The 69,928-nt window shown below is 37.8% G+C and overlaps 7 protein-coding genes across 12 annotated transcripts in view; 2 read left to right on the top strand and 5 right to left on the bottom strand.

The window, feature by feature from the left end:
* The window catches only part of LOC131304010 (mannan endo-1,4-beta-mannosidase 4-like), a 6,862-nt gene extending 3,477 nt beyond the window's left edge, over window positions 1–3,385 (bottom strand). The window contains exon 1 of the mRNA XM_058331136.1: window positions 2,957–3,385. Coding sequence (XP_058187119.1) covers window positions 2,957–3,316 — 360 coding nt within the window. The 5' untranslated portion in view covers window positions 3,317–3,385. The remainder of the gene's footprint in view (window positions 1–2,956) is intronic.
* Window positions 3,386–8,066: 4,681 nt separating this feature from the next.
* On the bottom strand, window positions 8,067–12,843 carry LOC131303932 (mannan endo-1,4-beta-mannosidase 4-like). The gene is made up of 5 exons (XM_058331032.1): window positions 12,399–12,843; window positions 11,457–11,654; window positions 11,051–11,173; window positions 9,315–9,517; window positions 8,067–8,662 (listed from the first exon to the last, which is right to left on the bottom strand). Exons 1-5 carry the CDS (start codon window positions 12,738–12,740, stop codon window positions 8,305–8,307), a joined length of 1,224 nt encoding a protein of 407 aa, XP_058187015.1. The 5' UTR covers window positions 12,741–12,843; the 3' UTR covers window positions 8,067–8,304.
* Window positions 12,844–22,044: 9,201 nt separating this feature from the next.
* Window positions 22,045–24,469, top strand: LOC131303759 (uncharacterized). Of its 3 annotated transcripts, none has more exons than XM_058330786.1 (5): window positions 22,045–22,511; window positions 23,020–23,084; window positions 23,159–23,219; window positions 23,552–23,698; window positions 24,121–24,469. In XM_058330786.1, the coding sequence occupies exons 1-5, from the start codon at window positions 22,211–22,213 to the stop codon at window positions 24,231–24,233; spliced, it is 687 nt and encodes a 228-aa protein (XP_058186769.1). In that variant the 5' UTR covers window positions 22,045–22,210; the 3' UTR covers window positions 24,234–24,469. The 3 variants fall into 3 exon arrangements, with proteins under 3 accessions (XP_058186769.1, XP_058186913.1, XP_058186839.1); XM_058330856.1 differs by having other exon boundaries at window positions 22,056–22,507; window positions 23,016–23,084; XM_058330930.1 differs by lacking the exons at window positions 23,020–23,084; window positions 23,159–23,219 and having other exon boundaries at window positions 22,054–22,511.
* Window positions 24,470–26,552: 2,083 nt separating this feature from the next.
* On the bottom strand, window positions 26,553–35,702 carry LOC131303485 (T-complex protein 1 subunit eta-like). 2 transcript variants are annotated; one of them, XM_058330407.1, is made up of 14 exons: window positions 35,519–35,702; window positions 33,953–34,213; window positions 32,851–32,976; window positions 32,511–32,714; window positions 31,834–32,003; window positions 31,616–31,751; window positions 31,015–31,131; window positions 30,750–30,869; window positions 30,546–30,644; window positions 30,367–30,456; window positions 29,862–29,949; window positions 28,256–28,344; window positions 28,063–28,137; window positions 26,553–26,871 (listed from the first exon to the last, which is right to left on the bottom strand). In XM_058330407.1, the coding sequence occupies exons 1-14, from the start codon at window positions 35,531–35,533 to the stop codon at window positions 26,773–26,775; spliced, it is 1,689 nt and encodes a 562-aa protein (XP_058186390.1). In that variant the 5' UTR covers window positions 35,534–35,702; the 3' UTR covers window positions 26,553–26,772. The 2 variants fall into 2 exon arrangements, with proteins under 2 accessions (XP_058186390.1, XP_058186471.1); XM_058330488.1 differs by lacking the exons at window positions 31,616–31,751; window positions 31,834–32,003.
* Window positions 35,703–38,238: 2,536 nt separating this feature from the next.
* LOC131303331 (protein NUCLEOLAR FACTOR 1) lies at window positions 38,239–61,340 on the top strand. 3 transcript variants are annotated; one of them, XM_058330166.1, is made up of 25 exons: window positions 38,239–38,538; window positions 38,619–38,717; window positions 38,797–38,953; window positions 40,018–40,115; window positions 41,031–41,202; window positions 43,612–43,756; window positions 44,012–44,135; window positions 45,232–45,332; window positions 45,431–45,559; window positions 46,744–46,824; window positions 54,701–54,888; window positions 55,470–55,542; window positions 56,582–56,641; window positions 56,841–56,879; window positions 56,977–57,065; window positions 57,327–57,391; window positions 57,669–57,715; window positions 58,200–58,259; window positions 58,486–58,557; window positions 58,671–58,700; window positions 58,818–58,912; window positions 59,072–59,177; window positions 60,569–60,631; window positions 60,747–60,818; window positions 60,926–61,340. In XM_058330166.1, the coding sequence occupies exons 1-25, from the start codon at window positions 38,508–38,510 to the stop codon at window positions 60,998–61,000; spliced, it is 2,271 nt and encodes a 756-aa protein (XP_058186149.1). In that variant the 5' UTR covers window positions 38,239–38,507; the 3' UTR covers window positions 61,001–61,340. The 3 variants fall into 3 exon arrangements, with proteins under 3 accessions (XP_058186149.1, XP_058186220.1, XP_058186284.1); XM_058330301.1 differs by lacking the exons at window positions 38,239–38,538; window positions 38,619–38,717; window positions 38,797–38,953 and adding an exon at window positions 41,268–41,300 and having other exon boundaries at window positions 41,031–41,191; XM_058330237.1 differs by lacking the exons at window positions 60,569–60,631; window positions 60,747–60,818; window positions 60,926–61,340 and having other exon boundaries at window positions 38,306–38,538; window positions 58,818–58,952; window positions 59,072–59,183.
* On the bottom strand, window positions 47,997–49,600 carry LOC131303607 (protein ANTAGONIST OF LIKE HETEROCHROMATIN PROTEIN 1-like). Its single transcript, XM_058330589.1, has 3 exons — window positions 48,903–49,600; window positions 48,586–48,817; window positions 47,997–48,500 (listed from the first exon to the last, which is right to left on the bottom strand). Exons 1-3 carry the CDS (start codon window positions 49,536–49,538, stop codon window positions 48,028–48,030), a joined length of 1,341 nt encoding a protein of 446 aa, XP_058186572.1. The 5' UTR covers window positions 49,539–49,600; the 3' UTR covers window positions 47,997–48,027.
* LOC131303681 (L10-interacting MYB domain-containing protein-like) lies at window positions 50,891–52,049 on the bottom strand. The gene is made up of 2 exons (XM_058330702.1): window positions 51,609–52,049; window positions 50,891–51,490 (listed from the first exon to the last, which is right to left on the bottom strand). The coding sequence occupies exons 1-2, from the start codon at window positions 52,014–52,016 to the stop codon at window positions 50,894–50,896; spliced, it is 1,005 nt and encodes a 334-aa protein (XP_058186685.1). The 5' UTR covers window positions 52,017–52,049; the 3' UTR covers window positions 50,891–50,893.
* Window positions 61,341–69,928: the final 8,588 nt, after the last annotated feature.

The raw sequence follows: 69,928 nt of genomic DNA, 5'->3' as shown, positions 1-69,928 counted from the left end.
AGAAGCATGTTTCAAACTAGAATTTCTTTCAATTTTTGCTTGATAATGATTAGTGAGTAGTCGTATAGGTAGGGCTGTGGGGTGATTAGCAAACCGTGACCAGTCGGGCATTGCTCTTATTTTCAAACAATGAAAAATACAATTTTAGAGTGGTAAAATACTTCTCGTAGACGAACTCGGGCATTGTCGAAGCCCATGTGAACGGGAGAATGGGGGTCCAAAACTTATTCTTTGCTGCGTATGGGTAAACGGCGACCATAACGGTTTGCATCTTGTGGGATATCTTTTTCAATCTAAAATTGAATATTTTTAAAAATATTGAATGACGCAGGTTAATCCGGACTGATTGTGAGTGTTATGAACCCTACAACCGTACCTACTTTAAATTATTTGAAAAGAACAATCAATTTCCTAGGTTTTAGTTAATCCCAATCAATTGTCAATGCGTGGCTACCTAAGAGCCAGTTTAATCAGTAACAACCCGAGTTTTTAGTCAACACAAATCACTGTTTCTGTTGATTCGACTCCGGACATATACAGGATATTATGCTACGTCAGTCTCTGTCATACGCTTTGGGCAACCCGTTAATTTAGGACTAGAAAATCGTCAAACATTTTTGGCGCCGTTGCAGGGGATGGTAACATATGTTAAGAATTCGGGTAATTTTTTTTCTTTTCTTTTTAGTTTTTTGTTTTGAATCATAATAGGTAGAGGTAGGCAATCCTTCATTGTAAAAAAGCAATCACCTCTAAAACCTAAGTACTGCCGAACGGTGGAAATAGTAGCAAAATAACACAATGTCTTGATGGGTCCAAAGTGATTTTCTACTGACCAAGGAAAGAAAAAGTATTAGAAGGTCTAGCCAAATTCTCGGCAGTGGTGGCCCACGGCTTTGACTTAAAAAAGAGAGGAGAAAATAGGGTTTGTAAAAGACACTACAGAACTATCAAAAGAAAAAAGGACACTACAGAAGCTTACAAAAGGGACACGCAAAACAGTGAACGAAGCTTTTTGTTCCGAATATGGTTTACTTTACTTCCGAGTTTTTTCTTTAAGTTTTACAACTTTCTTCAATTACTTGCATTTCGTTAATTCGTTTTAATTTTTATTCTTAATAAATGTTATTTGTTGGTATCTGATTAGTTTATATTTTTTGTTTGTTTTTCATCTCACGTAATAGAAGCATGTTTCAAACTAGAATTTCTTTCAATTTTTGCTTGATAATGATCAGTGAGTAGTCATTTAGGTAGAGTTGCGGGGTGATTAGCATACCGCGTACTACTCATATTTTCAAACAATGAAAATGACAATTATAAATTGGTAAAATACTTCCTGTTGACTAACCCGGGCATTGTCGGAGCTCATGTGAACGAGAGAATGGGGGTCCAAAACTCATTCTCCGCTGCGTATAAGTAAACGGTGACCATAAGGGTTCACATCTTGCGGAGTATTTTTTTCAATCTAAAGTTGAATATTTTTAAAAACACTGAATGAAGCAGGTTAATCCAGACTGATTGAGAGTGCTATGAACCCTACGACTGTACTTCCTTTAAATTATTTAAAAAGAACAATCAATTTCCTAGGTTTTAGGAAATCCCAATCAATTGTAAGGGGGCTATCTAAGAGCCAGTTTAATCAGTAACAACCCGAGTTTTTAGTCAGCACACATCACTATTTCTGTGGATTCGACTCCGGATTTACCGGATATTGTGCTACGTCGGTCTCCGCCCTAAGCTTGAGACAACCCGTTAATTTAGGACTAGAAAATTGTCAAGCACCCAACATCCGTTCGTGGGATTATATATATATATATATATATGGAGTTAGGTTCCGGTGAGGGATCCCTCATTTTATTAAAATGCGGGACTCCCCTTCCCGATTGAATTTCGATGATCCGAGCCGCTCAAAGTTATCAGAACGTGATTTTAAGGGTCCTCGTGAGAAATCAGCAAAAAAAATGATCAGGAAGGGTTTCATCCGAGCAGTTTTCATTGAATGGTTGAAAAAAAACTGCTCGGATGACACCATTTCCTGTCATTTTTTTTGCTGATTTATCGCGGGGACCCTTAAAAATTACGTTCTGCACACATTGAACGGTTTGGATTTTCAAAATTTGATCGAAAAATTAAAATTTCTTATTTTAACAAAATGAGGAATCCTTCACTTGAAAATTCCTCTCTATATATATGCTCAAATTCTTAGCGTTGTATCTATGCATCACATAAATTAAAAAGAGAGTTTGAATTGTACTTTGTTTGTCCCAATGTATTTGTCCTTTTTTTAAGATTCATCAATCTCAATTGAAAGAGATACATCTGACAGCAATATTACTTGTCATTGACATCTTCCACAAAAGCTGAATTTTTGTAATGATATATTAATCTTTCTTTACTTCTATGTATGATCTTACATCATATAGAATTACGTCCGTATGTTCTTTTTCTTTTTTTAATAACTAATAACATATCTCAATATTTATATCTAGTTTTTTTTTATCAGCAATATTTATAGCTAGTTATGGTTTATTAGTACAAAATAAGAAAAATAAAGGGGGAGGTAAAATTATTAATTTGAGGACCAAACTTGACTTTATTTAGGATTTTAGAGACCAAATGTGTATTCATACCACAATTATGTAAATAGACCTACATCTCTTATTTTCTTCCTACTAAATCATAAACTAAATTTCAGACCCTATCACGTACAGCTCTGCCCTATGTGTATAGGTATACCCTACATGCATATGTAGATATGTACTTTTTCATAATTGAACCGGGGATGGTGCTATGCAGTAAGTGCACAATACTGTGTTGTGCGCATTCGGGTCGTTGATTTCGACTATTAACAGTCTATATTAAAAACATATCTCAATTATTGATTGTCGAGATCAACGGTTTAGGTGCACACAACACGATGCCGCAGAACACCTCCCCGGGTTCGTTTATAATGTATTACCTGAAACATGAGTGGATTGTAAGTGCCAGGAGAGGGCTGCAGGGGTCTGTAACTTCCACCATCACTGAAAGCCCAAGTTCTTGCAATGTTCATCCCTTCTTTCGAAGCTTGATGGAAAGTGTTCGTCACATTCGCCCTTGTTGTAGGATCAGACGCCATGTACATCAGCCAATATGCATTGAACCCATTGAGGTTCAATCTCCTCCCATTCTTCACGAAATGGGTTCCACTTGTTCTAATGAACCCTTGTGATCCAGCAGGGTAATGACGACCATTTGCATGGCCAGTGCTTTGTCCCTGCAGTTGGATTAATAGAACAAGAAGAGCCAAGAAAATGAATGATCTTCTATTTCCCAACATGGTTCACAATGCTAGATCTGATCTCTAAAATATTACTCAAATATTTTGTCTCCAATATTGCACACACGGGGGGGGGGGGGGGGGGGGGGGGGGGGGGGGGGGGGAGAGAGAGAGAGAGAGAGAGAGAGAGAGAGAGAGAGAGGCAGTGTGGAATGAGCCCTCTCCTCTGGGATTATATAGATGAGAACTGAGATGTCAGGATTTTCACAAGTGTGATTTTCTTCACCTCATTAAAAAAGAGGGTCAACAATACCTTCATTTTTGGTAGTTGTTAAATGGGCTCATGGCACTTATGGTTTCTAAAGTTTTTATAATTTTCCGAACCAATGAGACGTATTAACCACTTTACGACTGTACTTTTCAATTTGCAAAAAAAAAAAAAAAATTATGAAGGGAGGAAAAAATATTAAGTATTTCCCTTTAATATGCATAATTAATGAATGAAAATCCTCTATCTTTTGCTTAATTTCAGCTCTTCTTCTGTCAACCAGATATTACCAAAATATGGGTGTTGTGTTGGTTTAATTTATTAACTTGTTGACGAACTAAGTTTATTTTCCAAATCCACCTGTGAATGGAATAAAAAGAGTATGATACGTTTTCCAAATGATATGTATGTACAATTACTCCAAGAACTGACCTTACACATTGACATTAAATTTGGCTATCGATCTTATTCGATTTTATGACTCCAAGGAGGCAAGGATCCATCAATCCGTAAGAAAAATGAAGGACTTATGTGTCCCGAACTCTCAAACGCGTCTGAAGTTAATGACCTAAAAAATCTGTCATGGCCCCAATGGGGTCTGCTGCTGGCGATGGAAAACTCATCTCAACTCTCATTAAAAATATGTGTGAAATTATATCATCAACGCTGACTTCAAATTGGTGTCAGATGGAATTTTTTTGATGGATAGGATTAGACCTGATTTTATTTTATTTTTAATTGTTGATGTCATCATTATTTCTTTTGTTATTGGTATTTATTACCTCATGAGATGGCAGTGCCCCATTATACGCCTCCACTAAACATTTCTCAAGAGAGTCCACATATGCACTTAGTACATACTGAGCTCCACAAAAACATATGTTGAAAAAAGGTATTGGAGCACCACGTAGCGGTACCAATACCACCCAAGATGATGTGGCTGTCCAATTGGGTTTTCTTGCTTGGTTGTTCCTCTCCCGAATTACAAAGGCTCCTTATATCAGGTGTCGATTTCTCTCTATGAAGGATCTGCAATGTTCTCTTTTTTTTCAACTCCTATCTTTGGGAGGGCTAAGAGATGTTCTGGAGTTCTAATCCAGAAGAAAATGCTGAAAATGTCCTATTTCTTTGCCTACTGAAATGACAGCTATTGCTCAAGATGGATCAGTTTTGTTTTGCTTGTAATAGTGCTCCTATTTGCCTTACTATTCTGGTGATGTTTTGGGAGGGATAACAAATCTGCTTTTGCTGCTCGGAGGATTTCCGGCTTTGATGTGGTTTCTTATCTGATGTAGGATATTTTCTTCGTTGTTTTTTCTGGCCAGCTGTTTTTGGCCTTCGTTTTTTCTCCTCTCTTCCAATGCTCTATTGGAAGTTTTTTTCCTCTCCCTATTAATTCTATGTATCAATATCATGGTTTATGTTTCTTTTCGTTGATGTATCCGTATCCAGCTTTAATAATATAATCTTTTTGTTGATAAATAATAATAAAAAAGACCACCCAATATCAGGGAATAATTTTTCCTCTCCTATGAATGGTTGTGCACTTGTGCCTTTGCAAGAGTGATTACCACTTTACCAGCATCCCACCCCTTTACAAAACCACACATTGTATAAATAGCTGTGAAAGGGGTACGTGGACACCAAATGACAGTGCGGCAATTCTCATGAGAACTCAATAAATTCTCCGTATGTAGTGGCCTGACTCCCTTCTTTTTTCTTTTTTTTTTAAAAAAAATCATGTGTTCAGTTTGCACGCTAACAGCCAAGCAAACCTCTAATGACCCCAAAAGAGTTGATAGCACTTGATTTCGATCCTTTTAAGAGAAAGCAGATTTGTAAGTTACAGGCTTTGATCATCGGGCCAAATCTGAAAATTTAAAAGAAATGTGTCACATTGGAGAGTACAAGAACGACATTATAACAGCGTGAGAAAATAGGGATTATTGGTGCCATTTTCACTTTAGTGAAGAGTAAACTAACTCACTCCTCGTCAGAGGCGTTTAGTGTTTAGGGCTATGAACAATTTATGGACCTTCATGTGGACTAACTAACTAATTCCTCTGTTAACTCCATACTAACGTATAAAATAAATGGCAAAAAAAAAATTGAATATTTAAAGCTGACATGAACATTACAAAATGGTATGTGTGTGTGTGTATAGTAGTATAAATTCGGTAACGTGTGAATGGAGATGCCCGCTAGCTGGAGGGGGGTTTGCTATTAATGTAGTCAATTTCATTAAATAATAAGAATAGTATTTCTCATGAATTACTTTTACCATCAGTTGATTTTCAACATTTCTCGATCAATAATTAATTACGTTGACAACTGCCAGAAAACTGACTCCAAAAGATTTAACTCATCAGACCGAAATTGACTTGTTAATTAATACATCATCATCAATGACATGTACTTATTACATAGATTTTCTGAATCCTCCAAAAGGGCAAAAGTGTAAATCTTGGAGCTTATTTTCGATCTTGATTTTTTCTTTTAACATCCACTTAATTTTCTCTCCTATCTTTTATATTTCCTTTTCCTATTTTTATCACAAATTTCCTGACCATAGATATATACATGGCTAAATACAAGAAATGTGTACGCATCAGGAGTGGAGTGAGAATTTATAAATGACTTGGCCAAATGCCTAAAATCTCACACATATTCCATGCGATTGGGTCTTGTTTGGCAACGATAAAGAGCTAATTCTGTATTTTTAATGAAATTTTTGGACAATTTACTTTACTAACTCCTATGGGTCCAATGGGTATATCAGCAATAAAAGTTACATATGTTCTTAGCGAATTTTCTAACTCCATCGGTTCGAGCAGTTTGGTGGTGTAATTAGGTTCACGGCCCAGGCAGGTTTTCATCACTGGCACCGTTTTGGTTTGCCTGGTGGGGTGGTCAGCAGAGGTCGGCAGCATGTTGGTGGTAACGGCGATTGTTTAGGCAGTGTTGGGCTGTTAGGGTTTGGGTTGGTCTTGGGTCTCTTAGGCTGGGCGTTGCCTATGTTTTGGGAAAATGACGGCCCTGGACATGTTTTGATAGTTAATACCGTCATTTTCTCCTATGTTTTCTATAGGCATGCTTTTGTGGGTTTGGGCTTATTTTTATATCTGGACATTTTGCGTCTTTCTGTTTAATCTAAGCCATATTTGTTTCAATCTAGACATTTTGAGGCCCATAGGGTGTTTTTTTTTTTGGATTTTGTCCACAGGTGTTCGGGTTTTGCCCCTTAAGTGTTTGGGTCTCGGCTCATTATCCAACCTTTAGTTGGATCCCCATCCTCTCTCCCCTTACTTGATGTACCCCTATCAAGTTTCCTAATAAATTTTTGCCGTTTCAAAAAAAAACATCCTTCCATCCTTGCTAAGTATAGTAACAATGATTCAAGAGATAATATAACAAAAGATTCATTAATTTCACAATTAACCATGTCTACTTACAAGTGTAATATTATCGCACATGGGGTGTGAATAATTTATTAAATTTTTTTTGTTAACAAAAGGGGGAAAATATAGATTGATGAATAGCGTCCAATGAAGATAGAAATCTTAAAACCAATATAGAGCAAAGATGCATATGAAAGTTAACACGGAGGGGGTTCTCTAGAGGCTTACAAGAAAAGAAGAGAGCCAAATGTAGCCAAGAATAATTTGCTGGCCTGCAGGTTATAAAAAAAGAACCTCATAATTAACTTGCGAAAATTAACATGCCGACAAATCATTCTTGGCTGCAATCGACTCTCCGCCTCTTCGCGCAAGCCTCTCAAGACAAAGCTACATTGGACTTTGAAGATTTGAATCTCTTATTTGATTTGTTGATCGAACAAAATGTACTTGCTACATGCGGTATATATAGTCACAGATTTGGTGCTTATACTCTTGCTCTCTGATCAACTTTCCAAAAAGGCAATATTCTAATGTCAACCAGATGGAATGTCCCACTTGGAGCTCCATTATGGCCTATCCATATTTATATGCTCATAATACCAATCTAGAACTTTTCCCTATTTTGAAAACTTCAACCTTAGGCTTCGATCAACATAGCTGGTTTCACCTGTCAACCATTGGAGTACTAGAGAGAGAGAGAGCATTGAGTTGCGGTTACAACTTGTGAAAGTGGCCAAGTGTGTGGAAATTGAAATGTCAACGAGGATATGTTCTCTTAGTTTGTTTCTTGTTTTTGAGTACCTTTGTTCATATGTCAATGAGGCATCAGGCAGGGAAGAGAGAGAGAAATATTGAGAGTTGTGGTTACAACTTGTGAAAGTGGCCAAGTGTGGAACTTGAAATGTCAATGAGGATAAATATGTTTTCTTCTTTCATCTTGTTTTTGAGTACGTACCTTTGTTTATATGTCAATGAGGCAGGGGAAAAAAGGATACTACAATATATATCTTGATTTGTACACATAAACAGACTTTCCCCATATTAAAACGTTGTGTACATATTTTACCCGGGAAAAAAAAACTAGAAAATAAGATATGAACGTGGTACAAATTCGAAGTTGTTGTCATATGAACGACACCCAAAATAACCAAATCTAGTACTTGCAATTTATTTTGTAGGGACATACAAAAGGCACGTACTTATTTTTTACATGACCGAGATCACCCATGCAAGCGGTACAACAAAAACGATCCGTATTTACATTGAAACTAAAGAAACCACTTATTACTACTTCATGCCCAACAAAACCATAGCTTTTTTTTCTTTACTAAACAACCACAAACACACAAAATCACAACACTTCCTAGCTAGTCACTCAGTGATCAAGACTCGAGAGCAGAGAGCTTCTGAGACTGTTGAGCAATTACGCTTGCAGTGGAAGGGCTTTCTTCCAAAACAACCTCGTACCCATCTCTGAAGTTGTCCATTCCAGAGGCCAAGAGTTGCCAGAAGAGCCCACCCCCACATGGGCCCCCAGTCCTGGCACAAGTGTACACGGTGTTGTATATGCTCTGGAAATAGTTGTCCCTCATGGCCACACTGTACCCAGCTGACTTTGAGGACTTGCCAAACTCGGATAGCAGGATTGGTTTCTGGATCACTGATTTGGAGTCCTGGATGTGGGCTTGGATCCATTTCTCCACGAATGCGGCCCTGGCCTCTTCGTCGGATCCCGGTACCCTGCCATTACGCAAACAGTGTACGTATTAGATATGTACTCGTTTTCGGCCTGCTTTTGTGGTATGTGCTAGAGAGTTTGAGGCTTGTGTACGGATGAAAAGAAATTATTTTTCAAAACAATAATTTCAGTTCATGCTAATATCTTCTAAAAAAAATCAATATTTTTGGTATTTTCTCCTTCTATTTTGATTCATTCATTTTGTTTTTTTAGATTAATCATCCGTCTCGAAAAGAGAGTCTTAAAGGTATAAAATGATGACCAAAAGCACACACAAAATACTAAAGACGAAAATATACCAAATAGTTAGTATTTTTTTTGTCTATAGTGTCGTCTTACATCAATCTTTTTCAACTTCGGTCCATAATTCTATACTTTTTCGATTCCTCTCGTCAAAACGAATAACTAAATTCCAAAAATTACGACGAAAAGCTATACAAAAATTAGGAAAAATAAGTTTTAGTAAAAAAAAAAAAATACCTCGGAAGACAAAAAAATATATATACGTGAACTCTTCCCGCAAAGTTCTTACCTAAATTCTTTTTCGTTAATTTTCTAGTACAAGGAAACCAAAAGTTTGTGTGCGGGGTAAATTAGTCAGATGAATATATCTATAGCTATGTAGTAATTTGTAAAATCGAGAAATTAAGTCACCATTGATCGGGATAGAGATGAATGGTAGTGAAGTCGATTCCGGGTATCCGGTTATTGGAAATGAAGTCCGTCCCAACTTGATAACCAGGATTGAACTGTTTCTTTTCTGGCATCGAATCTCCGTAGAACCCTTCTAGCCCGATTTCGAGAAGATGATTCTTGTCGACGGATTTCACGTACGCTGCCATTTCTGTGATCCAGTCCTGTTGTGCGATGAGCGCAAGACATAACGATTCTATCAAGCAATTATCAATCTCAAAAACAAGAACAAAAAGAGATGAAGAAACGCAAGGAAAGCAAGAAATTAAACAGAGCACACTAGAACACAAGAAATTTATGTGGGTCAATACACAGGCTGTGTATCTACTCTAAAGGGGAAGGGACGAATCGATCCGCTATAGTCACTAAGGATTACAAGCTTCAATCTCCTCACAATTAAGTGTATCTCTACCTCTCTAAAGTTTCTCTCACCAAAACAAGAATCGAAACCCTGGACATTGCTGAAAACACATATTTATAGAGCAATTCGCGGGTCCAACTGACCGGACCGGGCCCTTCAGTAAATTGAAACTACACACAACAAATCCTGTGTAGATATTCCATGGCAGTATGCATGTATGATCGGCATGGTGTGACTTGTGATAAGCTTGAGATATTCAGAAGTGAAGTTTGTGTGCGGTGTAGTTAAGAAGCAAAGAGGAAGGTTGGGATCGTAGAGCAGGGTCAAGGCAAGAATTTGTCTGGTTTTTTTAATTTGGGGGTTGCTTGGTTAGGTTTGGTTTGGTTAGACTGTGTGCTGATTGTGGTTGATTTCCCTTTTTGTATATATAAATCGAGAAGTTTTTCAGTGCCGGGTGGGCACGGGTCACGTGGTGTCGAACACGATCTCGGCCGTCCAAACGTGTTTTGGACGGTCCAGATCTGTTTGGATAATTTTTTAGTGTAAAATTACCAAAACACACCCTCAAGCCCAAACAAATCTGGGCCGTCCAAACACGTTTGGACGACCGAGATGCGTACTTGACACCACGTGGCCCGTGCCCATCTGGCACTGAAAAATTTCTCATATAAATCTGGGAATGTTTGTTATGAAATAGTAATCGGAGTTCATAGAAAAAGAGAGAGAGAAAGTGAAAGGAAGTTGTTTGACAGAGTGAGAGAGACGACCCAAGGGGTTGGCATAGTGGTCAAACTTATAGGTTACGTTTGCTCTTTCCTAATTTCTTATGTTTGAAATCTCTCAGGTGCTCTTAATTCTTTTGGGACCACTTTATAAAGAACTTTACTTTGATTGTACTTGGGATCCCGAAAGTGGACGGTGAGATTCATCCCACAGAATTAGTCAAGATGTGCGTAAATTGGCTTAGATACCTTAGTTATTAAAAAAAAAGTGGGAGAGGGATATACATGATTGAGAGGTGGATGGAGGTGAAATATTTGTAATTTTGTAGTGTTTGAGTTGCTTTGAATAAAAATCGCGAGTTGCATTCAAGGATCAAGAACTCCCACCAATTAATTGGGAAAAACCTATATTTAGACGGTCGATGTATCCTTTGTCAAATTTTTTAAAAAAAATTTTGCTAATCTTAAAAAAAATGGGGAAAAATGTAGTAATTAAATTCTTAATATGAAGCTTACGCAATTATTTTTTTTATCAATGTGTGTGTGTGTATATATATATATATATAGAGAGAGAGAGAGAGAGAGAGAGAGAGAGAGAGAGAGAGAGAGAGGACCTGGAGAGGTTTTCCAGAAAGGTCAGATTGGCAACGAGGTTCGTTCATTAGCTCCCATGCAAAAATGGTAGGATCATCTTTATAGGCCACTCCGCTAATCGAATTCACCCTTGTGAGGACAGTCTGCACCAGAAATCGATTTCCTTGTCATACAAAACATACCTACGTACGGAAGTATATATATTCATTTTTCTGCCTGCTTTATTTGCTTTCATTGTCCGATATTCCAGAGGTAACGTGAAAAACAATTAACTTAAGTCGAATTTTTAAAGAACGTTCAATCAAAATGATGCGGCAGTGACATTTTGAAATCGAAGGGTGAGAGATGAGTAAGCTGTTGACACCAAATTTTGCCCGGGCAGGTGCCACATGATAAGCTTTTTTGGGTATATATATATACACATACCTTCACATGATTTTTGAAGTATCCTTTGACAACAGGGTTGGTGTAAAAATCATCATTGTTGTTTAAGCTGGATTGGCCTCGGTCTCTTGCCCATTGAACATATTGTTTCTTGCCACCATAGTCATCCCAATTGTTCACAAGTGTGAGTATCAGATAGATCCCATATTTCCTAGCTTCCGCAACCACAAAGTCCAGTCCCTATATATATAACTCAACCAATTAAAGAGGAAGAAACAATTAGTACCCATTAGCATATATGATGCATGTGCCAGTGAAATGTTATTGATTTATCTTCACTCACTAATTTATATTTATATGATGAGAAAAATAATAAAAATTTGAAAGTAAGAGATCGAATGTTTGACATGAAATTCCTATAGAAATAGACGCATGTGTGTCCTCATCTGAGGCCTCTCCTATCAATACAACATGTATTTTGTACGACGTCATCTGACTAGGAGAGGCCTGCGACAGGAACACTATATAAGTTCTAGATGAATTATTCAATCTTGACATTATTGTAAAGGTAGGTTGCGGTTTGGTCTCATTTCGCTAAAGTTCTTATTTTTTAAGTATTTATTTTATGCTTTACGAGGCTAGTTATTCTCTCACAACGTCACCTTTAATTCAAATAATAAATATTTATTTGAAGTTCTTATTTTAGTTAGTCAAACACACCCTTATTTTTTCAACTTGAATTAAGAAATTGAATTTCAAACTAAAGAAAAAGAATCAATTGAAAAAGAATGTTAGATTAATTCCTATCCAATGAACAAGTTAAGAGGCACCAAATAAAGCAATTTGTATGCATTAAATATCGTCTCTCCTACAAAGCTGGTGGTACACATACATGGTAATGACGTCTGACCACCGGAATACGAGAGATGATGATTTATACAATTTTTTGTTTTTGTGTGTCATAGCATTTTCGTGTTACGATACCTTAAAAACGTCCTCGTTGTATGAGCCCGGAGAGGATTGAAGGGATCCGTAACCACCATCACTAAAAGCCCAAGCTCTTGCAACATTCATCCCTTCTTTTGAAGCCTGTTGGAATGTGGTTGTCACCTTCCCCCTTGTCGAAGGATCAACTGCCATGTTCATCAGCCAATATGCATTGAACCCATTGAGGTACAATCTCCTCCCATTCATCACAAAATGGGTCCCACTGGTTTTCGCAAAGCCTTGGCCTGCAGGGTTTGTTCTTGCATGGCTTGGTTCCTGTTGCAAGAGAATAAGAAGAGCCAAGAAAATGAAGCTGTTTATTATTGGTCTCTTCCCCATTATCAATAGAAAATCCTAGCTATTTGGAAAGGATTAAAGTGTGATTCAAGAAGTTCCTATGTGAATGACATATGAGTTCAAGAGAGGTAGGTTATTCCAATAAGTTGGTCTGCATGGGTTTTTATAGGGGAGAACTGATAGAGACGGAGCAGGATTTAGATAGAGGGGGGAGGGGGCGAAACTAAGGTTATGAATCTCATATCGTATCTGTTGGTATGTACCGGCTGTACTGTCCAAATTGGGTATTCTACGCCTCTAATTTCATTCTGGTTTAAATATTGATCGGTACCGGACGGTAGCGAAAATACCGGTCAGTACTAGCCAATACCGGACTACTTTTAAATTTATTTTTTTCTTCAATGGACAATACCGGACTACTTTTATTTTTATTTTTATTTTTATTTTTAATAAGTGTATATTATACTATAGATTTTTTTATGTGAAAAAATAACACTAATATCAATAAATTCAATACAGTACCCAATATCTCACTGGTACAGGTATGTACCGTACCAGTAAGAAAATCGGTAGCCTGGCCGATATGGTATTCAGAATCTTGGGCGAAATTTAAAACCTGAAATTTTATATATTCACGTGGTTGTTGAAGTTTCAAGTGTTCCTTGCAGACAATTTGAAATTCAATTAAGCATGCATAAATTCCAAATCCACTCTCTATTCATACTTGACATAACATGTACGTACACATAAAATTTAGTACTATTGCTTATCTCGGCGGCGTTCTTTCAAATCTCGAAAGTCATCTATGATCGAAACTAGTAAAATATATTAAAAGTCGCACCAAATCCCTTTTCAATGAACGACATGAAAGAAGGAAGTTGTTTATTTTGATACTACCATATGATGTTTATTTTGTTTTTTGAATTTTGGGTAGGCCGATATAGTACAGACAATTAATATTTAATGTGTATTTTATATCATATATATAAGGTGATTCTAACAAGGATCATGGCCCACCTGGCCACCCTTATGTTTACCTCTGTGTCCATCAATCAAAGGGTAATTATGTTGTACGATGGTCCGAACAGAAGTTTACGTAGCAAATTAATGAGGTTTCCTTTTGTGCCCTTCTATTTTTCTCAAACTAAAATATCACTATTGTGTTGTCAGAGCATTTTCAATGGGAGATATCAAATTTGAGCCGGAGGTTGTAAAGGTTATAATTGACGCTAGTTTACAATCCAATCCAGATACCTTCTATCAAGCCAAAAATGACGTGGCTTCGAAGGGAGGTGAAAACAGGCCAATTTTGACAACCATCTATATGCATGCCAAATTTTAAAAATATGCCCATTTGAATTTTTTTTTTCCTTTCAAAGTTTGACATAAGAGTTGGCATAAGGGGTTGAAGAGGGATAACTTGATGTCAAATAAAAAAAATTTGGCATAAGAATTGGAGTGGAGGCTTTGATGTCAAGTGTTGGCGATGCTCTTAGTTGTGTAATGCTAAACAGAGGGCAAGATTTTCCTCCCAAATTTGAATTGGAGAAATCTCTTGTTGTAATTAACATGGAGCCATATAAGTTAGTGGCGGAACTAGGATTTAGAAGCGGAATGCACCCAAGGAGAAAAAGTTTCTTTTGAATCTAAATTTTAAAAAAAATTATACCAATTCTGTCTTTTGGATTCTATATATACTCAAGAAAAGCATGCACTCATTTTCTAGGATTCTTGATCATCCTTTACATTAAAACAAAAGAAGTTCACCAATCTATCAAAGTAGAACCCGGCCGATGAATATCATCTAAGATAAATTCTGAACTAAATTTTGAGAAATTTCCCCTCTCAATGTAGTATATAAACGTAGTATCTGCGCGAGGAAATCATCCTCTATTTTGTTCCGAAAGAAGAGTAAGAGTTTTGATCTTAGTCATACAAACATCTTTTGAGAATCAAGATCCTCTCATGTGATTCCTCACATGATGTCAAAACGGGTTTGTCACGGGTCCATTTAACGCATCGAACAGATCATTTTGTAAGTCTTGACATACTTAACGTCCATATAAAAACCAAGTTCATTGGACATCGGACCCATTTGAACGAATCATATTTGTCACAAGAGAAATAGACGTCAGACTCTGACCGTTTATTTTTTCTCAAATAAATATGATTATATCAAGTTTTTACCGATATCCGATAAACTTGATTTTTGGCATGGACGTTTAACACACTGAGACCTACTACATGAACGATTTGGATCGTGAAATAGGACCGTAATAATTCCGATTTTGCATCACATGAGAGATCATCACGAAAGGATCTTGTGAAGTGCCTTTCAATTGATTTGGAAAAGCAAATTAACAGTAGAGAAAGCGAGAGAAAGTACTCAAATCAGGTAGATTAATTCATTAATATTATGGTTCATGTGCTAATTAATTATATCTTCCCTAAAATAGCAAGATCTAAACTGCTTCCCAACCACACCGTTTTGCAAAGCTTCTATAGTTTATTATGCGATGCTTTATAATAGTCTATGGTGCCACTGTTCCCAACTATCCCAACCTAACAATTAACTGAAACTACAAACTTTTTTTTTCATTTATCGGATCTCCGGGTCAACTTGCCTGCATCTTAACTCATTCTAAGGCCCCGGCCCAAAGTTAAAGCCCAAGTAAACCCCCCAGCGACCTTAAAGTTTAAAATGTTTGGTCACGTAGGATTCGAACATATTCGACTTTATGGAGAAAAAACACTTATTTGTTTTGCAATGCCCACTCGACCAAACCCATTAGGGTTAACTGAAACTACAAACCGATCGAAACTCCACGTATGAAAACGAATTTTTTTTATTATATTGTAGAAGTAACCAGTTAACGTGTCAAACGACGTTTCTTATTATATATACAGTACATCCTTTGTACGTATACTACGTAGTAGTATATATACCTTAAAATATTTGCATTATAGTAGAGACGTGCAAAATAACATTAATTTTATCGCCTATCCTATAATCTGAATTGCAGATAAACCTCATCCATTCAAAATTATCTTTATCCGTCGCCAATCCTACGATCTGCATCGTAGATAAACTCATCCATTCATGACCATTAACGACTGCAATCAGTGATCACGTTTCGGGTACAATATGATATGTCATCAATGTATTGATCGAGCGTACGTGCCTCATTTGTCGTGTAACATGCCACGAGGTGTATAGATGAAAACTCACGTGGCCACCTTTCATGCTTCTTACTAGTACGAGAATGCAAACTCGCGTGGTATCCTAAACACGATCACCGTAGGATTGCTCGTGTAAATCTACTTCCTGCCCGAACACCTAATGACATGTTTGCAAGAACGGATTGGCTACATAGGAGGGATCCGAAGATGCTTCTCGGTAGCTCTCTGTGGAGTGGGCGCAGAACGGGTGATCCAGCCATTCATCCTGACACGGACGGCTTGGATTGAATCTAGATGCACAAAAATTTGAACCGTCCATTGCTCAGTTAGATCCGAGCCATCAATTGCCGGCCGCTCTGCACCGCTGGCAGCATCTCCCATTCCACATAGGAGACAGGTGGACAACATATTGAATAAACAAAGAAAAGAAGAAACGAAAAGGTTTGATGAACTCTTCGACCAGAAATCTAAACTCTCTTCTTCTTTTTTTTATCATCTCCCACACGACACTTTCATTTTTGTGAGACCTCGGTCCCATTTCTTCTCCCTATTTTCATTTTAGGACGTTTCCAGATTGTGGTGATCACCTTGAAAAGACAAAACTTGATGTTTAGTTTTCCTTCACTATCCCTTAGAAATGCTTATCCATAACAGTGGAAGAGGGATAAAGGTAGGGCCACATGGAATCAATTTAGCCGATGATAATAGTTGGAGCCGGTAGAGGTTTGTCTAGTCGTTACTTTTCAAGATCCGGGATCAGTCAAGATCCGGGTAAATTGCCCCGAACGACCAACTATCGAAAAACGACATAATGTCCTAAAAACACATGATGATGAGTTCTTTGCCATCACTGCTCAAATGACTTTCCCTCGAGCCCATGCCTGGACCATAACTCGATCTAAAGTTCCTCTGCCAAACTAACAATGTAATGGATAATCATAATATATACATGTTTGCATAGATCAGCTGTCAGTTAGGATGAACTTCTTTGAATCAACCTTAAATTGCTGACACCATTTGCACAAGTACGTAGTACTGAAATACAAGGAACCTGAAAATGACATGCTTGAATTAGGCACAGAAAACTCCATTGTACATCTAGTCCTCCTTAGCAACAGATCATCAATGCTCTGTTTCGATTACGGACTTTTTAAGGACTATCAATGTAGAAGAAAATGTGAATTAATATGCGCGGCTCAGCTGCGTAGCTCAAAAATAAAAGTAGTGTCTACCCCGGTCCGCTCTAACAGTTCATTATCATCCAATGTCGATGGCTTCAAATAGAAATTCGAGAAAATTAAGAAGGTAGTGAAATTGAAAAATTAAACTTGATTTTGGTTAATTGATTTACTATCAAAGAAAGCACCTCACATTTTCATGGCCGCCGTTAAAAATGGGCGCGATCCGACTAGCGGTTTGTTCTCAGGGTTTGGCCTTTGCACACAGTCCATGGCCATCTGTTTTAGGTTTGCTTGATGTGTGGCGACTTCAACAGTTGCGGTTTGGGTCGGAGAAGCACGTAGTTTAGTCGTAGTTTTTATGTTTATGTTGTTTTGCTGTATTGGTTTATGTTTTCTTGTATCGTTGCATACACATTTTCCACGCTGTACTCTGTTCCTTAGGTCTTTGTTGGCCTTTGTTCGTGTCGGCGTCCCTAGACCTCTTGTTGACATTTATCTTCTGGCGATAGCATAGTAATTGTGTATTTTTTGTTTTGTGAAATAGTACGCTATGTTCTGTTTCTTAGGTCCTAATTTGGTCTTTACTCGTTGCTAGAGTGTCTTCGCCAATGTAACGGCGATAAAACACCTCAACTGGAAATGATCGATACTTGTGAAAAGGTTACTTGTCAGTACTATGTCATGTGGGGATGGTGCATCAAAGAACGAAGTCGTCCAAGTGCATGTGATAAAGCACAAGTGGTCCTCAACCCTATCCAATGATAGTTGCCTGACAATTTGGGCCTCAAAAAGGAGAAATTTTTGGGTTGCTGAGCGGAAACCACGTGGTACCCAAGCAGCGCATCCGAGTAATCTATTTTGATTTTGGACGGCTTGGATTTGGAGAGAAAACAAGGAGAGAGAAAGAGGAAAGAGAGTGGTGGGGTGAAAGGAGAGATTGTATTTTGATCTGGGCCGTCCAAAAGTGCCTAATGGACTACTCAAACACCACGTGATATTCATCCGGCACCCAAAAATTTCTCCTCAAAAAGCCTTTGATATGAGATTCGACTCCTATATACGCAACGCAATGCGATGTGGCTCAACAACATGATCATGTTGTGTGACATAGCTCAACAAACTACAATATTGTGATGCACTAGCTAATAGATGAACTATATATCCGAGCAAGATAAAAAAAAAACTATATATCCAAGCATTTTTTTTTTTTTTTTGATAGGCAACAAAGTTTTATTAAGAAACTTGACAAGGGTACATCAAGTTGGGGGAGGGAAAGGGAAATCCAACATAAAATTGGAAGAAACACCTATTGGGACAAAATCCAAAACACCTCATGGACCTCAAAATGTCCAAATTAAACAATAAAGCGCGAAACCCAAAAGGCCAAAAGCATAGATTTACAATTCAGCCCAACACCAAGGTCTGGCCCAAAAGGACCAGACTAAACCCTAACACCCCAAAACTCAGACAGCCCCAGAACCCCACCACACCCGCCGCCACCGCCACAACCACACACCTAGACCATGACCCAACTGCCTACACCGCCGCGACACCCACGAGCCACCGGATCCCACAAGAGGCTGCCAAGAAACCGTCGATTCGACCCTCACAAACGGCTGGAAAACCGATAGCCGGGCTTCCATCCGAGCATGTTTCTTGTAATGTTTGATGAATTTGCACCCACATATTGTTCATATATTTTGACAAACCAAAAATGGTTTTGTGTTTTAATCGGCAACCTAAGATTTTTTTTGACCCGAATATTTCTCGGTGATCAAATAAAAAACCTGAATATTTCTCATGGTTAGGTTAGTTATAAGTAGTAAATACTTCAAATAGGCAGTACAGGCCCCTAAGTAAAGGCTAGCAAGACGTTCTCCAAAATTTTGCTAAAATGAGGGGTCTGAAAAGTTGTGTAGTAGTCATTAGATCTAGGTTTATACAGTTAAATTGAGCATGTCAAATAAGTGAAAATTTGAATATACAAGTATAGTAAGTACTTTTGCCACTAAAAATGGAAGAAAATCGAGTGACTTTTTAAGTGATTGTTTTAAATTTTGTAATGAAGTATCCTTTTATAGTCGTATCTTGTTGAATACTAATAATTTTTCTTTTTAAAGTCGACTTATCTTTCTATCATTTTGTTTGTAAAATTGATAAGGAAAATGAGTTTCACACCCGTTTTTTTAACAAATGACACTACCTTTTTTGTCTTTTACTGTGTGAACTTACGAAATACTTTATGCTTTTTGTGAAAGTTTTATCGCTTTGAGGGATAGTTTCATAAATTCACCCACTACAAGACCAAAATGAGAGTGTGAAAATTAGATCCCCATACATTAAATGGCCTCATTTTCTTAACTTCCCCTTGGATTCCCAACATATCAGGGCCAGCCCTGCATATCGGATGGTGATTTTTGCACCTTCCTTTTTTATTAATTTGAAAGTTTTTCTTTATTCATGTTAATGTATAATATTACCCCTTAAAATTTCTTTGATTTTTCAAACACGTAAAAAGATTATTTGTTAAAATTAAATTACTCATAACAATAAAGTACCAAGATCAATATATTGAGTCTCTGGTTTCTGCCCAGCTTAACCCAACCAAAATCAGCCCGTAGGACTATCAAGAGAAGCCCAAAAGAATCCTTGAAGAAAGTGGGCCAAGAAAGCCCAAAATAATCATTGAAGAAAGTGGGCCAAGAAAGCTCAATTTTCAGACCTAAAGGGAAACCCTTCAACAATTGTCAAAGCCCATTAATTATTTTCGATGGGCTTGAAAAATTGGTCTTTCACGAGGCTCCACTCTTCTGGAGTAAAAATTACCCAATTCGTGATGGGAAAAAAATAAAATAAAATTCGCTAGTTTATTTTAAGCTTTTTCAAAATGCTCTTTGGTAAATTCTAAGCACCTATGAATGTGTCCTATTTTGCATCCATGTTTCTCTATTTTATGGACAAATAAAATGGTTTTGCCTTTTGAGAAATTGATAAAATAATAATAATAATAATAATAATAATAATAAACCCTTCAAAGTTGCTCTAAATCTTACTCTAGTTTCACAAAACGATTGGTCTCGGATTGAAAAATCGATTCGTAAGAACGCGACCTTGTGGTCTATAATTTCTTTCTTTAAATTGGGAGGAACAATATGGGATTCAGGTACAAAAGTAAAATTTTCATATGGCATGTCTAAACTTATAATATCATATAGGTGAATCTATAACGAAATTTATCACACTTTTCTTTGAGGTTATCACCAAGCTTTTAAGCTCACTGACAAGTCAGAACCGACTCTTAAGGGTAATCCACCCGCCCAGTTGCTTCCGGGCCTCAAACTTTACCTAAAATCAGGGCCCTTAGGCCTGGTTAGTCTTCTTACATTAGGCTGTACTAAATACAACTTGATCCGCAAGTAGGACCCAAGATGCAACACAGATAAACGAGCAAAACAAGGGAACATATTTTGGAATCTACAACCAACAAGGATAGAGTAGATGGACACTACCAACTTGTACATGTTCTCATTGTTTAATCCCGAAAATAACATTCAAGTTCTAGAAAAGATAATAATATAACTTGGAACTATCTAAAGTCCCTACTGTTGTACTTTCAGAGCCCAGCTATGACTTTTCAGGGGTTTAAAGCAAAAATTAAAAAGGAAGCATTTTTGTTGGACTATTAAAGAGGGTCTCCTGAAATTCAAAAAATTTTGGAGGAATAAAGCGCTTGCAACACAAATTTTAGCTCAGGATTGACTCTGTGTACACTCATACCTTTACATAGTATGTATGTATTCTCCTTGACATTTACAGGTTGGCCGTGGCTGCTGCTGTATATATATCACTTGCAGGGTGAGGAATAATCGAACTTTCAATAACTCTTGCTTAACTACTGCTGAGAATTTAAGATACTTGGAGGCATGTTGAGAAATTAAGATGACCATAATAGGTTGATATATCTGTAGTGAATGGCACATTTCTTTTAAGGTGTTCTCCTCTTGATTGTTTTTGTTGTTTTGTTTTTTTGGCTGTTAAGCTAGGTTTTAGGAGCGTGGTTATATTGCTTGCTTTCGGTCCGTGGTTGGCCATTGTTTTCCTTGTATTTCTGTTTCTTGGTTATGCCCCTGTGTTCCTCTTTTGGTTTGGTTCAATAAAATCTAATTTATCAAACAGAAGAAAAAAAGATAATCTAAGTTGAACCAAATAAAAATATTGAAAGAGGGGAACACTTACGTAAATTTGTTTCATAAAATAGGTTCATTTTTTTACTACAGTAGATTATTTCTCATTTAAATTTGATTTGATTTTTTGATATTTTATCAGTCGTCCCGAGAACCTCAAGGCGTCTGAGCTAGATAGTTTATACTAAACGAAACCCTAAAGAGTAGTCAGAACGAAGTTTCTGACATTGCCATCCAAAAAAGAGAGTCAAACATACATTTATTGGTCGAGGTGTGTGGTAGTGGTGATGGGCGGCGGCTATGGTTGCTTGCATTAGGGTTTCTGGGAGTGAGAGGAAGAGGAAAGGCCCCACTTGCTGAGTTGGCATGCCACATGTGCAAGGTTTGATGCAGAGGAGTGTCCATAGCATTATTGATGCAGCAGTGCTACAGTCACCGCACATGTCTATCGCACGCGGGTGGGGCTCACCTTAGGTCTCACAAAATACAGAAAAATACCCATAAATTCTAAAATATTAACTACTCAATTTCGCTCTTACGAATTTAGAAAAAATACTTACCGATGTTCAATAAAGATGATTTTTTACAAAATTTCATAAAAAAATTATTTTAAAATTTATGAATATGTTTTAATATTTTTATGACACCAGAAATGAAACCCACACTCGTGGTAAACATGTGCGGTAAACTTGTGAGGTAAGCCTAGACTTTTAGGAGCTTCACCCGAACCCATTTTCCCCAACCAAACCCCAACACAAAACAAGAGTCAAGATTTTGTTATCCAAAATCCCCAATCAGAGCATTAAATGGAAGCCACATACACCAAACGTCAATCAAAAATAGCCCTCTCCCTCTATCCACCCACACACAAGCCACATATGAATTGAAGATCAAAAGGTCACAGTTTCATTGCCACACAGTGTGAAGTTAAGAGCAACTTCTATCTAATCTTCTTCCACCCCAAAAAATGCAAGTATCTGTAGGAGGAGGCCAGTATCCTCTTTGCAGAGCTAAAATTCCAAACCCTCAGAGCTGTTCTTCCTCTCTCTTCTTCTACTCAAAATCTTGCACTCATTGTTACCTCCTGCCCTCTCTAGTATCGAAAAATATACCCATAGGTAAACTACAATATTGCAGTGTGTATGAAACCGGACCGATAAATATTCAGAGGAACGTTGGTGCCATTTATGCTTCTGAGGCTGGGGCTGAGACCAGTACTACTGCTGCAGAAACAAATGATGCAGAAAGATGGCTTCTTGAACCTGCAGGTAAGTTTTTCCCTCTAAATTTATACAATTGGCCAAAAACAAAAATACATTAAACTTTGTATTTTCGCTATAGTTTAAAAGATAAATGTGTATCGAAATCATACTGGATCGAATTACGCGATCGACATGATTTTGGTATGATTGATGCTTTCGGCGAACTCTAAGAAAATAAATAAGTCTGATCATCGAAATGAGCCTTAACATGACTCACAAGGTGCTCCAACAGAACTGATCTAGTCTCATCTATTCTTGGGGTCCAATCCCACCACTCACTTGCGGGAAGCCCAACTGAAGTAGAAGCAAAGCTCCGTATCGAATAGCCCCAAAGGAGGTGTTATTAATAGCACCTGAGAGAGTTGCGAACCTCGACCTTAGGAGGAAGCAAATCCCTCAGTCAGGCCTTGACCACCCGGCCAACCCTGTCTTCTTCTTCTTATCTCTTTAGTAAGGTATGTACGTTTTAGTCATAGCAATATATGATGCTTATATTAGAATTGGTGCTATATAGGTGATGGTGACTCAAGACACATAGGTTTTAAGGTCTCAATGCCGGGTGCATTTGAAATAGCTTCAGTAAGTTCTTCAATTTCTATCTTCTGGTAGTAATTTATTTAAATAAAATTATGCAAGTTGTGGTGATTCTTCAGAGTGCAGTGACCGTTGGGCGCCTACCAGAGAAAGCAGATGTCGTAATTCCTGTCGGAACAGGTACTCGAAATTCCCAATAACAATAACAAGCGTGGTACGCGCGCTATGCATGGAAACAGAGGAAAAACCTTTTATCAGTTTATGGTTTACATTAAGGAAAAATAAATAAAAAGTGGAGGACTTGGCACATGGGAATGGGCTGTTCCTTTACAGAATGTATATAGTTGGATATAATCTGGAAATTTGATAGAAAGAAGAAAAAAAAACACAATCTTTAATAATTTACTTGATGTCATTTAAACTGACAACTGTGTTTCCTTTGTCTATTTTTTTTAGTAATACATAGCAGTATAGCACGACTCATTCGAATTTTCTTTTGAACGTAAAAACAGTATCAGGTGTGCATGCGCGCATTGAGAAGAAGGATGGGGTTCTGTTGGTAACCGATTTGGACAGCACAAATGGTACATTTATCGGCGAAAAACGGCTCAAACCTGGTGTTGCTGCTCCAATGTCCTCCGGAAGTTATATTACATTTGGTACACTTTCCTTAACTTGCCTGTGTTTATTTGGTTTATTTTCTGGCTCTATGAGATCGCCAAAGACTAAACACCTCTAGAGTTGACAATAAAAATAAGTACTCAAATCTGCTATTTTTTTTGTAGATGGGGGCGCGTTATTTTTTACAAAAGTTGTGTTGCTTGAATGTAACGTATTGCTTAATTTCCATTTTTGCCCTTCCGGATTCTGAGATGGATCAACAACTTTTAACTCTTAAGGCCCTTGCACATCAATGTACGTGTGTGGGATCGGTACAAATGCATCATCATATATTTTTTGATGAGCTTAAGATCCTATAAGAAGTTCATGAGCTGACACCACCTGCTGATCCTTAAAATTTGATTACCATCCAAAGTTTCCATGTTGTTAACTTGGTTTAAATGTGATTTTCTTGGTGCAGGGGATACCAATCTAGCGATTTTCCGTGTTTCAAAGCTTGAGAATGCTGAAGTTCCCGGAAAATCAGAAGAATCCGAAGCTAAAACAGAGGACAGTTCAGTGACCACAGGCTAAAATCATAGGGTATGTATCATGCCTAAGAGTGCTGGGATGTTAGCGTATTAAATTGAGGAGGAGGTTGAAATGATTAATTTTTATTAGAGAGTGTAAGGAAAAATGGGGACTCGAGAATTTTTTCCGAGTTCAAATAGAATCACCCTTTTCGTTTTGTGGGTCTTGCTGTCGGGGACACGCTCGTCTTGTAATGAAAATCTATTTTGGGTGGATTAGTAGAGAAAAAAACTTGTGTATTGAGGATTTTCCAGGGATTTATTTAGCTTCGAATTGATGGAAAGCATAAATGGATTTTAATCATCAAGTATTTCCTACACAACCACATAAAAGATAATTTGGTGTATCAATCCATTTTATCGATACGTTGTTGTTTGGACACGGCCAATAGATTTCAGCAGTAAAGTTGTTTGGACACGGCTTTTTGTAGCAGGGGGCTGAACCCTCAGGATGGGCCGTAGGGCTGTAAACGAGCCGAATCGAGCCGAATATTAGAATACTCAGATTCGTTCGTTAAGTTTTTTAGCGAACTCGAGCTCGAGCCGAACTCAATGAAAATTATGACGAGCCGAACTTGAACCGAGCTTGCCCAGATTTGGGTCGAACTCGAGCTTGTTTACGAGCCTTAACGATTCAATAATATCATATTTTTATGTTCTTATACAGGTCTAAAACTACAAATAAAATTTTCATTATGTACATAAATATGTTCATATACATATAAAAAGATAAAAACATATACATAAGTAAATTTTTAGTAATTGTAAACGTTTAGACTTGTACAAGTTTTAAAATTTTTACTATATAACTATATAAAATCCCCATGATACACATATACTTCAAGTTCGCGAGCCTAATCGAGCCGAATACTGCTGCGTTCATGTTCGGCTCATTTATGAAACGAGCCTAAAATTGAGGTTCAGGTTCAGTTCATTTAGTAGACAAATCGAACTCGAACGAGCCTTTACCGAGTCGAGCCTCGAACAGTTCACGAACGGCTCAGTTCATTTACAGCCCTAGGGTGGGGCCATTTGTGGACGAAAAGAGCCTACAAAGATTATCAGAACCGCTTATTCTTTAGTCTTGTCGTAAACAATAGTTTTGCCAAAACTCATGTCAATTGGATTTCAGCTGATGTGCTCAAGCTCCTGAACCGCTTGGCTAAGCTGGTCCACGCTCTCATTCATGCGGCCCAAGCAAATACTTCACAGCTTCCTCCTCCTTAGCCTTCAACCCCTTCAATTTAGTCACCTTCTTCAAAAATTCCTTGGTCGACTCAGCCTCGGCCCTGCCCAGCCACCGCCAAGGTGGTCTTAGCCAGTTGATCACATGTTGGTGGAGTTGGATAGAATAGCCCAAAAGAGACCGGCGACATAGTGAAGGACAGCTAGTGGCGTTGCACAAGGACACGATGAGGTTGGTAGAGGCAGAGTACGTGCTGCCAACAAACTAATGAGCATTGTCAATAATTTGCCATAATCTACTAGTGGTCTAATGGCGGCCTCAAATCTTACTTTTCAATCCCAAATCCAAAAAGAATTGTAAATAGTTTTCTTGATAACCCAAGGCACAAGCCAGATGTTCACGTTGCTCACACGAATCTAGAAATTGTCCTGAGACAATGTTTTGGTTACCACCCATGTCATCGAGCTCCTGAACCGATGCCCTAGTGTAGCACTCGGTATTGTCCATAAATTCAAAGCATTCCTCTATGACAGTTTGATACTCTGTACCCTTGACATTTCTGTGAAGCATTTCGACAAACACCTTGGTGGATGTAACCGTGGCTAGGCTCTCAGACAGCGCAAACCACACCAATTGACGGGCATTTTTTTCCCGAAACACAAGAGCACATGAGGCCTTTCCAATAACCACAAGAGGGAGAATTAGAAGTATAGCAACATCTGAGAGAACAAGAGTTATGCTTCAACAGTCCAGCAAAAGCAACTGGTTATCAGAGTCCTATATTTAACCGATGTCCTCTATCGAAAAAGTGCATCATCAATTTATTGGGTTTCGGATCCAAAAAAAAAATTTATTGGGTTTTATTTGGCAGAGTAGAGACTATAAACTTCACGAACTATAAAATTTGATCATCCTAAAAACAGTACAACGAAAAATTTGACAAACTTCGAAAGCTACATTATGGTGAGCAATTGAGGAAGTAACTAACAAAACTGACAATGAAGGTTGAAGCGAAACAAAAGAACTCACCAAGAAATTAACGATCTTCACTCATTTGGCAAATGGTGAGATACAAAAGATATCATTTAGCTGCAAGGCTATACTCTGAGAGAGAGAGAGAGAGAGAGAGAGAGAGAATAATAAACCCAAAAATACTGATTCTTTGCACAAAGAAACTACAGATCACAGTGAAAAGCTTAGCTGAAGTCCTGTAGCGTTCAGCACTGGGAGAAGAATCACAAGAAATACATCTTAAAGTCATGCGCTGAAGTCCGGTAAAAGCTGGGGAAAAATACATTTTGAAAGCCACCAAAACTTTTGATCTGTTACAAAACCAAGGATTTGGGATGGGGAAAGCCTATCGCCTCCGCATTCCTCGCCCACCACGACCACGGAAAGCAGCTCCACCACGACCTCTACCACCCATTGCAGCAGCATCTCCCTGAGCACTTTCTGACTGCATTTCAACATTAAATCAGTAATGTAAAAACAGAAAAAATCAATATATCCACGAGACAATTTCACGCACACAGTGCATCAAAGATTACATATCCCGATGATGACTACAAATACGCCAGATTTCCCAGAAGACGTGGAGGAGAGAGATGCATGTGCTACAGGGTTAAAAATTAAACCTACAAAGTCTATGATATGCAGTGATAAGGAAGTCGCTAATCAGACCATAAAAAGAATCTAGGATCAACCCCCTCACTTAGGCTGCACTCACCCGGACAAAAAGTGAATTTCAAAGCCATATCCATCCACCAAAGGTTCGAGGACTAATTTTTTTATGACCCATGTCCTTCCATTTAACTTGTTCTTAATTCTCCATCGCCCACCTACATGCAATTTCTTCAGAACGCTCAAGTAGTTGACATCATTTCGATGCCCGTTCACTACTCTCATGTACCAATGATACGTATGACCACTTTCCTTACCATAACTGTTATTGATGTATTGTCCAATATTTTTTCAAGAAGCCCGAGCAAGTTTCAAAATCCACAGATCTCCACTTCAAATGAAACCACCATTGGAGGATTTTGCTTGTGAAATGGGAAAGAAGGTCTACTCTGTATTTTCATACATGAGACTCAGCTTTACTTTCGGCAGTCCTGGAAAGTCTTGTAAGAGAGGTCTTATCCAAAGACATCATTCCACCACGATGGATTGGCAATCTCAGTATGAATTCTCCATTCAAAACTATATTATGTGCAATTTCAATACATTATCACTTGGAACAATAATTTAGATATGTAACTGAAGCAGCTAGCTGATCATTGTGATCAAGCACCCAATCTAGATGAATTGACCATGAGACACAGGTAGAAAAATGACACAGCACATGTATGGACCTTTCCATCATTTCGCACACAACCGAAAGGTCACCACAACAATTTTAGTATCTAGTTTGCCCATTCAAGTCTGCCACACTTCCTAAGTAAATCTAGGATATGAAAGCCCCAATTGCACAAGTTCTTGAAACCATGCCAACCACCATCACCTCTTTGGGACTACTGTATGATACCAAAGAGAAGCAGGAAGGACTCGAAGATGGAAACTGAAGAAAACACTTTATCTAGAAATAGTACGACAGTAATGTATCAACTATGGAGAGAATCAGTATCAACTTAAAACGAAGCACACATACCTTTGGGTTTTTCACTGTCTCATCCACGCTTAAGACGAGGCAGGCTGCTTCAGTAGCCGCATTTATGGCATTGATCTGCGACAAAGGTCTCAAAGTCATCATAGTCTTATAGCTATTGAAAAGGCTAAAAAAACATCAGCAATGAGATAATAGATCAAAACTAACGCCCGGTCAAGTAAAAGCTAAGAGATACCTTGACTACTGCCGGCTCCCACACAAAATTAGCATAATTATCAGCAATTCCACCAGTGTTAATATCCACCCCATACAGTGCACCCTCACCTGTTCAAAACCTTGTCAGCATGAAATATCATATGACATGGCAACTGCAATAGTGACCTATCAATTCAACCCAAACCAGAGTCTATACCAAATATATACAATGACCATCCTATTGATAATTAACTCTTGATTCCCCATAACATATTTGAATATCTTCCGAATTTTGTTCAAGTAAATAGAGTGAACTGACACATTTCCTAAATTTCTGAAAGATGTTACTAATCCTACCAAGTACCAATAAGTCTAGAGTGGGTGTGTGATTTGGGTGTGGTTGTAGCATTTTTGCTCTTCCTACTAAAAATTATCTTCAAACTTAACAAAGTAGAAGCAGTTTGCAGTACATTTTAGTGACCTCTGTGTGCACTCCACCTATTGTACGGGACCTTCAGCGACATGAAAGAGAATGCCAGGAAAGAAGCTAATGATGGGGGACAAAACGAGTAAAGCACTCCATCGTAACACAAAAGAGCATTTCTCGGAAATTAGATACCACCGAAAGTTGAAACATCTCTGCCAGCTGAAAAACTGTGTGGAATACCAATCTAAATGCTTCACAGCTACAAGCAGCAAGAAATGGATGCACTACGCACTACGGTCTAGTGCAGCACAATTTGTTGCTGCCTACTTCAGAGAGCCCAAGCCTCGTCTCCAAGTAAGCAAGCTTTTTCCTATATCTCCTCAATAACGGGAAAAGGTTGCTTTATTCCAAGAGAACAAAACAAAAATTAGAAGGTGTGCCTTATCCTTATATGTTATCGAGAAGAAAGTAAAGGCGTTTTAGTGCTTTAGTTTTCAATGACAGCAGAGCTTGAAAAGCAATGGGATCTTACCGGAGAAAACAGTGCCAGTTGCGCGGAGCTAGATGCTTGTGCTACCAACTTTCACTAACTGCTGGTGGTTGCTGACTTTTACTCAAGCATAAAGACTTCTAAGGTTTTTCCCCCTACTAAATGACCGGAGCCTTGACTTGGGCATTGTACTAGTGCGTAAGGCTCCTTTATACCACGTCCAGAAGGCCCACACCTATCCCAAATCAAGAAATGGACCCACCAGCAAGAATTGGGCTTGGTTTGGTTGGTAGATCCCACCCATTTTGTATCGCAGCTATTGCCAGCCTGCTAGCTCATTTTGAAGAATTAAAAGGCCAACAGGCCAGAGGGTGGCAATCAACAAAGAAATGTTCAACGCACAGCAGGCACCTTTTTTTTTTTTTTATATATCTAAATTACTTTTATCTAAATTACTCTGTAATAAAGAGTTTCGACATAAAAAATGGCTCCAAACCCTAATGTTCTTATTGTGGTGATGCGGCAGGTAGCATCCTAAATCGCTTACTGGACATAAACCCACAAGTTACTATAACCAAGCTAAAGGCACACCATAGATGGGAAATTAATGGACCCACTAAACAGCATTCGACTCATTATGCTCTTACGACCACATTGGCAGAAACGGGGTAGCAAGTTTCCGTCCAAAACAAGATAACAAAATGGAAAAAGGACGGGGGAAAAGCTAACCAGTCTGTAGTGCATGTTTCTGTCTCAGTTTGTTCAGCACATCAGTCGCATCAAAACCAGCATTGTCACAGAGTTGTCGTGGGATAACCTGTAACACACGAGGTGCGTAGTGCACACATTACCATATGCAATTTTTTCAAGTTGTTGAATACCCCTGAAACTACATTAAAAGGAAGACCAACAACTACTCACAAAACACGTTTTACAAAGCAGAAGTATTGTAGTACCCCCACTGAAGGGGTAACATATAATTAGCACCATTTGATTTGCACCAGATGCTACAATAGCTAATTTCTAGCCAATAGTCATCTATAGGCGTGCAAGCGAGCCATTATAGTGGTAATCAGCAAAAATGCCTAATAAAAAACAGCTGTAGAGTTTAGTCACAGGATCCAAATCCCACATAGGATTGCTTCAAAAGTTGCATGAGCTAAATAGTAAATAGTACGTCGGGAAAGCAAACCATTTTCAAGCAAATAAAACAGGAAAACCTAGTAACAGTTACCTCTAGAGCTTTAGCGTAAGAGTTAATAAAAAGCTGCGACTTTCCAGGTATTGTCCGTGCATGCTGCCTCAAGTATCGGCTTATCTCCATCTGCAACCGCAAATTACAATCTCAAACATCAACTCAGTACACTCACATTTTACAAAACCAACATCTCTCAAGCAGCAATAAGATCGTACATCTATTGCACCACCACCAGCCACAACAGTAGAATTCTTCATAGCTCTTCTAACAATCATTATTGCATCATGTAAACTCCGTTCAGCTTCCTCAATGAACTGACATCATTTCAGATGAAAAAATATTAGGGTCATCATTATCTGCATCGTGCACCCATATTTTGGGGCAACCGTGCACCCTTCTACAAAAGAATGCTGACATACCTGATCGGCTCCACCACGGAGAACTATAGTGGCTGTCTGACCAGGTGGGCATCCGCTAAATATGTTAAACCGCTCATTCCCAACTTGCCTCTCCTCAAAAAGCTCACAAGATCCAAGAACCTACGAACCAATCAAATCTCAACAACTTCAGTTGGATTGAGAGAGAAAACGCAAGCAGTTTCAAACATATGGATTACTAATAGCCAAAGTGCCTAATGGTTGAGTTTCTTCATTTTCTAAAACCATGAGATAAGAGGGGGAAAACCTCATCGATAATGTTATTAACAGAAGTCTGTACTGTTCCACCCGTTGCAGCTGCAACTCGCTGCAGATCCTCTTCAGCAACTCGACCCGCACAAAATATATCTCGATCTGCAAAATACTAATACAAAAAAAATCGGTGGTGTTATGATATTGATCAATTTACGGGAAAAAATGAAAACCATTAATAACATTGTCAATGCATTAAAATGACAAGCGAGAAGTGCAAAAGCTACGAAAGCAAGAGACAGTTAAAAAACTAACAGCAACATGGACTTTTGTCCTTTCATACATGCCACTACATTAATATGACTGAGACGGTGCCAGGCAGTGCACTTTTTCAGTCAAACTCTCTTCCAAAGGCCATCTTGCCACACTTCACAACAGATTCTAAACTGGAATTTATGTCCAATGCCAATGTGTTTTCATACAGCAAAGTCTAACAATAGAATGACTAACGGGTTTCTAAACAACAAAACAGAAATAAACCATTACTGACAAAATCATGTTTTTGATGTACCTAGCCAACTAATAGATATGGTTAGAGTTCCGGGTACGATCAGAATCAATCTTTAGATGCATTTATAGAGGGTGAAGTAAAAAACCTGTGTGCCTAGATCACCAATAGCCAGTCGTGAAAGCACAATTTTGGCCCCACTTTTCACACATTTATCCAACTTATCATAAATAATATTCCATTCTGCATCAACAATTGACTGATACTGTGAAGGATCTGAAAGTCTGCATCAAGAAAGACAATCGATCAGGTATGCTTCACAGCAGTTCTCAAGACATTAACACCAAAATGTAGCTACAACCATACCTTATCTCGGCATTTTCTTTCTCTGATTTCAGCTCCAATTCAATGTTTAATAGGAGAATTTTGGGCATTACAAACTTCTTTGGTTGCTGCTCAAAACCAGCGTATGAGAATGTCTTTTTGAAGGCAACGCCATTTACAAGGAAGGAGTCCCGCATGTTACCTCCTGGAACCTATAAAGCCGAGCCTACAAACAATGAATGCAGGTATATATTTGGATCAAAAGTGTTAAAAGTTCTTGCCTACTTAGTGGTCACCTACACGTTCTATACTACAAAACAAATACCAACATGGTGCAATTCATCATACACGCTACAAAGTTTGATATAGTCACTTTTACTTTGTCCTAAGCATTTTGTGTGTCCTTAGTCTCATGATGTAGTAAGTAACAGGGGTACTATTGTTTTTTATGTTCTTTTAGTTGCTTTGAGTGTTTGCACCCTAGCTAGCCGTATATATAGACCTAGGTTTTCCTTCCTTGGCAGTTTTTAATCATTTCAAGAATAGAATTATCAAGCTAGAAACTTTAGAACAAAAACTCCAAGGGACCAAATACTCAGTAACATGGCACTGAACATGAAGATGAAGAATATTATTTCTAAAAAGCCCACACCAATACATGCAGATCAAAGATAACAATGAGAAAGCTAAACAACCTTCCCAATGAAAAATGTGATTACCTTCTTGATTCCAATCATATTTAGCCTGTCGTCACTGCCAATTGCAAGGACAGCATCCACAACCATGGTTGCAAAGAACTCCTTTTCTCCACCAATAAGCTTTGAAGACAAAGTTGTAGCAGCACAATTTGCGAGTAAACGTTTCTTCTCTTCTAGACTTTTTCCTTCTATGCTACTGGCTAGTTCTTTGACCTTCTCAATTGCCTATTAAAAAATGTGATATCAAAGATAAACAAGGAACTTGTCAAAAAAAAAAGATGCACAAGGACAAGGCCTTCCACCATGTCAATAAAAAAGAAAGAATAAGAATTAAGAAGTAATATGTTCATGAAAAACACACCAGGTACGCTGCAGTGCGAAAACTCCGGATTAGATTTTGAGGGTGGACCCCGTCCTCAATAAAAGGCTTGGCCTCCTTCAGAAATTCCCCTGCAAGCAGAACCACAGTAGTAGTTCCATCACCAACCTGCACCACAAAGACAATATGCACAAAGTCATTTGAATGAATAACTCAAGAGCTTCATAATAACTTCACAATAGACATCAACCATCAAGTGTTATATTGCACCCAGTACAAATGATACTCCCCACACCACTTAATCCATGATTCAAAAACCAATACAGAAAGAAAGAGAAGGGGAAGGTAAATTACAAGTTTCCTTTCTTGCTCATCTTTGTCCTTTACTTTTCTCTCTTTTCTTTTCCTTGTTCTCTTGGTTAATCATCTTCGTGTTTTACTTCATCTTTCCTTTGACACAAACCAATAATGCTATTAACATTAATTTCCTATGATCACATATAATTTCCTCATTTCCTTTCCCGCCCTTTCTCTTCTTTTCTCCTCCTTGCCACAAGTTCCAAAGAGCCCAAGTTTGTTAGTATAAAACTCCAAACAATTGTCTCCCCTACCACATAGGTAAGTTACATTAATTTATTTCAATCTGCAGAACTCTAAACTTTGGGAGGAGATAAGATAAATAACTCATAGAACACCAATGTTTGGTGAAGCCCAACTCGAGTTACAAAAGATAAATTCCACAAAAAATTCAAACCTAAAAATTAATATTATGTAGGATTTTGCAAGAGAGAGTTTAGCAGAATGTTTCTCAAACACATGCAATTTCAAAAAGAAATGCAAATGTTCAAAATACCCACGTTGTCATTGTCACTATTTTTGCAAGAAAACCTATATAGAAGTGTGTGTGCGCGCGCGCGTGCGCGTGTGTGTGTTTCATCCGGGACAGCTACATGAAACACACCCTAGATGCCACTTTAAAGCAAACAGTGTTTTCCCAACCCAAGAAACGAGAGGAACTTATTTCTAAAATTCCCATTTCATCTCAACAGCATGAAAGCAACTGATCCGCACTGTGAAGCTACACTGATTAATTGCTTACAACACCTGCAGCAGCAAATAAAAGCAATAGTACTTGTAATTATACCTCAGAATCCTGCGACTTGGCAATATCAACAAGGATCTTAGCAGCTGGGTGAACAATGTCAAGAAGTTTCATGATGGTGGCACCGTCATTCGAAATGGTGGTATTGCCTTTCTCGTCATGGATCAGCTTGTCCATGCCCCTTGGCCCAAGAGTGGTGCGCACGACATCTGCCACAGCCATGCACGCATTTATGTTGCTCACCAGTTGTGCCTTCCCTTGGGACGTGTCTGTCCCTTCCTTGAGCAATATGATCTGAGGTTGCTGTCGATGCCACCACAACCAAAACAATAGTGGAATAAAAAAAACTAAAACTCAGTGAACTTGAGGAATGAAAGGTCCCCTTTGTACAAATTGTCGTCTGCTTGGTTGCCTAGAAAATATAGCGCAACGGAGAAAAAAAAAATCACATTTGAAAAAGTTTGTTCAGCGACATGTTCTGGTATTTTACCAACTGCAAAGTAGTGGGAACCATGAGAAATGAATTGAATTAAAACTCACTTTGTCCCCAATGGTTGGTCCATTTTCAGTAGTCGTGGAACTTTCGGATCAAAACAACGTACTTTCATGACTAAGTTTTCAAGTTTTCCCATCACATTCAAAAGATTGTAAAAGTTTAAAATGCGAACTTTTGAACACTAGTAGTAATATTATTAACTGAAGTACATAACTTCCAATCCGAAACTGGGTACGGCTATGCAAAATGAACCAACAATTGGGAGCAGAGGGAATGCATCCTCTATTCCTATACCCTCCATTCCTGTACTTTCCACTCCAGTGCCGGATAAAATGGAGACAAAACATAAAGAAGGTTAAACATTTACACTCGAGTAATCAAGTTATAATGTCAGCTAGTTTCTGATTTTCTCAGTAACAGCACCACGAGTTTTGACCCATGGGTGGCTCCACCATTATTTCAGGGGGTTCAAGCAAACCTCCTATGGTCAAAAAATGTGCTAAATTTTTTATATTTTTCGACATGTAATCTGATTTTTCTTTAGTATTGTGATCATTAGTACGAAGTCAAATCAATAAAATCCACTTAAATATGTGACCAATTAAATAGTATAGCTCAAAAAAATAAAATAAACCAGGCTCAATTTCTAACTATAAAAATTAAAAAATTAAAAAAAGTAAACTTCAGTAAACCTAGGGTTTTGTATCACAAAAACAAATCTAAACGTTTTTGTCACCGCTGAACTCAATTCCGAGGGCCGCCCCTGTTTTGACCTCTTACATTCTCAGCAACCATAAAATGACGTTGCTAAACACCAACAGTTCAAACACGTCGATGCAAGTAAAAAAAAAATCCGCCTCTCCGTAGCAGTACTAACAAGTTCTCACTTCTTACAATTTCTCAACAACCGATCGGAGCATTAATGGAATAAACATTACGATTCGGTAACAGTTCACATAGAAACACGTTCATTTACTAAGTAAGAACGATAACAAGTGTCCACCTCTTACCATTTCTCAAACCGATCGGAGCATAGCTAGAATAAAGATTACATTACAGTGAGAGTGCATACATAAGTACACGTACTTGTAGATAGGAGAGAGAGAGAGTACCATCATAGCCGTCATTGCGAGTGGCGAAGAATGTAGAGAGAGAACCCGGGGATGTCGATTCCGGCGAGGAAGGAACGGCGGCGAGTAGATTGGTGACGGCAATGCAGGGGCTGGGGTTTTGGTCCGGCTGTTTGGCTCTTGGTTTTGTGTCTCTGTGTCCTTTTCTCGGCTCTTCTGGTCGTTTCGAATTGGGTGCCGCTATTCGCAACCCTTTATTTTCTTCCGTAGCCCACAACATTTCGGTAAATGGTTGTTGAAAATCATAAATAACATTTCGGTAAATTGTTGTTGAAAACAAGATTTTATTTCGGTAACTACATCTCAAAAATATGTTTAACTTTCGGTAAATAACTGCCGAACATACATTTTCGGTAAACATCTGTTGAAAAAAATATTATATTTCGGTAATTAGATGCTGAAAATATATCTCAAATTAGGTAACTAACTGTCGAGTATAATTGAAAATTTTTAACGAGCTACGAGAGTAAATAGAGGGCTGCGAATAGCATCGCCATTCGAATTTTGCTCAAATTGGACGGAAACCTATTAAGAGGGTAAATTATACCTATCTCCCCTGAGGTTTCCCTATGAACCAGATTGCCCCTTGAGGTCCTGGAAATTACAACCACCCTCCCTTTGGTTAAATCCAACAAAACACTTTGCCCCTTCTCGTTTTTTTTTTTCCGAACAATATCAACCCAGTTATATTAATTCAAAAATAAAGTATAACAAAACAAAAAATAAAAATAAAAATACAAGTGAAATCAGTCGCCCCAACTGAACCTATTAGTCAAACTCGTGAAAGTAGGTGGAGTGACCAAACAAGACCCGCACCATCCTAAATTACAACAAACTTAAATTCGTTCCCAACATTGCCCCCTCCCGTTATGTGTACAATACTTTTTGTCAGTAGAATCTTACTGACCTCATCCAAAAACCGCTCCTGTTACCCGAAATGCCCGTATGTACAAAGAGAGAGTAAACGTGGCCCCTGCATTGTAACTTTTCCCCATCACCGCCATTGCAAGCTCATCAATTTCATTCCAAGCTCTGCCCTTGAAATTAACTGTTAATGTTTGGTTAAACCTCCATAAAGTATGCCATTTTTTTGTTGCACTACCTCAAAAACGAGATTTTCAAGCTTTCTTTTTTAAGGATCCCGAAGGTTCAGCACAAGAACATTGATCACGCCCATCAATTGGCAAGGAGAGCTTCTTTCATCCTTTCTACAAGAACCAGTTACAAAAAGAACCAGTTACAGAAGGACAACATATTTTGAATAGAGCTAGTATAGTTTTATCTATTCTCATGTAGCTCTTATTTGTATATGCTTTTGTATCCTGTAAACTATTTATTTCATCGATTGAAGTTCTTGCTCTTTCTTGAAATGGAAATAAAAAGTTTATTTTCTTATATATGCTTGACTAAAATGATTTTTTTACAATAACCTTGCAAGAAAATGCTTATAATTACTAGTTTACACTTAATTGTCATTAAGAGGTGATAAGTTTCACAAGAAAATTTTAAAACATTCCTTGTTTTTTTTAGCAAAAAAGTGAAAGATATGTTACCATGCTTAAATAAGTTGTACAATAAAATTTGCCCTACTTTCTCTCATTTATATGTTAATCAGACAAAAAAAATGTGGTGCTAATGCCAAAACTGTTTTTGTTAATGCCAAAATTGTTGTGCATAAAAAACTTGTACCATATGCAAAATACAAGACTTTTATGTACAATAGTTTTGACATTAACAAAAGCAATTTTTGCATTATTATTTTTCAAAAAAAAAAAAGTGCAATTTTTTGCACTTTCTTGCAATTTTTTTACTACTATGAGCACATTCTCGTGGGCTAAAATGATTATCAAACCGGGAAAAAATTTCAGTGTTGAATGGGTACGGTGTCCGTTCGGTGCATCAAAGCCGTCCACTGTATTTTTTTATGACTCGGATTTAAAAAGAGAAAATGAGAGAAAAAGTGTTGGGATGAGAGTAGAGAAATAGTTTCAATTCGAGACGTTCAAAAGTGTATTAGACGGTCCAGATGTACCATATGGATACCAGGTAGGATATACCCACCCAGCACCAAAAAAAATCAAACCGGGCCTTCGTAGTTCTTAGCAAACACACCTACGCATACGCGTACACACACACTATCTCTCTTTCTATAGTTCATTCCGTTTGTTTCCTGCTCCGGGCTCTCTCTCTCTCTTTCTAGGGTTTAACACACACATTCTATCTCTGTAGTTCATTCCGTTTGTTTCCTACACCGAGTCCAATTCCCCCAGTTTAGCAAACATGCGTACGCACTCTCCCTATCTCTCACCCACTGTGGAATTGTGTTGGGATGAGAGTAGAGAAATAGTTTCAATCCAAAACATTCAAAAGTGTACTGGACGGTCCAAATTTGCCATGCTGGTACCAGGTAGGATCTACCCACCCGGCACCGAAAAAATCAAACGGGACCTTAGGCCTCGTTCCAGAACACCTTCTTAAAAAATAAGTATTTATTTCACATTTTCAAACTTAAAAATAATATAAATGAAAAATAAATTTTCAGTTTTTTTTTGCATTGTATAAAAGATCAACAAGAATAGAAAAATTATTTACGTAAACGCATAATTTTTAAGCTTAAAATTATCATTTTTAAAAAATAAATACTTATTTTCATTTCCTGAACGGAACCTTAGTTCTTAACAAACACACGTACAAGGTCCACACTCTCTCTCTCTCTCTCTCTCTCTCTAGGGTTTAACACACACATTCTCTCTTTCTGTAGTTCATTCCGTTTGTTTCCTGCTCCGGGCTCTCTCTCTCTCTTTCTAGGGTTTAACACACACATTCTATCTCTGTAGTTCATTCCGTTTGTTTCCTACACCGGGTCCAATTTCCCCAGTTTAGCAAACACGCGTACGCATTCTCTCTATCTCTCACCCTCTCTCTATCTATCTGTGCGTGCGGGGAATTGTGTTCGAGAGACTTGAACCTAATGGGCAAGCAAAGCTTTGGAAGAAAACAAGGTACAATTCGTAACCTGCGTCAATACGTACATTCACGAATCCAATATCAGTGTCTCCGTGTCTTATTTACTTCTATGCAGGATTCAAGAGACTCAAACCACATAAGGAATCCGGTAAAACCAGAAAAAACAGGCGTACAAAGGATGAGATTGAGCACAGACCCTCCCCAAGCGATTCAGGTGAGCAAACTCTTCCACAGTTACTGCCTTTGTTCTCACCGCAAGTGGATATCGGTGTGAGTGTATTCATTCGGTCCAGGGGATTCCTCCGAGGAACATTCGAACGCTGCTTCTGAAGAAGAAGAGGCAGCAGCAGCCAAAGAGGAAGAAGTAGCGTATAGAGAGCCGACCATGTACGATCACTTGTTAAAGACGCTTTCGGGTAGCCAATCCTTCGCAAAGGCGTATAAAAAGAGGTGGTATTTTGTTTTCTGGAAGTTAATTTTGACTTGTCTTCAGGTTTTTCGGTGAAGTTTATTATCCGTTGCGTTTCTTACTTGTAAACTAAATTTAATGGTCTGTTCCTTATTTCTGATATGTAAATTTTCAGGCTTTTATAGCTTGACTTGGTTATTGCGCTTTTTTTTTTTGAATCGAGAGTTATTCACTTTATTGACTCTGCTATGGTGCATTTCAACGAGTTGAATTGTGTGAATTTACTTTGGGCTTGGATTGGAAGTTGCCAAGTATCAATGCCCAATTATTTTTGCCCCCGGCTTTATTGAAGAGGGAAAACCTTTAAGTAGGGGTCGCTCAATCCGTTTGCCTGCCCATTCATACATCTGGAGTCTTTCCCTGGGGAAGCCAATGGGATGGGGTTGTTGATAGTTGCTTTAGTGCCCGAGGCCCCAATAGGGAGTGCAACAATCCCCTATAGGAAAGGTCTTTCACTGTAAGTCAGATCAAGCATTTATCCTTTCTATTTCATATTTCCTTAGCTCCTAATTGCTATAGTCACTTGGTTTGCGTTAGAACACGGAGCTCTTTAGGGCCATTCTTATCCGTCAACTGTAGACCCTACTCTTTGCTTGCACAGTTCGGAGTTTGTACAAAAGTCCCTTTGTAATTACACTGATATGGGCCTTATTTAATTTTGCAGAAAACCATTATTATATCATGATTGCCATTTATTGGCGTCAGCCTTAATCTTGGTTCATTTTCTGTATAGGTTGAGCTGTCAAGGTTGCTGCTTAGCACGTAATCTATGATGTTATTTATACATCTGTGTGTTGTTGATGCAAATGGATTAATTATGGTTGTATTAATAACTTCTTGCCTTCCTCATCTCTTGTTCTATTTTTCTCCCTCTCTTAATGTTTAGTTTCATGTTGTTGCCAATGAAAAATTAATGTATTGCAAGGAATCATATGTACGTTTATATTTCTCTTTATATTTTCTAGTTGTTAATTTTTGACTGTCAAACTCCCATTTGTTAAGTAATACCAAACAAACATTCACTGTTTGCTTCTATTGTGCGTAGACAAAGAGAAGAAGAAGGCAAAAGTGACACGGAAGAAGATTCAGGGAGTGAATTAGAATCTCTTCGTGCATCAGAGGAAGAGGATGATTCCAATGAAGGTGAAAACTACATGCCTACACTTTACTATAACCAATCATCAATATGTGACGTAGTTTCAGTTCTTTTTTCCCTTGCTATTATACGTCTTCATTCATTCTTCAATAGTTACTAGTCTAGTAAGTTTATCACGTTATTCATATGTCTATGAACACAAAGTATGACATTGTTGCATTAGAGTTGTTACTCATTTACGTAGAGAAGGGCATTGAATGATTTGTATGGCCGGAGGTTATTTTTCCAGCTTTACTGCCCATTACCTTTATTTTATTTAGGCCATTCAGATGTCGAGTGGTAGCTCTTTTTTTGTAAATAATTGTAATAGTATGATTTTTTATGGATTGAAATAGTAAGACCTTTTCACTATCCATAAGTTTTTTCATGATTGAATAGTACGAATTCTTTACAGAAAATGTCATTAATAACTTTAACAGTTGATAATATTTTCAATGATCCTATATCTAGAGGCCAAAGGAAAGTCAAAATAAGAAAATATATTCCAAATTGCTTCCTGTCAACTGTACTTGCCTTCACTATTCTAGCTTCAGTTTCATTATATCCATCACATCCCATTATAGCTAGAAAGCACCGTCCAAATGTATGATAGCTGTTTACTCCTCTGTGCCAAGGTCATGGAAAGGATATCTCAAACCGCAAATTCTGAGTTGTCTTGAGAAACAGTCTTGGGGATTTGACAATCCATAGTTTTGTTTCTTTGATACCAACACATAAAGAAACCGGTGGTTTAAGAGCTTGCTAATGCAAAATTTGATCCCCTTTTGGATAAGTGGTGTTACATCAAATAAGTTTGCATACAAGAACACTGCATGCATGGCTGCCAACTTTCATGGTTTTGATTTGGTCATGAGTGACATGGTCTTTTGTCTGGACATTATTCACATCTTTATTTTTCTTAGGAACTGACAAGGAGTCTCCAGGAAGTCTTGATTTGAAAAGTAATCCACAAGGCTCTGGTTTGGTGGGTGAGCATAGCGACAATGTTGGTGATGAAGATGAAAGCTGTTCTGAGATAGATGAAGCACGTGATTTGGAAGTTAATGATCATTCAGCTCTCGAGGTATCGGTCAGGTCAGCATGAGGTTTTGTAACCAATGTTTTTTTTTTATTAACCAGTTGGTCTTTCTTTGCTTTAGGTATATGTTTCAATATGTGGGGATTCAAGAAAGGTATCTTGCTATGCATAATATATAGGCCTACATTTGATCAATTAAGGGATATTAATCCATTGACATTTCCTGCCATGCTCACTAAGATTTCATATCCTCTCTCCCCCTCTTGGCCTTCCATTCCTCCTAATTTTTTGAAAACGTAATTCTTGTTTGCTTAGTGTGGACGCTTATGTCCTATGTGGCTATCACAAGGACCACAGGACAAGTCATGGACCCTCACCTTGCCTGGTAATTACATCTATTTCCGATACCAATGCTTGCTTTAGTACAAAGGATTAAAAACTTGCATAAAATAGTTGCGAATCCCAAACACTTTACAAGGCTGTTACAAAATGTTCCAAATCAACCAGAGATCTCCCACCTCTAGGTAAGAGCATACAAGTCTATTGAACTTTACACACTTCTGCACGTTGTTGGATCTACTCTTTAGGAATCCTCCGGTGGAAATCATCATTATGAAATAAGCATAAGCTACGCACTGAGAGAATAACATAAGATCAAGGTTAATTTGTTAACATAAGAATGAAATTGATGTGGTTCAAAAAGACTTGGATATCACGGAATATGATGCCCTCGAACTCAATGGAGACAACAAAGTGATTGAGACTTAAGGCTCGCTTTACTTTCTTGGCGTCAAAGCATAAGCAACATGAAGCATGGGTAGGTAAAAAAAAATGGCAGGATTCGCGCCTGGAGTGGAAAATATGTATAATACTTGCGATGTTAGATGCTTGGTAACTAATGCCTCTTTTCCAATGTTAAATTATTATTATTATTTTTTTTGTTTCTAATTTCATTTTCCCTAATAAAAAATCTTCTAAGGTGGATCCATACCATCCACCTTAGGAACGTTTAATGGTTACCAATTCAAATCCTTGCTCTTTTGGCTACAAAAAAAATCCCGTTTGGCCACCATTTATTTGCTTCCAAGATGCTCGCCCCATCTTTTTACCTCATTAGTTATTACACATGAACAACCTTTAAAGCTCACATGAGCTATTATGTATCCTCAGTGGCGACGCCAACATTTAACTTGTGGTGTCAGTTGAACCCACTAGACAGAAATTTGGTAAAAAATATTTAGAGGTTTTTTTTTAACAAGGTCCAATAGAGACTTGACATCACTACCAAACCCCACACCCCCCCCCCCCACCCCACCCCCATTGAACCCATATAGGCATGGGAAATGCTTAACGTTTTGTTTGAAAACTGACTCCTAGTTGTACCTTCTTTCCTTTCACTTCATTATTACACAGTGCTCACCTCAGGGACGGTTATGGCAGAACAGTTTTCTTTTTCAAACAACAAAACAGTCCATCAATAATAAAGTTCCTTTCGTTTATTGTATAGTATTTTGAAACATTAGTATCAATATAGTATGAATGAACCTTTTCTTTATAATTTGGCAAGTACAGATTTATTTTTTTGATTATATTATAAGTACACAAGAATATAATAAGTGTGATTTTTGCTGTAATATTATTGAATGACACCACTAACCAAAATTTATGGAGTCGACGCTGTGTATCCTTATTCCTTCCCCTTTTTAAGAGCCAAAGCACCCACAAACTTATTATCTCTGTACAACTCTTGGACATAAGTCTTCGATGTATGACATCTCTCATGCGTGGGGATCTGTGCAGCACTTTCAAACCTCTCCATGCTGCATGTCACGATCCTACTTCTGATGTCACCCCCACCTCTCCCTCCCAATGAAATATCCCAACTATTCTCTATCCAATTCCAGGATGGATCATGAAAGATTTTGTCTTGAGATTGTGTCCATGGTATTTTGTATTTCTCGACTATACTTTGGGTTGCTCAAACTTTGGCTATAGAGAAGACCCACTCTTGGGCTCACCCACCAGTCGACCGATGCAATATTTGTTGATCAGCTCTCTGGCTCTCTGCTGCAACAGCCTCGATACACTTTGGGTGTTCAACAAGAAGAAAAACTATGAACCTTTTGTCTCAAGAGAAATACAAGATATTCAATCTTAGGCTTTACTTGTCTGTTAGGTTGCTCTTTACTTTGATTGATATGTTTTTCTCTTTCTGTAAAATATTTTGTTCCATTGTTCAATTTTCATAACTTGGTACTTTGTGTTTAAAAAGGCTTTAAGAATAGTTGACTTCACTAGTGAGGTTAGCTACTTAAAAGCAATGAATTTATGGAAGAAAAACAATTTTGTGAAATCGATTCATTCCAACTTCTTTGACGCAAGAGTTTTGGATTTCATCATATGGTTCATATCTTTGTTTCTTTTCAGTTGTCCTATAAAGTTTACCTGTGGTTTTCTTCTTGCAGTTCCTTCAATGATCACTTGGGGCACAAGTTATCGGAAACAGAGTGTGATAATCTATCAAAGAGAAAATGGAAATATAAATGGGAGATCCCTGCATCTGACATACCGAATTGCAAGTGGATGGGGACAGGAGATTGTCTTACAAAGGTAACTGTTTAGTATCAAGTACTCCCTCCATCCCGAAATTTTAGTTCTTTTTTGAAAGTTGTGCCTTTTTTCCAAGTAAAAAAAATGCTTTTTTGTGCATATTTTTTTTTAAATTTTTTTTGCACCAATTTAAAATTCTACTTATTCTTTTGTGCTATTATTGCTAGATATAATTTTTGCCTGACCATCTATCTTGGTAATTTATTTTCCCTAATGATCCATTGATAACGGTATAGTTTAATCATTATTTTGCAGGATGTTGACCTGAGCTCAGGCTATAGTCTTAAGCTAAGATTATATAAGCATTGGTTGCACATCTACAAGGCATCTGGAGGCAATGATTTTCATCTATCCAGACAGAGAAATTTCTTCTCCCTTTGTAAGTGTAGTTGAACGTGTTCTCAATTGAACGAATTGTACTTAGTCTCGATGTATAACTTAGCCTTCTTTTTTGTTGGGATTAATTAGACGGCTCTTTTGGTACTTAGGTTACTCTCTTCTTACTCTGCAATGTTTATTGCTTTAGACATTGATGTACAGAGAAGAACTTGATGTACAGAGAAGATAATTATACTAGTCTTTTTCTTGTTTTTGGGTGCGGGTCGGCGATTCATGCTTAGTTTTCTAAAGTGATTCCAGCTTGAGTAGTAGTCAAGAACTACTTTCCTTTGGTAATAAGCTCCAAACAGTGGAATTCTAACGACTCAAAATAGCAGTCTCATTCTTCCTCAACATTTGTGCCATCCGACGAAGCCTGAAGTATTATTTAGTGACTAAGGGGAAAGAAAGGAAAATATATAGAAACGGAAGCTAAAACTTGTTCAATCTGATTTTACTCATTTTTATTATACAACACTTTTTAGTATGAAATTCTTTTCACCGTAAGAAGATTTTGCTTTAGTGTCTAAGGAAGATTTGCTTACCGTCGTTAGGTTAATGAGAGTATAAAAGGGTTGGGAACCATAACTTCTCAGGTTCTTTTGGTCATCCCTACAGATGGGGTGGCTTTGGACTGCAAACCATATATTACTCAAAAACGATTGGTAATTAGTGTGCACTGCACGTGCAATCCTCATTGGCATATGGGGAGAGAGACGGAAGAATTGGATGCTGTAATCTGGAGAGAATAAGGTTCAGCTATGACAAGAACAAAGGGAAAATAAGTTACTAAGAAGATATTTGAATGAGGCCGAAAGGCTTCCTAAGCCCATATTTGACTCCATGTTAAATCTTCAGACTCGAAAACAATGGTGAATGAGTGGGGAGGCCTAGAAGGTTCATTAACTAACTTGGGAACTGTTATTATACTGATGTAGGACAACCTCTAATAAGATGGATTGAGGAAATTTCTAATAATGAGACACCCCATTTTTATGCTCTTTTGCCAAATATATGAAGATTGTTTGTCATAGATTGTCTGTTCATCTCTGAAGTGGTGGGTTTTTTCCTTGGTCAATGCCAACCAATTTTACTAGTCAACAGCTATCGGGATATACTGCACCATAGCAAGAAGCCGTTTTATCTGAAAGGCATGGAAGAAGACTCAAATGTCATGGATGCATATTTAATGCATTCTGTACGTACATATCCTCATCCCGTTTCAGTATTTCTACAGCAGTGATCTTGTCGTCTTGAAATGTTCTTATGGTGCTAAGTTAGAATTGTGTTCTGCAGCTGAATCATATATTCAGAACTGGAGATCTAGTGACAAAGAATAATGCCAAGGTGGCGAAACATCAAGAAAGTGCAGATGAGCTACTTAATGGAGACTGCTTTCTTGACCAGGGGTTCACTCGTCCTAAGGTAATGCTTAGTGCTTTCCTGTGGTTGTAAGTGGACTTGGAGATGTATAATGGCAATGGGTTAAAGTCTAGTGATGGTATCAGTGTTTCTCTGCTAGTTAATTGTTGAGTTTGAATTTCTGTGTTGCCATAAAAGAGTAAACAAATGTTATCCGAGGCAAATTTGGCTTGTAAGAAGCTATGTATAATCTTTATACCCATCTGAGTTTTTTGATTTGAACTTTGTATCTCTTATAATACTAGTGCTTTGAATGGCATAGCTTGGCAATCTCATGACTTTGATGTAATTATGTAAGGTAGATACTGCTTGGAGAAGTTCATCTTTAACTTTTGAATATGGCGACCTTGGGGACACCCCCGAAGTACTTCACGGTATGTGCCTAGTGGAATCCTGATTTTGTGTCAAGGTCAACAAGATTTATCTGCATGTTGATGGCAGTTTGGTCTGTTAGACGTGTGTCTGCATTTGTTGACCAGCCAATCGGTATATAGGATTGTACATGGATTCAAGTACTAAGAGTTTTGTGGTCGGGCAACTATGTCCTTTGATGGTCAAGCTGACCAAACCTGTACTGAGCATCATTATGTCCTGTCCTTACTCCTTAGTACCTTAGACCCGAAGGCTGGGGTTGTTGACCAAATAAAAGTTTTTGTGACCAATCTGGTTGGAAATTCAAAATGGATTGGGCAATAACCAATAACACTTTTACAGCCTTGCAAACTGCCTCTAGCTCTTTGAGGCACGATTTATGAGTTGAGAGCTGTTGAGTGTTGATTCCACATCTACTCTCTTGTATCAGTCTTCCCACATTTGTGCATTAAAGTGAGCTAGGGGGACCACCTTTGATGGATGAGGCTTCTTTTCACATACTATTGGCTTCCTAGACTTATTGGTTAAGGTTACCTCTGCTTAACCTTGTTAGTATTGCACTTAGGTGTGTACTAGTTCCCTTCACCAATACAGTTGCGTCCCTTATAAACTTGTTTTGAAGCTTGTGGTTGCTCTTCTTTGTTTGTAACTTCTCTATTAGGTTTCTTGACACTGACATGTCAATTTAGTGGCTTTTGCATGATGGGGTAGGTTGGAGTTAGAAATTATTGCTCGTCACCTAGTATTATGTTAACTTCATATCTTCTTATAGCTTGTATAACAAACTTTGATAATTTTGTAATCATTTGGTACAGGTTTTGATCGTCTTGCCCCTTGCAAGCGTTGCATTTCGTGTAATAAAGAGGCTGATACAATTGACCCCCCCTACACATAAGGTATTCGTACTTCATCTCCACTCTAATGTTAAGGACATGCAAACAGCTCTTCACAAGTAAAATCTAAGGATAAAACTTCGAAGCGAAGTCCCACATTGCCCGGGTAACAAAGTAATGAAGTATATAAGTGTGAGGGTACCCTCACTTCAATAGGTAGCTCTTGGGGTTGAGCTCTACGCAAAGACCGTGTAACATGGTATCAGAGCTAGGTACCAGAGATGGGTAGGGTGTATGTCTCTGGCTTGTACGAGGCAGGTGCTGCCGAGTAAGCACTCTACACGTGAGGGAGGGTGTAAAGCGAAGTTTCATATGGCTTGGGTGCCAAAGTAATATGAAGTATATAAGCATGAGAGCACCCTCAGTTCAATAGTTGGCTTTTGGGGTTGAGTTCTACCCAAGACCATGTAACAAAAACGACACTAGCATGACATGTTCAATTTTTTAGTCCAGTAGCTTAGGATGAAGCATTGTTGTGCTGGATAAATGGTCTCATTTAGGGACGAACGATATTTCTGTAGCCTTGTGGGGTTTTGGACATGCTGCGGGCGTGGGGACACCACTAGGTGATCTGGGGGGTGTTTGGGAGGCAACTTTTTGGCTTTTCATTTTTCACTTTTTGCCTTTTTGGCTTTTGAGATTATGATCAGAATGTATTTTGTATTTGGTAGAGTGTTTGGATGATATGTGCAGAATGCATTTTGCAGTAGGAGTAGTGTTTGGAAGATATGGAATGAAAATGAATTATGGATTGGTTTTTTACTATGTTGCCCCCGGTTATTAATAATGATGTATAATATATATAAATAATGTTTGGGCTCAATTTATTTAAAATTTAATTCCGAAATTCTCCTACGTACATGAAACTGATGTCCCCCGTTTTTTTTAAAATTATATTTTTATTATTTCAATTATTGTTTGTTGTTACTTTTCCATGAAAAATGTTTTTGAATTATAAATTAAATTAACAATGAAGTTTAAACCAAAGTAATGGGAAAACTAAACAATACAAGAAGCGATGAAATTTATAATCTAAACATTACAACATTACAACACAAAATATTATTTAAATCTGGATTAAACCAAATTACAGAAATTGAACAAATATACTACAAACTACAATACAATACCAAATATTACAGAAGTTCGGATTAAAAAAAATTACTCGAATTGAACAAACATATACTATGACACCGAACAACTCCTCTAACGGATACGGTTAGAGACAATCCAATCCCGAATTGAAGCCCTTACATTTTCCATGTCTTGATCATCTCCAACGATCACATGTCCATGTTGACCATTAGGTGCTGTAGTTTCCACACCTGCATCTGAAGGCAAAAAATTAGGTCGCCGATCATAGAAGCCAAAAGGAATATCGGGCATGTTACTCCTTCTTATGAAATTGTGGATGGCCATTGTTGTAGTTACAAGATCTCTTTGCGTTTCCATGGTGTACCCAACGGGAATGTCGCATACCAAGGGCCAACGCGCTTTCCATACTCCAAAGGTCCTTTCGATGGTGCACCTAAGGGATGAGTGTATTTTGTTAAATTTTTCATATGCATTCCTTGGTACAGCTCCATTACGCCATTCGGGAGTATGATATATACAACCTTTGTATGGTGCTAGAAAACCTCGAGTATTTGGATACCCGGCGTCTACCAAATAAAACTCATCTGCACTCATTGTCAATTTTATGAGAACACAGTATGAAAATAAATATAAAAAACTTAAATGGGATGCAATAGTTGGTGGACTAACCTCCTCGTGGGGCCGGAAAATTGAAATCTGGATTCCTTAAGCAATCATTGAATATCCTTGTGTCGTGCGCACTTCCCTCCCATCCCGTTAATGCAAAAGTGAAACACATATCAAAATCGCATGCCGCCATTATGTTTTGTGTTGGATATCCCTTCCGACCAATCCATCGCAATAGCTGCTCTGGTTCAGGATGGGCCTTTATGTGAGTTCCATCAATTGCTCCAATGCAATTCTACAATATACGTTCATGTATTAATGCGAAATATTATGAATGCAATTAGACAGTGGATATGGGGAAAATTGAGGCTGAAAATTACCGCAAAATGTGGATAGTATCTGTTGTTCCCTAGTATTTTCGAATGCACTTCTTCGCGAGGCCATGGCCAAGGTTTAATCCAGTCGATAGCCATGGCATTAAGGGAATGTAGTACATTATGGAAACGCCTAGATATCGTCTCGCCCGAATGTTGAAAACGCTCTTGGGCATTTCTATTATTCGCTCGTTGGCCCACAATCCATAAAAAGATAGCCACCTGCTCCTGCACCGAAATTCGTTCCCCCTCTTCCAACCCATACCGGCTCTCCAGCAACTCACAAAGTGCAAAAAAATTGGTTTTGCTCATACGAAATGATTGATACATACGCTTAGGGTGACCCACGTTCAACTCAGCGAGCCACTCCGCACCAGTCAATGCGGATGTACGACAAGGTTCCTTGACCATGTACGCATCATTGTGGATGTTTATAATGGCTTGTGCAGCATCTACTCTCCTCTGTTGCCTTACAACATCTAGTCTCCGTTGCTGCCTTGATTGAGGTTTGGGGATGGGAACACTCGATCCTTCTCCGGTAGAGTATGGATCCCAATTGTATTCATCCACATAGTACGGGTCTTCATCAGCGTAAATATCTTCATCATATATATCGTAGTCGTATTCTCCATCTCCGTCCATTTGAGTAAAATGAGGAAAACAATGATGATATTGGGTTGATAAATAAAGGATAGACTGGTGCAAAGGTATGGTATTTTTTTTGGGCTACTTGGATACTGCATATATATATATATATAGGCCTAAACAAGAAGGTAAAGTCATATGAGACAGTGAAAGGAAGAAAACAAAACGAGCAATAGCTCCCTGTGAACAACTTGTTTGAATATAGCTGAGCTCTGAAAGTAAAGGAAAAAAACAATAACAAATTGGCAATCAAAAGTTCTGCCACAGCAAGTCACAAGTGGTGAATATGTGGATGGGGTAATACAATCCAAAAATGGAACTGGTCCCAGTGAACAGACATGATGGGAATAGCAATAGCATAGGCTGTTGTAGGAACAAAACGAAAATGAAAAGTACAAAAACAAAAAAAAAAAAAAATTTGTCAGTACGGAAGTGCTCACGGGCAAATATATCCACTAGATTTCAAAAGCACGTACTGTTGTTATCATTAAAAGAAAAATATTTACTCCAACAAAAAAAAAATTCAAAAGTAGCAAAACAACCAAAAAAAAAATCACACAATTGGCCAGTACGGAAGTGCTCACGAGCAAATATATCCACTAGATTTCAAACCACCTACTGTTGTTATCATTAAAAGGAAAATATTTACTCCAACAAAAAAAAAAATGAACCGTTACTTTCAACGTTAAAATATGCATTCTAAAAAGTATGTTCCAATATGCATTGTAAAAAGTATGAACCGTTACCAATAAAAAAATGGTAGGAGACAGTAGATAACAATTAACTAGTACTCTCTTGTAGATACTACATGCAAATAAATACTTTTCAATGAACCAATCAAGACATTGGTTTTTAAAAATGGCTTCACATCTCCCTCAGCAACGTGCAAGAGCAATACTCTGCTAGCTTATGAAGCCGTGCACCAAATTAACTAGTAGCAGTAACCATCGGGGAAAATAACTAAACATAAGACCTGTACAGTCCACACAACTTAACAGCAGCCGTAGGCTCCAGATGTGGTACACAAGTAGCAGCAGCAGAGAACAACTACTGTACTGATTTTACCTAAACAAGTTGAAGAAAACAACTACTGCAGCAGAAAACAATCACACAATAGAACATCATATGAAGAAAACATAAGTGTCCAGCCATAGGATAAACAAATGTGCTACATAAGTAACCGAACCATGAACAATCCAAAACTAATCAGAAAAATTCAGCAGATACCATAAGTGCAAAGTTGCAAACAACATAGTTAAAGAAAAACTTAAACATCCTTGCTCAACACCATCCAAATCAACGTGCAGACTCAAATAACATAACACTTAATTGGTTAGACCATACTTAAACCATCACGGGGCAGGTGCAAACCAAGTTTTGGCAAGCTCAGCTGTTCGTGCCCTGTTTAATTCTTGGGTGATGAAGTGGTACATCCTAAGATCATCGGGGCACGACATGAACATGGCTCGGATTTTACTATCCTTGAAAAGGTTAAAGGCTTGTGCCCATAACTCAGCATCCTCGTTGAACTCACGAAGCTCTGACAACTTGTTTGCGCATTCTTTTATGGAAGGAATCTCAACAACAGCACGCTGGACAGATGGAGAACTAGCACTGTCGGTTGAATCACATATTTGTTGCATACAGGCTTCAAGCCTTGACGTGACCGTACCCTTTTTTCCTTTGCCTTTCTTCGTACCAGAGCCATCAACAGCCACCTGTTTCTGCACTTTTGTAGGGTGCACCAACTCTTGAGTTGCATCATCATCCAACAACTCGTCAATGTTGTCCACATCAACCACCGGTGGTCGCTCTCGGGTTCTTGGCATAACTCCTGAATTTGGAGCATAGGATCCCTCCCCAGTAGCCGTGTTGCTTCCAAAAAGAATACGCATTTCTTCCTCCAATGCCAAGGGCTTGAGCCTAAACTTATGGCAATCAGGATGTCGCTGCCAAATATATAAAAGACTTGTAGTTTAAAACATAAACTAGATTTGTAAGTTGTAAATATTCACAAACAAATATAAACCGTATAAAATTGGAAAGTTATGAAGGATGTCGTAGTACCATTAGCTTCAACTCCCACCACTCCTCTGATGCAGTTATTGCACCAGTGTCAGGATCCCTACCCAATCCACTTTCACCTAACACCAAGTTCTGCCACAGCTGCCACTCTTTTTTCAACACACCCCACTGATTCTTTAGTTGTTCCCTTTTCCAATCCTTACCCATTCGCTCATTAAATTTTGTGACAACGTTGGTCCACCCAACCTTTGTAAGTTGGGTTCCTGATTTGTAGTTCGCACCACCCAACTCTTCCACACATATGAGGATGAAGCACTCCCTCGTATCTTTGTCCCACGTTGCTTTACTAGCTACACTTGAGGGGGTTTTGCCCTTGGATGCACCAGTTTGAGTCGAAGACATGTCTCCACTATTACATAAACACATGCCGCAGATAAACATTTGTTCCATATCAGTAAATAACAAGATGTATTAAAGTATAGGAATCCAGGACCATAGCATTAGAGTCAAAAGAAAAAAATTCACATAATTTGATTAAGTATATTACAAATCCCCTAATACAACATTCTATAACGTGATCAAAAGAGGGGAAGTTCAATTACAGTGCGATAAAATGTACTTGTCAAAGTCATTCAAATAGTACGACAAACTACTACGTCATTTCAAGATGATGACCACCATTGCGAGGAGGAGGCACGTGATCAACCCCTTTGCAAGCAAGTGGCAATGGTCCAATTGTTGGCGAAGCATAACCTCTCTCTCATTTGCTAGAGCTTCATCACTATTACTTGTGGTTACACGAGTACGTTCGTTAGACACATGCTCCAATTGTTGGTGAACCATCATTACACCTCTCTCATGTGCTACAACATCATCACTGTTAGTGGTGGCACTTGCACGGGTAGGTTCGTTAGACACCCACCCGCCGATGTTTCCAATGCTTGGCCACCCCACAGGTAGACACCACTTAAAGAACCCACACCTCTCTCTAACTGGCTTACAACATGAGTAATACAATTCTCCCCTCGTATCCGGGTTTACTTCGACAATCTTAATTTCAGCCCTCATCCCACAACGGCATTCCATCGGTATATACACGAGTTTTGGGGTGTTGTTAATCCCTTTCTTGGCCTCATTCTTGCCTCTGTAATAACTACTGCTTGATGACATTATCCTTCAACAAACAGCGTGAAAAAAATTGTCATTGACGACATTATCCTTCAACACTAGTTATAGTCCTAGGAAAAGGTGAACCACTTGGATCTCAACGACTAATTAATACTACTTTAATCATCTCTATCAATACTACTTTAATCATCTCTATCAATATTATTCATATCATAAAGAAGCAAATGACCCTAAACAATGACCTAACAAAACCCTCGATTTATTGAGGCAAGAAAAAAAGAATTTCCCATTATCAAATGAGCAATTATACAATATCCAAATTCTGATTGAAGACATGACTATAAAGTTCGATGAGGAATCCATGTTTAAGACTGCTCAAGACATAATCAATGTATTAATCAGTAAAGATCAAAAAAGTGTTAAGGATTATCTTAAGGAGATGTATGGTAAATTTGTTCCAAATTCTATAGAATTGCTTTCAAAGTTCGGTCAATATACGCTAGAGGCATTAATAGATTATGTACTATGTCAGGTTTTTAATTCACTTGAATATAACTCTATAATTCGTGTTGCTTCTTTGGTTCAACAACTAGAGAAAAGTGTCCGGTTGCAAGCTTCATTATTGAAATGCCGGAGATGTAATATCCGTATGGCCACAGATGTTTTTCAAGAGAAGGTGGGACATTAGGGGGAATTAAAGCATTGTATAATCAGAACAGGACAAGAACTAGAATTAATTGATGTGAAGGCATAGCCATAGGCCTCCTTTGATAATTGGGAGACTCAAATGTTTTGGCCTTGCAAATAACAGGCCCTGACCAAAGAGTGGGAGGAGCTACTGTCAACTGCCTAGTGTCTACCGTGCTAAACAAAATTGAGTAGGAAAAGCCATATTAACCTTTACTGCCTTCAGTTAACATGTTTTGGCCTTGTAAATAACAGCCCCTAGGTCAACACCAGTTTGGTTTTCACCTATCTGCAAACAAAGCAGGGAAAAAAGGCATTTGTTCTTCCTAAACTCTGCTACAATTTTGTATTCGTAAAACCACTTTAACTTCATGTTTTTAACGATCTTTGTAAGCAACACCGATATTTATTATTCGTTCATCTCTTTTCTAATGATTCAGTCTATTAATCGGACAGGCTCAGAAAAAAATAGGACAGGAAAATAAATCAGATCTCATACAAGAAAGATCAAACATTAGACAACAACATCAAACTTAGATTGAGTCGCAAAATAAAGGGATTTACCAGTAAAAAAATTTATCATGCACGAACACCCAACACATTACACTTACGGTTTGGTAGGGATTTTCGGAGAGATTTTTCGAAGATTTAAGGATCCTCGATTTCCCGGATTGTTTTTTTTGTTGGGTTTGGGTTTGGGTTTTCAGACAGAGGTGGAGGAGAAGAAGAAGGAGAGGTTTGAGGAGAGACGTGGTCAAGACTTGGGTACTTTTCTCGTACACGCAAACCCCAGATCTAAAATGTCTCCAAAAAAATTTTCAGATCTCAAATTGGAAACAAACAACCTAGGAACGATTACTGGTGGGGAGGTGAAAAAATACCTGAACAAGACGCAAGAACGTGATAGAGGCGAATGATTTCCCCACTTTCGTCGAACCTCTAGTGCTCTGGATCCGTCTTCTCTCCCTTCTCGTGTTTGCTCTGTGGTATGTGAGAACTGTGTACTGATAATTCAGTACACAGAGAACGTTCAAAACCCAGGCCAAAATGGGAATTATCTGAAAAGAGAAAGGGTAATTTTGTCTTTTTTGCATGGCTAAATTCGAAAATGGAAAAATTGGAATTGAAAAAGCTCCTTTTTGTAGATTATCTGTTTTGTTTTAGAAACACCAAATTGGAAAATGGATTTTACTCAAAATCTATTTTCCCTCTTCCTACCAAACACCCAAAATCCAAAAATGGGAATTAGAAAATGCAAAACTAGGCCATCCAAACACCCCCCTGGTCTTCTGTTTGTGTAATTTTACTTACTTCCTCAGGTTAATGTGGAGAACCTTGATCGCTTCTCTGATGAGTTTGGAACTGGAGTGGCTTATAACAATGAGGACAACGAAGGCGATGTTATTGGAAATTTGAAATCTCAGAAGACTTCAAAGCCTTCTGATTTTCAAGCTCTATTTGGTGGGAATAACAATGACCATTTCATGATAGGCATTAAGTTTACGAGGTAAATTTGTTTTCATTACAACCATCCAAAAACAAGTAGGACTCCGTTGAAAGTTGAAATGCCATTAATGCCATCATTTTTTTGTTAAAGAAACTTTTGTGAGCCTATTCTGGTTATTCTTTTGTGCTGTGATCCTGGAGTCATATGGGACAGGAAGTAATTACCTTTTTTGGCATTGGGTCTACTTCTACCAAATGAATCCCTTCCGATGGATTTCTACTCCCCGGAGTTTTGGGATGTTTTTTACCAGATATCATGCCTGTAACGGTGATGAATTGTTTATCATATTTTCTTTTACCAGCTTTAGTCTCATAATTTAGTTGAAAGAAGGGATGCAATGTTTGTCATAGCACCCATTTTGGCGTGTCTATGTTTCATAGGTCATTGCACTTACCATTTTCACTTGATTTGCTTATATTGTGATTGATTTGTGGAAAATAAAATTACATGTTTATGGTGGTCGTTTGTGTTGACAATTATCAAAAAGCAAATAAATCTGTCGTACAATTCTATGGTCCTTCAACTCCATATTGACCACCTTGTATCTAATGAACCTTTTTTTTTTTTTTCCTGTTTTCAAGGAGGAGTATTAAATTGTTTGGTGATTTCTACTCATCGGACATGATTGTTGCCTCTCCTCTTGGCTTAGTCACGGTAAGGTCTTTAAGGTCTTTTGACCTTCCAGTTATCTTTGGTCTTTATCCAGTTAAACATTTGTTTATTTTTTTGACGACTAATGTAACCAAGCAAAACCTAAACAATTACATGGTCAGTATACATTCAGGCTATTTTGGTAAAGGTTCAATGAAGTCTGTTCCATTTGCTTTCTTCCTTGCAATATTGGTGTTCAGTTTGATGCATAAATTGGATTCTCTTTGGTTTTTCTCATGTATTCATTTTATTTATTTGATGAAATGAGGAGCTAGATAAGCATTACTGTGCTTGGTTGGATCTGTCATTTGTCAATTGTATGCCCATACAAACTTGAGGAGTGCACTGAGTTAGAGATCCAATGCTGCAGAAAGTAGAAGTATCTGAACGAATGGAATGCATCAATACCTATTCCTGTCATTATGAAGGAACTAGATTCCATAACCATCGAAGTGGCTGAAATGTTTCCTTTTCCTCTGAAACCAAAATGGAATGTTGTAGGAATATCAAATTTGAATAATCAGAGCAAAAATACAACAAAATTTAAAAACTTTTAAAAAATTCTAGGCGTACCAGAGCTGTTCCCGTAGAAGAACCCATCCCTGTACCCATGGCGGACATAATCAACTATTATAACATTGAACTTATGTTCTTGCTATACCGTGTACGTATATTGCCGTACCAGAGCCATACCAATATGGTACCAGTACATGGTACTCATACCGTAATATCTTTGGAGAACCCATGCTTTACAGCTTGTTTGTGCTGTTGCTTTCTGGAATCTGCATGAATCCTGTCAAAATGTGGGATTTGTGCCTTCTTTTCTTTTGTCATGTAGTCTTCCTCCCATTTTCCCATGTGATTAGGAGAGCACTGAGTTTCAATTAGGAAAAAATCGGTATTTGTTACTCTCACTGCATTGGGTGTATGTATGCTTGCACAAGTTTGATGATATATTGCACTTTGCTTTTCATTGGCTATGGCTTGTAGTATGTGTTCAAACATGCTATTGATTCCAGTTCTTCTTACTGTCTTTTGTTAGAAAATTGGGAAGGCCGAGGTAGAGAAGGAAAAAGACGTTGATTATCTTTCTTCTATAGAGGTAATTTATATCGTTTATGAAGAGGATGATTAAGTACAGCCATCTTGTTGGCTTTGCTTTGTTTTCTTTACTTCTTTCCTGTTTCTTGTTTAGAGAGATTAAGACTAGTAATGCAACCAAATGAAAACTTACAATGCCTGTACTTCGCACTTTGTTCTTGCCAATCTCTGATTTGATTGAGCCAAATATGTATGAGCAGGTTTTAATAATTGATCATGCAGATGTGATAGCAATGCAGGTAAGCTCTGTGATATCTTGAGTTACCATATTTTTAATTTCCAGTTACTTTTTCCTTAGGTTTTGTGAAGATTAATTTTCCAACATAATTTTTGCAGAATTGGTCCCATGTAAATACAGTTATTGGGAAATTGAACCACATACCATCTAAGCAGCATGCAACTGATATAATGCGCATTAGACAATGGTATATTCTTGATTCTGTTTCTTAGTGTGCTTTTCCATGGGTTTCGTTATTTCTTCTTTAGTTAGTTGAATTTCCCTTTTTATCTTCTCTTATTTCCTCGGAGACTGGCTTGTTCCACTTGGTGCAACTACAGGCTGGTGGATTTGTCTTTAACATCATCAAAACTATGTAGAGCAACAGGGGGAGATCCCTTTGAACCATATTTTTCATTTAGTTTGCAGAGTTGTATTAACTGTTTTTTAATACTTTATAATTGATTAGGTACTTAGATGGACATGCACAGTTCTATCGGCAAACAATAATTTTGGGGTCTTATTTAAATCCAGGTATTGTGTTTGCAACTTCAGTCTGACAGAAATAACTCCACATATCAGTGAAAATAAAGAGATTGGTGCCTGTGTGATTATCTATGCTGCCTTTTGTAACCAGAATGTTTAAAATAGAAATTTGACCATTATATTGAAGTTGTATCTAGCAACATATACACCACGTTTTAGTATGTCTGATCTGTGCATGTGATTGGAACTTGTGTACAATTACATCGTTGATCAATAACTTGGAAAACACTTGATCCTAAGTTTTGTTTGTTCTTTCTTCCTCCAGAAATCAATGGGTTATTCAATCATCATTGTGTTAACTACCAAGGAAAGGTGAGTTGATTTTCGTCATTTTGTTTTGTACAGCACTACACTTTAGATGCCCTTGGAACAGCTCAGCATGGGGCAGTACAGTTCTAAATGTGTTATGAATCTTATTATTTACGGAGGTTTGAGGCTTATCTTCCAGTTTTAGTACTTGTGATCTTCAAGTAGTTGTTTGTTCATGCAATAACCAATTTTCTTCACATGCAAACTTTCTCCTTATTTTTTAAAAGATTAATTAGTTTATCCCTCATTGTGTTTATATTATTCTGGCAAAATATCTTCCTCTAGTAGTTATTGTTCTAAACTACCAGTAGAACTGAACTCTACTCCATCCTGGTAGAGAGTGTAATGCCCCAGTTTAATCTAGTTCCTTTCAAAACCATTGTATATGATTTATGCAATCTTCCTAGTTATTGGAAGAACGACTGGAGTTACATACTTGTTTGTTTTTGCAAAGCATGTGATATTAAGCCGTTTGGTATACATACAGGTAAAGTTGGTATGTGAGCATAAAGGTGTTCTTCCCAAAGTGTTACTTCAAGTACGACAGGTGTGTATGCTTCAATGTAATCCTTCACTTTAGTGGAATGTACTTGCAGGATACATCCTGATCCAACAAATCATAAGATACTAAATTCTTTTGCAACATTAAAAGTGTTTACAATCCGTTCTCTTTGATTGGTCAGCTTGTGATTTGCAGTCACTTTATCTCTATAGTATATTGGGTTTACCTGTTGACTTGTGACTTATGTTTCTTCTACTTATCAACCTTGCAGATTTATGAGCGATTTGATGCAGAATCCGCAGTTGATGTTGATGATGCTCGTCTTGAATATTTTGCTAAGAAGGTTTGTTTCAGATAAGGATCACGTCTTATTGTTTAAAGGTTCTTGTGTACTTCATCATACTGAGTTTTGAAACTTCTCTTTATTTTATATATGAATATGTTTGTTAATTTCAGGTGTTTCCCAAGATAAAAGATTCCGTTCAGGTGCTTATATTTTGTTTGACACTAAGAAGTTAATTGTTGTTATGCCTGAGCATTGGGCAAGACATCAACGATGTAGAAGTGAATTTCTTTTAACAAGTCTCTGAAAACTTCATGCAGGGCGGGATTATGCTATTTATTAGTTCTTACTTCGAGTTTGTTCGGGTTCGAAATTTCTTGAGGTCACAAGATGCATCCTTTTGTCTGTTGGGGGAGTAAGAACAATATGGTCTCCATACTTTTAGCTTGTCTTAGGTTGTTGCATATTGATCTTTGAAATGCTTTTGGTATTTTACTTTGTGACAAGGAATATCGATTCATGCACAAGTTGCACACTAACAGGAAATAACTCGATCAGTGCCCTAAACTTGTAGGTACACAAAACAGAGTGATATTTCTCGTGCACGCGTTTGGTTTTTCCAAGGGAGCAGGAAGATCATGCTTTACACTGAGAGAGCTCATTTCTACCACAGATATAAGGTCGGTTTTAGTAATTTTAGCATTTGTTTTGTCTAGTTTAGTTATATTTGGATCATTGGATGTGATTGGTCCTGGCAAGTGCTGGTTTATTTGTTTCATTTTTACTCCCCCTGCCCCTTTTTATTGGGGTAAGTTAAACAAACTAGGCACAAGGCCAACACAACTATGGAAAAGCAACAAGGCCCACCTAGGCTGCAAACCAGCAAAATATGCTACAAGTCAAATTACCAACAGCCAAAGAGCTATGAGGCCTCAAAGACTCTATTAGAGACATTCCAATCTAGACACAACAATCTATTTTCATCAGACTTTGTCAATTCCCTCCATGAGCTAATATTCCCTCTGTCCCTTTGTCCATCTTCCAATTTGAGATGTCCCAGAATGTTTGTGGCTGTGGTGGGGGCCTTGCCCTCCATGTCTCTCTCATGGGTAATCCAAGTCCTTGATACACCTAGTGGTTTCTCTCTCTGGAAGGTATCCTTTGTCGCTATTGAGGTCAAAACACGTTTCATCCTTGTGATTGATGAATGATATTGGTGAAAGGTGGTGGTCAATAGGGTATTGTTGCTCTATCAAACGTCCTTCAATTGGTTGAACCAATTTGTTTTCTGGTTAAGAGAGGTCATAGTTTGCTGCTTCTTTTTTTTCCCTTTTATACTAGTTGTGTGTCACGAGTTTTAGAGTGAAACCAAAACGTCATGTTGCCTGACAGTTGGAAGTATGACAGGTAGTGTTAGACACTTGCTCAGTTGCTCTGGTGCATCTGAAGGCACTTTCTTCAAGATGATATGTAGGCTTCGTGGCTTGTATCTGGGCCACAGCTGTGGTACTATGAAAACTATGGCAAGGAACGGAATGGAGTTATGGTCTGTCTTTAATCTTGACCCATTAACGGGTGTCCTTATCCATACATTTGCACTGGGACAAGAGAGATTGTTATCCGTCTCTTGACCAATTCTTAGATTGGTTTGAGCTTTTCCTTTCGCATGGAAGTGTATAGGGCCTTTTTGTCTTGTGGCCTCTTTTTGTATATGGGTGGCATTCCCTTAATGCTTTCTTTCTAATATATTTATTTACTTATCAAAAAAAAAAAGTTTCGTCTGGGGAAAAATAATCAAGCATAAGGGATTTAATTATGATATAACCATTTAAAAGTCTAAAATCAGAAGACAAACATACTCACCGCTTAATCTAGCTATTGAAAATGTTTACTGGCGAGTCTCTGTCGTCATCTCAAAAAAGGTTGCAAAATGAAGTACTATTTCTGAAGCCTGTTGGGTTATCTGCATTTTTCTCTTTTTCTCTTCTTCAAGATTATGGATTAGTATGGTCTTTTCTGCAGGGTTGATAAATATTTCTGACTTTTGTTTTTATCTTTTCCTTCTCATCAGGTCCGTGGTATTCAGAACTTAATTATCTATTCTCTTCCAGAAAGGAAAGAATTTTACCCTGAGGTGAGCATAAGTTGTAGAAAGTAGATTGCATTCTACATTTCTTTGCTTGGAACTTTTATTAAATCTCAATGGATTTTGCAAACTCTTAAACGCTTTCTCCATTTATTTATTCTAGGTTGTCAATATGCTTGAAGGCTCCCATAGCATGACATGCACCGTACTTTTTTCTCGTTTTGATCAGCTCCGGGTAACATTCTGTTCTTTGATTGTATCCACCGTGAGAAAACAGTATGCTCATTTCTTAGTCTACGTTCATCTGCTTATAAAATGTTAAATCTTTTTTGTGATAAATAGCTGGAGAGGATTGTTGGAACAGCCCCTGCAAAAAGGATGGCGACATCAGAGAAGGGTGTCTTCGTTTTCTGTTAGAAAATTTCTCCTGGTTCAAGTTTAAATTATCTGGCAATTAAAAATGGCTAGTTTATATATGAGAAATTACACGCCAGTCTCTGTTTTTGAGTCTGTACTTTTTTCTCTGTTGTTGAGAAATTGCTAGGTGTTTTGTCTCTCAATTTTGTTTTTGTAGGTAATATTTAAGTTTTGCTTTGAGTTGTCCTTTACATGACAAGAAGCTCCTGTTACAACTTAATTCTGGTAATGAAATGTTTGAAGGCATTTTCTTATATGTAATTTAGTCAGTCAGATTGAGTATGTTCGCAGATTCTTGAAATTTTGGATTTAATAGGAATTATGCTTATTAGCTTTGTCACTTGAAGTTTGTACTACCTATTTTCTATTCTTCCATTTGTCACTTGGTGCTTGTATTTGTTTAGTGAGAATTCTCCCAATAGTACTAGGCGCCCTCAGAATTATGGAAGTCTTGAGCGCCAAAACGTCCCATTGGCTGTTCTAATCCATCTATATTTCTAGGAAGAACGATTTCTTTTTTTTGATTTTTTACAAGGAAAATTCAATATCTATTCTATTTTAAGGGGGAGGGGAGGGGTTAGCGAGAGTTGAACTATTGACTTGATAGATGGAAGAGCTCTAAGGGGAGCGAGCTCAACCACTGAGCTATGCCTTGACATCTGGTGGAAGACGGTACCTTAGTTATGCTTATTGTGTCACCTATTTAACAGTTAAAGAATATGCCTTTTTAGGCTAAGATTAGAACTAGTAAAATATTGATCATTCTATGTTTTAGCGATTTTGTATCATTTGCTCTAAAATTGAGTAAATTATGAAAGGAAAATCCTATTGGTACCGTAGGGAAAATGCACCGACGGCCGTCTCTGGCCACCGGACGGCCGATCCGAGCCGTCCAAAAATTTTAAAAAATAAAACCGAGTGGGCCATCGTGAGAATCAATAGCATCCGAAGTGTGTAGGGTACTTGATCCGAGCACTCTTTTTTCGTGTATATACACGTATATACATATATAGACGAAAAAGGGGTGCTCGGATCAAGTACCCTACACACCTCGGATGCCATTGATTCTTGCATAGGCCCACTCGGTTATGTTTTTTAAAATTTTTGGACGGCTCGGATCGGCCGTCCGGTGGCCGTCGGTGCATTTTCTTTACGGTACCATCGGTACCAATAACAGTACTCATTATGAAAACCCAATAACCAATGAATATTTCATACAGAGAAAAAAAAAGAAAAGAAAATTAAATGAACCGAAACATTAGGAGTTGTTTTGCCATGGTAATTTGAATTGAATGTTAATGTAAAGTCCTATGCTCGGAACTCGTTTGATGCAGCTTGAAGATCGCAACTTATTGTTCCTTTAAATCTTGAAATTGTTATAGGAGTAATTTGTTTGGCAAAATTTTTAATTTTCACTGGTGAAGTTGAAGGTGGATTTTACTAGACGGAAAGAGATACGTTTCATTATCTCTGACTTTCGTGTGGGGTTAGATTAGAAAAAGGTGTACAAAAGTATCTCCCCGGGATCCAAACTGAAAATAAATGGGCTATTTTTTGTTTCCTTTTTTTCTCTCTTTTAAGATGATTGATGTAAGAAAAAAATAAATTGTATAAGACGAAAAAAACGATTAGAATAACGATTGATAGAATAAGGGTATAATATATATGTTAGGAGGTCTCCGTGGAACAAAGTGATAGTTGAAGGGGTGTTTATGTACTTTCGTCTTATAAAAAAAATGTATCTTAATCATTTTCTCCATTCCGTTAACGGAGTTAGCATTTTTTTCGTTTTCAATAGTTGAGGGAGTCTGTATGGGCGCTTTTAAATATGATGGAATCCTCATGGAAAAAAGTGATAGTTGAGGGGGTGTTTATGTATTTTTGCCTAATTAATTTTTTTTTGAAAATGATTTGCTTAATCTCTCAAGAGAAGCATTGTCTTGAAAGTTGTGGCTCAACTATCCTCATCTTCCGTACAATCTGTTGACATGTAACCTGTTAGAGCATCCCGCTCAAAAATCAATTAACAATGAGTGACAGGATCGCCAAGGTTCATATAGTAGTTTTGGAGGTTACAATTAACCTACGGGAAAATGATGGTCCATGACGTGTTTTGATAATTAATACCCGCTAAGGACATGCTAAAAACATTTATTAATGCTGAAAATGTCTTTGACGGGTATTAATCATCAAAATACGTCATTGGCCGTCATTTTTTCCCCTTTCACTTATTGGGACAAGCTCTAAACCTTCATCTAGAACGGGTCTTCCCATATGTGCGGTTTGATTGGCCCTGTATTATGCACCATACGGACCTTATTCCGTTCTTGACATTCCACGCGATCTCTTTGTGACTTTTCTAAATATCTCGTCCATAATAAACTTTATGAGCCCAGTGGCGACTCTAGAAGATTGTGAGTATGGGGTCAATCACAAACATAATTAACCATTGTAGATACTCTAATAAGCTCAAGATGCAGTTCATAGAAACTAGTTCATCTTCTCCTATATATTCCATCATTCCATGCATATCCATCATCATCGTTTTCAAAACCAGGAGGAGCGTCAAATTGGAGTAAGATACTTGCAGCTTTATTTTGATCCATTTCTTTGATCGTCATTTGTAAGTTTGTGAATTCCATACTTCTCTGTTGGACACACGGCTAAATTAAACTGCCGGTTTTATACTAATTATGTTATCTCATTTGGCTGCCCAAAACAGTTTAGAACGCAATACTGAATTTACAATATTTTTCTTCAAAATGTGAATGGAATATATACAAATTAGGATTTGCCTGTGTCTGAAAGCACGGCGCAACGCATTTTGAACACAAATAAAATGAATTACGAAACTATTGACCACCCCCCGCCAACAAAACTGATTTAAATTAGGTTCAAACAGATTTTTTTTAATGCATGCTCAGAAGCAGATCGAACAATCAACACACATGCAAATCAACACTGTAACCGTGAACAAAGTATCAACTTGTTCATGTAACATCGAAGGGTCGTTCAAAATTTTAAAATAGCACACGCAGAGAGAGAATATGGAACGTTTGGTTATTATTATTTATTTATTTATTATTATTGTTATTATTTTATTATATATATATATATATATATATAGAGAGGAATTTTCAAGTGAGGAATTCCTCATTTTGTTAAAATGAGGGACTTTCATTTCCCGATCAAATTTTGAAAATCTGAACCGTTCAATGTGTGCAGAACGTAATTTTAAGGGTCCCCGCGAAAAATCAGCAAAAAAAAATGACCGGGAAGGGCGTCATCCGAGCAGTTTTTTTTGAACCGTTCAATGAAAACTGCTTGGATGAAGCCCTTCCCGGTCATTTTTTTTGCTGATTTCTCACGGGGACCCTTAAAATCACGTTCTGATCACTTTGAGCGGCTCGGATCATCAAAATTCAATCGGGAAGGGGAGTCCCGCATTTTAATAAAATGAGGGATCCCTCACCGGAACCTAACTCTATATATATATATATATATATATATATATATATATATTTTTTTTTTTTTTTTTTTTTTGGGGGGGGGGGGGGGGTTGTGGGGCAGGGAGGGGAATCATTGCAAAATCAAATCACGACCTAAAGGTAGACAATCCTGTTACAGATTAGACAATGGTGGGAGCTTTGAAATCGAAATAGCCATTTAAATTGAGAAAAAAATGGCGTCAATCTGGTTGCAAATCGGTTGCCATTGAGAGTGTGTGTATTCAAGAGAGAGAGCCTGAAATAGACTTGCTTCGTGATTGAAATGACAGAGAGAGGAGGAGGAGTCATTGATTGGATCCGTGACCAAAGCTGATCTAGATGGGTGTTCGTTCTCAAAGAATATTCAGTCTCAAAGAAAATCACAGAGGGCGTCGGCTGGGAGCGAAGAGCTAGAAGAAGGTAGGTGGGTGGGGGTGTGTGTGTGTGTGAGTGAGCGAGATATGAATTTTGAACGTGAGATCTAGTTAATGGCAATTGCGCAATGGGAAAGTCTTCAATACACACCCTTTTAAGGTGTATACCATATGCACCTATTGTATGGTTCATATTGTGCCACCTCATAAAAAAATTACTTGTAGGACCGATCATTCATAACATTTTATTTCGTATCGTAACTTTTATACTAAAAATTCGTAACTTTTCCTCATATGATTCATAACTTTTGAGTAATACATTCATAACATTTTGGGAATCATAACATTTTAGTGTATTTCAATGAGGGTGCATATGATACACACCCAAATAAATGGTGTGTATTGTAGCACTTCCCGCGTGCAATTACTATTGTTTGAGAGAGAGAGAGAGGGAGAACCATAGCATTTATGGAGCAAATCAATAGTTGGGATTAATAGAGAGATAAGATTCAAAAACCATTTATTTTTGAATGGCATGAAGTCTCATAATCATTTATTTTTGAATGGCATGAATTTATGGAGCAAATCAATGGGCAGGCTATCCGCCAAAGATAGATTGGTAAGTTGGGGTGTAGCTGCGAGTTCCCAGTGTGTGTTGTATTTGAATGGTATGGAGTCTCATAATCATTTATTTTTTGAGTGTGACTTCTCTACTGCTATTTGGGGGCAAATTCTGATCCGTAATGGCATTTATAAGACTGTTGTGCCTCTATCTCAAGAGCTTGAATGGGCTAGGCAGAATCGTGAGGGTAAGGGGTTCCGGAATTACATTTATAAGCTGTCTTCGGCTACTTCAATTTATTTTCTTTGGGGTGAACGGAATCCCAGGATTTTTCAAGGTAGATCTAGAGGTGTTCCTGAGGTTGTTCGTGCTATTTTTGATGCCATTCAAGCCAAGTTAAGTTCTTGAACTACAGTGAAATTTACAGCCCAAAATAGGGGTTTGTGTGATGACTGGCTTTTAGATTCTCAAATTTTTGGGGTCAATACGTGTAGATAAGGGTCGGTGTTTTTCGTTTTGACATTGATGTATAGGTTTGCCAGGGGCATGCCCCTGTGAGTTTTTGTAGCTTCCTACGATTTTTTGGTGCAATAAAATTTTTACTTACCAAAAAAAAAAAAAGATTCAAAAACCGTTCTCCCTTATTATATAGATGAAAAGTGAATGTTATAAACTCAAAGTTAATTTTATAAATTCACAATATAAGAAGACAAAAAATGAACTTAGACATAAAAAGCGGAATGTAAAAATCACTACCCATTTCCAACTCTTTCTTTTTTTCTGAAACTCCTTAAACAAATTGATGTGACATACACTAATGTAACCATAGAAATCAAAGTTGACCAATGGAATGAAAACTACAAGAACTCAACAACAGCATCAATTTATTCATTAAGTTTGCAAGCAAAGTTCATTTGTACGTCATTTTTTGTCAACTCGGATGTCCGACCGGACCAACTTACATGCATTTCTGCTGACCCTGGAGACTCATCCCACCACATGCTTATTTGTACAACATTGCTCGAGTTCAGCAATACAGCAGAACCATGTAGTAGTCGGCCACGACTCTATCCAAATAGATACTGCTAAGTACGGGGGGAGAGAGAGAGAGAGAGAGAGAGAGAGAGAGAGAGAGAGAGAGAGAGAGAGAGAGAGAGAGAGAGAGAGAGAGAGAATCAAAAAAAAGATTCACACACATACCCTGTCCTATATCCAGGTAAATATATGAACAGACATTTCACACATACCCTGTCCAAGAGAACCAAATATCCAAGCAATATATGTGTAAGTGTCACTACAGTCAAACCATCTAGTCTCATTTGATAAAAGAAAATGTCAATTCTGATATGCTTGGGCTGCTTATCAGCAGTCTTAAATCACATGCTAGAAGATCCATTGAGGCCAAAAGAACTTCAGATTAGATAGCTAAAAGTATAAAATTAAGGCACCATATCCTAAAGTAACAGGTCTGCCGTTTAAGCTAATCTCGCAAATAGTCTGCATTCATCCTTCAATCACCACAGGATCTGAAAACTCTGACACAACCAGATGGCTATACCTGAGAAACAAAAGAATTGTCAGTTTTAAAATCAACTCATAAAATTTAAAAAAAAAATCTGTCGAAAGGAGTGTACTCTTACTTATGTGGAAAATTCTATGTACCTCGAAAGAGTACCGAGAAACTATTCCGAATTTGAAAATTGATGGTCCAAATTGACTTCAAGTGAATCTGGACTATTGATTTTCAAATTCGGGGTAATTTCTGGATACTCTTTCGGGGTACGTAGCACTCCTCTACTTATTTTCTTTGGATGAGAAAGCTTCTTTACGCACACAAAACAAGTCCCATGCCCAGTTCCAAGCATCACCCTCATAAGGGTCACTCTCATCAAGCAGTAATGTCTCAACCACTTATTGATGGAGCTCTCACCTCTCTCCTCATTCATGTCTTGAGCAAGGATTTTAGATACGATCCGTTTAGATTCAAAGCTTTTTGCCTTCATTAAAGTTGTAAGGAATCATCTCCTCTTCGAGAATCTTGTGTTTATTTCAAGTTTAATCAATGTTTAGTATTTGCTTTATGTTTACCCTTGCTCATTTCGTATCTCCTTGCAACATGTGTGAGTAGTGTAGCAAGGATAGGTTGTGGGATGATTAACATTCCGTAACCGAGGGTATTACTTGTTCTTCTCTCATCAATCTTCATTTTTTGAGTTTAAGCTTGTGCTAGGGGTATTTTTATGTATCAAAACTTGGGAGTTTTAATCTCTTTGATTATATGTAGGCAAGGGTTATGCTGCTCGAAAACCCTAGTCATGCTTAAACACTTTAGTTAAAAAGAGGAGGAACAAGTTTACTTTTGAGTTATGGGTGTTAATTATCCTTAAGCCTAGCATTTAGTTTAATCTCCAGTTAAAAAGTCATAGTTAGGTTAAGTAGCCACTTTCTAAATCTCTCAGTTGGCCGTCACAACGCCAAACTTGGTTAGTGGTCCTAACGCCACAATCTCTACTAAAGCAAACTTCCGAACGAGTTATGGACGCGTTCCCTGTGGATTCGACCCCGGACTTCCGGATAATATGCTTTCAACTGACCTAGCCCTACGCTTGGGGTATTCTTATTGCAACACACTTTAAGATCGCGAGCACCATCAACGGACCATCTCATTGATATCTATGTCGAAAGGAGTCATGCTATATGAAGGCTTCCCTATCTTCAAAATTGCTCGAGAAGTGTGCTCAATTACAAAGGTCCTAAATGTCCCTAGAAAGTTACAAAAGTCGGGCACAAAAAACAAATTTTTTTCAGGTTGTACCGGTACCATGAAATCCCAGTACTGGTACAGGTCTTGTTTCTCAGCATTTTGGACCAAATCTGTCCGAGGTGTATAGGTACCACAGATACTCGGTACCGGTACTATGTTGGCAAAAAACTTCCAAATTGTTTTCTTCTTTCCAACGGCCCCTTTGACGTCCCACGCACCCCTCGGCACTTCTTTATATGCCCTTTGGGACTCGGTGGCGGGATGCCACGTGGCCTTAGATACTTCTGGGAGTCATCCTTGGCGTTCAAAATGCTTTATTTCACCTTTTTACCTGAAACTCACAAAAACACAACCTCCGTACAATATCATCTAAATAGAGCAAGTTACGCACGTGAAAGTGACAAAATTGGTATCGATAAACCCATTTATATACATTATCGAGGCCTTATCAAATGGAATTCTTCATTCTTCTCCAAAGTATTTGTACCCAATAATTCTTGTCCATGACTCACTTTCTAAATTTACTTTCAATTTCGATGCTAACTTTATCAAGACTTTCAGATGAAGCATCAAAGCTCGTTGAAGTAGCTTTTCCATCTTCTGAGCTTGCTCCCTGCTGCTCAACGTAAAACCGACAAATGGCTAGGGAATAGGAAAAATTGGGAAATATCCATAAAGGAAGATCCCCTCTATATTCCATAGACAAGCGCTCTAGCCATGCGTATTCTCCCGGCATCAACGGAAAATAATTAACACAATTCATGGCACCCGTTGGATCATCTACATCCAATATTTTCAAATTGGAATACGTATCGTGTATCGTTATTTCACTTGTATAGTTCGTATTGAGATACGTATCATGTATCTTGGAAGGTATGAGAGTTTTTTATTGCGTAGTTGAACAATATTTTTGAAAGAGAGAATACTAAAGACAAGAGTAGGAAAGAGAGTATTTGTATTGCACTTGAACTCAAATTTTTTTTTGACTTGGTACAGAATGGTTAGAACTCATCCCTATTTATACTACTCATGAAATACTATAGTACAAAAATATTTTCATATAAGATAAACTTTGAGGTAATTCTAGAATTACATATAAGACTAATTCTCACAAAAAAAACTTTAGATATTTCACAAGGATATTCTAGAGGTAGATATTTTAGAGTTTCTAAAAACTAGATATTTATATCTTTTTCGATAATATCTATCATATTTGGATTTTGTCAATTGGAACTTTGTCAAAATACTAAATTTAGTTTATGTTTCAACAATGTTGATAATAATTAAATTAAAATATAATTAAGAAGTAGATACACCTAATAACACCAACAAATTATGCTTATATTTAAAAAAAATTAAGATGCAAAATTTCAAGTCTCTCAACTGGGACATATTACATTAAGGCTTTATGTTCCTTTTGTTATGAGAAGAAAAGTAAGACAAAATACAATCAAAGCATGGTTCTTTCTTTTATAAAAAAAGATCTACATTGAGGTTAAATTTCTATCAAAGAGTTTGAAAGATGCCATAATTAGATTAAATGTCTTAGATTAATGTATGCAAAAGGGCATTTGCACTATAAGTTACCCACCAACTTTTAGGTTCCATTTCATACTAATCATGAATATCATCACTCTCTCCAAACTCTTCCGACTTACTTGAGAAGTTGGCAAATTCCATATTAGCCCTTGAGTGATTTGCCAAATTAGGAAAATATTTCTTCATGCATTTCATTCTTTC

This window comes from Rhododendron vialii, chromosome 1a (assembly GCF_030253575.1).
Source record: "Rhododendron vialii isolate Sample 1 chromosome 1a, ASM3025357v1".
Lineage (NCBI taxonomy): Eukaryota > Viridiplantae > Streptophyta > Magnoliopsida > Ericales > Ericaceae > Rhododendron > Rhododendron vialii.
The sequence above is the reverse complement of the archived record's forward strand: the minus strand, read 5'-3'. Positions and strand labels throughout refer to the sequence as shown.

Excerpts from the sequence above, each read along its gene's own strand:
- LOC131303932 (XM_058331032.1), bottom strand. The coding sequence starts at position 12,740 with ATGGGGAAGAGACCAATAATAAACAGCTTCATTTTCTTGGCTCTTCTT. Across the intron at positions 11,174-11,456 it reads ACTTCAAAAATCATGTGAAG|ACTGTCCTCACAAGGGTGAA; the intron begins GTATGTGTATAT and ends TTTCTGGTGCAG. Across the intron at positions 8,663-9,314 it reads CATCTCTATCCCGATCAATG|GGTACCGGGATCCGACGAAG; the intron begins GTGACTTAATTT and ends GCGTAATGGCAG.
- LOC131303759 (XM_058330786.1), top strand. The coding sequence starts at position 22,211 with ATGCAAGTATCTGTAGGAGGAGGCCAGTATCCTCTTTGCAGAGCTAAA. Across the intron at positions 22,512-23,019 it reads ATGGCTTCTTGAACCTGCAG|GTGATGGTGACTCAAGACAC; the intron begins GTAAGTTTTTCC and ends GGTGCTATATAG. Across the intron at positions 23,220-23,551 it reads CGTAATTCCTGTCGGAACAG|TATCAGGTGTGCATGCGCGC; the intron begins GTACTCGAAATT and ends ACGTAAAAACAG.
- LOC131303485 (XM_058330407.1), bottom strand. Across the intron at positions 32,715-32,850 it reads TTCGCACTGCAGCGTACCTG|GCAATTGAGAAGGTCAAAGA; the intron begins GTGTGTTTTTCA and ends ATTTTTTAATAG. Across the intron at positions 26,872-28,062 it reads AGACAGTGAAAAACCCAAAG|TCAGAAAGTGCTCAGGGAGA; the intron begins GTATGTGTGCTT and ends GTTGAAATGCAG.
- LOC131303331 (XM_058330166.1), top strand. The coding sequence starts at position 38,508 with ATGGGCAAGCAAAGCTTTGGAAGAAAACAAG. Across the intron at positions 38,539-38,618 it reads AAGCTTTGGAAGAAAACAAG|GATTCAAGAGACTCAAACCA; the intron begins GTACAATTCGTA and ends ACTTCTATGCAG. Across the intron at positions 58,558-58,670 it reads TTGAATATTTTGCTAAGAAG|GTGTTTCCCAAGATAAAAGA; the intron begins GTTTGTTTCAGA and ends TGTTAATTTCAG.
- LOC131303607 (XM_058330589.1), bottom strand. The coding sequence starts at position 49,538 with ATGGACGGAGATGGAGAATACGACTACGATATATATGATGAAGATATT. Across the intron at positions 48,818-48,902 it reads GATACTATCCACATTTTGCG|AATTGCATTGGAGCAATTGA; the intron begins GTAATTTTCAGC and ends CGTATATTGTAG. Across the intron at positions 48,501-48,585 it reads TTTTCCGGCCCCACGAGGAG|ATGAGTTTTATTTGGTAGAC; the intron begins GTTAGTCCACCA and ends CAATGAGTGCAG.
- LOC131303681 (XM_058330702.1), bottom strand. The coding sequence starts at position 52,016 with ATGGAACAAATGTTTATCTGCGGCATGTGTTTATGTAATAGTGGAGAC. Across the intron at positions 51,491-51,608 it reads GGTGGGAGTTGAAGCTAATG|CGACATCCTGATTGCCATAA; the intron begins GTACTACGACAT and ends TATATTTGGCAG.